This window comes from Netta rufina (genome assembly GCF_964035555.1).
Source record: "Netta rufina genome assembly, chromosome: 5".
NCBI classification, from domain to species: domain Eukaryota; kingdom Metazoa; phylum Chordata; class Aves; order Anseriformes; family Anatidae; genus Netta; species Netta rufina.
The window spans coordinates 58,373,377-58,432,817 of record NC_140128.1 but is presented as its reverse complement, the minus strand read 5'-3'; the positions used below and the strand labels follow the sequence as shown (position 1 = coordinate 58,432,817).

General features: G+C 44.0%; 1 protein-coding gene across 1 annotated transcript; it reads left to right on the top strand.

Annotated features, from left to right (window-relative positions):
* Nucleotides 1–3,515: 3,515 nt before the first annotated feature.
* RHOJ (ras homolog family member J) lies at nt 3,516–58,149 on the top strand. Its single transcript, XM_084287078.1, has 5 exons — nt 3,516–4,071; nt 44,737–44,795; nt 48,595–48,759; nt 49,997–50,092; nt 50,664–58,149. Exons 1-5 carry the CDS (start codon nt 3,894–3,896, stop codon nt 50,808–50,810), a joined length of 645 nt encoding a protein of 214 aa, XP_084143204.1. The 5' UTR covers nt 3,516–3,893; the 3' UTR covers nt 50,811–58,149.
* Nucleotides 58,150–59,441: the final 1,292 nt, after the last annotated feature.

Sequence of the window (59,441 nt, the reverse complement as noted above, 5' to 3'; positions counted from 1 at the left end):
GTAACATCTGCCTATATCTATTATGGTCTTCTTTCGCCTCCCTTCTTGCCATGATGATCTTGGCTAGAGGCTTGTAAAATGAGTGGGATGAAAATTGGGTTGGATAGCTGAGAACCACACGGAGCAAAGCAAGCTTTCCAAGCATTCAGACTAGTTGGGCTCACTGTTTTACTTCAGGCACGTCTTGTCAAACTTCGTGGCTTGAAACCAGCCTGCTCTTATTGGATTTGTAAGATGGGAAGGACTGAGATCTTGTGAGAAAAGCTGGCCGTTTCTAACTTGATTAGTGAAAGAGCAAAAAAGCCCTGGATCCAGATTGAATCACAAGACCTGAGTTTTGCTGATCATTACCAATAACCCTATGACTTCCACTCTGGGGCTTGTAGGCAGCTCTGCAGAAGCAGTTTAAGGGTAGCTGAAAATTGCACTGCAACTGCACAAGGGTCAGGTTAACCTAAAGCACTGCCACTTGCAATTTACAGGTTAAGAAATCTCTTGTTAGACATAGCAGGATTGCCTCAAACTTTGCTAGGCTTATAGACAAGAGGACTGGGCTGTTGATTCACACAGCAAAGTCAGTGCCAACTTTGCAATATATAATCCCAGGTTGCAGAGGGGTTAATGTTGTCTCAGCCTCCTGAGAGAGAAGTATAAACCAATGTGATTATATGTTCTTGCAACTAAACCAGCTCTTAAGATGTTTTGGTCCAGCTGATCTGAATGGTGCCAAACCAAGTTAAAGTAACGAGGTTAAAGAAAACATGCTTTTGGCCCCTTCTTTTATAACTTTATCATAACTCCGCTAGAGCTATACATATCATCTGTGTAGGTAAGGCGAAATTGTAACACTGAATTTAAGAGCCTTATGGGCAAGATGTCAACTTTCCTTACCTTCCAGATAAACTAATTTTGTTGCCTCTCCCAGGAAAGCCATTAGGTAGAGTCTAATGAGTGGCTGGGTTTCCATTAAGCATGCTAAGGGATGTAGTTCTTTTATTGATGCATCTTACCCCACAAGGTACCTATACATAAGAACCTGGAATTGGAGGTTCTACAAAAACCCTCCAGTTCAGCCCCTCAATACAGTAAGAACCGCAAAAGCTAACCCCTTTAAGCAATTTTAAAAGACCCTTTAAAAAAAGGTGGGGAGGAAAATGAAGTGTCTTAAGCCTCCAGAGAAACCACAAAGGAATTCCACTGTTCAGCCTCTTGCAGAAAAATGGAAGTGGACACAGTTGTGCTGAGACTGCCCAGCTTTATGGTCAAGGCAACACAACCCTGTTGAGTGTGGTGGAATGAACTGTGCGGATTTTGTTGTAGGCCTAAATCTGGCCTAACTAGCATTAAGGCTTGCCTTAGCTAAAGCCATGGTTGGTGTTGGAAAAGCTTGCAGCTAAATTATGCCTGTGTAAAATGGGAAGTGAGTTAGTTGTTTTTTTCTGTCTGATAGAGGTAATGGGGAACTGAACCATGAATTATTGGATTTTTTATTTTTTGCTTCCTCGGGCTCTGCGGTTACCTTGCAACAGCATATGCTTACTCATGGGTTTTGCAAATTTATCCAACAAGGTCAGTGGGTTGGTAAGCAAAGGCACAGAGAGCATCAGTGCACCAACCCAGCCATGTAATAACTAAACAGAGGCACAAGCTTAGACTTTGCCCCAGCTGCAGCAGGAAGTTTAAAGATCAAAATCCTGTAACACTAGAGCCCCCCCAGGATGACCCAGATGTGCTGCTGGTGGTGGAAATGATCAATAGAGTGACTGTTTGGACAATGGGGCACTGGGTGCCTACAGCTCACAAGTTTTGGGGGTAAACCTCAGCTTTTGGTTGTAGTTTTGAAGTTAAAAGGATGCAACCCAAACTCCTAACTGGGGGTAATCCTGCAGTGATGATTGTGACAATAGGTATGGTGCTGGGTTTAACAGTACCTCTGAAGATCCCTCTTGTCAACAGAAAGGAGGATGAGGAGAAGAAAATGAACATGGGGCAGGTTGCATAGATTACTGAATGACTAAGATGCCTGTTAAGAGCAGGCAGAGACCTGGGGCTATCCAGGTAAAGAAACAAACCTTGTTCAACCTTGTTCCCTTGTTTTATCCATTAAGCACCTCCTGGGGAAGGTGTTGAAAGCCTGGTCCATCATGCTACCAGGTCACTGAAGAGCTCAGGGATGGGACTGGGCCTGTCCAGGCAAGACTGCGGGTGGGTCTGCTGAGCCCCCTTCACTGCAGACATTGAAGAACACAGCCTGAGGCTAGGAAGGTTCATTATTAGCATTGTGTTGGTCTTTACGCTTCCAGGTGTGTGTCACTCAGCAGCTGTGCGAGCTTTGGGGCATTTCTTTCTAAGCAGGCATGAGCAAGGCAGGGGAAGCCTGTAGCGCTGGTGCGCTTCCCTGTGGAGCCCCAGCGGGGGCTTGTTTCCCCCTTTCAAAGCCTTTTAATCTTATGGAAGGGAAACGCGGCCAGCAGGATGTGCCGAGCCGCTGGACTAGGCTTTATGTCAATGCCTGGCTCGTTTCTGCTGGAAACTCCAAAATCTTTCCTGTGGAAGGAGCAGGGAGTTTGGCCCTTCATGTTGCCCACATATAGACTGCTATATATTTAAATTGGGAGAAGACAGGAGGCACATGAAGTGCCAGAACAAAACTGAGATTGGGGGGGGGGGGTAGGGATCGTACAGTTCAAAGCTGTTTTTTCCACAGAATGCTATGGGGAGTTATATATTATATATATATATACACACACACATTTTAATTCATGTAACTTTATTTCTTTTAGCTCTCTGTGTTTACAAAGCTACACTGGGGCAGGGGGGTGGGGAGGAGGAATCCCTCTTTTTCTTATTTGGGACAACGAGGGGGAACATAAGGGATACTTTCTGAGTGCCCAACTTGAAAAATCAATGATTTATTATTCTGAACCAAGTTTTCTAAAGAGCTATAGACACAGAGCAAGTTCACATTCAACTCTACCTACCCTCTATACCTCCTGCCTGCTTTTCCACCTCCCCCCCTTCTCCTTCCCAATGTACGAAAATACCGACCCCGGGATCAGCAGGGATCACTCCCGGGAAGATCAGAGCCGACACCACCAAGGCAGCAGCGGGGCTCCCAGCCTCGCCATACCCTGCACAGCCACGGAGGTCCAGTGCCTCTCCAAAATCCTCCTTGTCCGAATCAGTGCCGGCAGCCCGGAGAGCAGCCTGAGCGCGGGATGGAGCAGGAAGCCTAAAAACTTCGGTCTGCAGAGAGACCTCTAGTGTTTTTCTTTCTCCATGTCCTGGCAGAGTTCCTCCAAAGTACAAATACACACAGAGCTCCCATTGTTTGCAGCCCTTCACAAGCCCACTGATCCTAATATGGAATTCAGCAGGAAACCCATGATTTCCTGACACACAGCAAGCTGGAGAAAGAAAGGAAAAACTCCATTAAAACCCTCCAGACTCTCCTCCATGTTAGAAATGAAATGGAAAATGGAGTGGATTTAACAGGAATCCCTGATTCCTGCGGCCAGGCTGGAGGAAGGGAGACGCGACTCAAAGCCGCAGGCTGCTGATATTTTTTAAGTCGCAATAAATACCGAGAACTCCGGGGCAGGATGAGGATTTCCTGACTCGGATGAACAAGAAAGGACAGATTTTTGCAATATTCCTCTGCTTATATTTAATTTATTCACCTCGATGATTCTCTTGACTGCTCTGGTAATTGTTAGAAGCGGCTGTGACAGCCTGGAAACATTAGTATGATTTCCTGAGTTTGAGATTCCTCCCCCCCACACCACCACCACTACTCCAAACTCAGGAAAAGTCCATACAATCGCACTTCATTTTTCCTTCATGTGCACTTGGAAGTCCTGGGAGCAGCAAGAGCAGCGGCGGCAGCAGCAAGAATGAACTGCAAGGAAGAAGATGACAACTGCACTGACGGGAGCAGCAATAACCCCAAGAAGATGTTAAAATGCGTGGTGGTTGGGGATGGCGCGGTTGGGAAAACCTGTTTGCTGATGAGCTATGCCAACGACGCCTTCCCTGAGGAGTACGTGCCCACCGTGTTTGACCACTACGCAGGTAAGGAAGGGCTTTAAAAGGAATTTTAATGGGGAGCTGCAGGAGGGCCAGGTGGGAGGTAAGGGAAGATCAGGGATGGTTCGGAGGCGATGCACGGGTTACTTCTCATCCAGGAATGTGATCCAGGCCTGGATGGTGGCCAGAGAGCTTGGATGGCAGTTCATACAATTGGGGCAACGTGGGATTTATGCAGAGAACTTATTTGTTTGCTTCTGATTTTTAGTTTGTTTTCAGCAAGTAAGAAGCATTAGGGATGCAATTAAATGCACTGGGTTTTGGGGACAACAAATGTAATTCAGCCTCTGTCAAGTTATATTCAGCTGCTTGGTTTGGTGTTTTTTTCAATTCTGAAGTTTTGAACTTTGCAGGCTGCAGTTATGGTGAAGATTATATATATATGTATACATAAAATATACATCGTTGGTGATAAATTACATAAATTACAATATTTATGTCCTATTTAAGGAGTAATCTTTGAGAAAATCAGCATATCTCTGAGTGCTGTCAGAATATAGCTCTCAGGGAGATTTTTTTACTCCATCTATAAATAGAATTTAATATTATAACTTGACAGTGGAGAAAGCAGAAGCGGTGATTGGTTTGAGTACTTTATGCTGAGGGAATTTTTAGCGTAAGAAAAAAAAATATGAACATAACAGAGATCACAGATGATGTTGACTGCATCAGTGTGCAGAACAGACCCACAGATTAAGCACAATATTCACAGGCCTCTATCTGTAGCAATTACTTTACCCAGCTGTGTCCAAAGTTACCACACAGCTGTTGTGACAGGCTAAAACTGTTGCTCAAACTCCTGCTTAAATTTTCCTATCCCAGATTCTGTTGTTTTTCTTATCTCACTGCTCCTTTGCCTTATGGTTGTTGTTGTTTTTAAGATCCCCCCTGAAAACAGACTTTAGAAGCACTGCAGAACTGCTGCTTATCTCGCAGCAGCAGTTGGAGTTTCCCTCATTCTCTCTCCACCTCCTTAAAAACTGAATTTTCATGGCGTGGCTTATCATAGATTTGGTGTTCTGTAATGGGAAAATCTCTGTTTTCATTCTGGCTTTGTGTCAGGTTTAGCAGATGAACTGGCCAAACAAGAAAGCTGTGTAATTGCAGAATCTGATCCATGGAAATGTGAAGACCTTTTCCTCCACAAGAGTGGGCAGCATCACTTCTAATGCAAGCAACACTCTCTTTTCTCTATTATTACCACCAGATAGACTGAACAACCATTTTAGAAAAAAAATCTTTACCCAAACGAGATATATGAAATAATATTTTATGATGTAAATAAGTATTTCCGCAAGGCACAAATACTATGCAAGGCTGCACAGATTTCTGTCTTATATTGTGATTGCACCCACTTACTTTCCTGTGATAAGCTGAGGTCTGCTTGTCCCTTACAGCCTTGCTCTCCAGCAATACGCTGGCTCCAGCGCCCACCACCCTCTGCTCTCTGCCAAGCCCTGCAAATGCCTCTGCATATGGAGAAACCCAAATGCTAGTTGGCGCTGGACCACATATACGTTGATCTGTGCGCTGAGTGGCCTTGGTGTGAGCATGGGGGCACAAGTGTGTGTGCGTGGGGGCTGTGCACACCCAGGTGCTGATGCCAGCCACTCAGGCTGGCACTTGGTGGGGCACCAGGCTCTTCCCTACCAGGTCACTTGCAGGGATGTCCCTTAATTCATCTCCTCTCTGTCAGAAGTGGTAGAAATTGCCCGTGGGCTCCAAAATCACTGAGGGAGAGGAGGGCTGAGAGAAGGACAGGAAGATGAAGAGTGTCACTCTATAATCCTCATTTCCTTAGGATACCAGGTAAAAGCAGTAGGCAGGCACATTTAAGCCAATCTACTTTTCCAGGCTTTGAAGATTTAGACTTGTAAAGTATCTCCAGCTATTCTTGTTTGCCCTCTAAACTATTATAGCACATAAATGTAAACTAAAAATATTTTTAATGACAAAGTTCAGAGAGATAAGGGAAAATATAGCTCTGTACATTAACATGCTATTTTGAGACTTTGTCCCGTGCCAGTGGTCAAAACTAACACTGGTCAAAAATGGAATTTCATTTTTGGGAGAAATCCCATCATTTATTAAACTTATCTCACTACAAAGCAGCACACAAAACTGAGCAATAGAAATGGCTTTTGGAGCAGAGTACCAGAAAAAAACCTTCACTCATATAACATAAAGACATTATGTGGCATAAAATATAACATAACCCACTAAAATACTTTAATATACTGTGTATACTGAGAGGAAAGAGCTCACTTAGGCTCAGACTTACCTCTAAGCTCACAGCTTTTAGGATACTCTGTGGCAATGGACCCTTCTACCCCTCCCCACGTGGCAGCCCACGGCCACAAGGAGAGGTGGCATGGTGTTAACATGGGCATGGCAGTACCACCACAGCATGCAGAAAGGTTTTGTACGTAGACAGATCCTGGAGAGCAGTCAAAGCTCTGGAAAAATCACGTTGAAATTTATCTTGCCACATGGCTTGGTCTGCCCGTGCCCTTGCCCCTGTCAAAACCAACCATTTTGACCTACCCAAACAAGCTGAAACCAATTTCAGCTGGTCTGTGTTGAAAATGCTCATAAGCAATTAATTGCAGCAGGTTTTTTGCAAAGCTGCACTTTCCATTGAAGGTTTTTCACCCAGGCATTATTAGCAGCAGTGGTGTGTTAGCAAGTGCTTCGTCTTGCCTCACCAGGTCACAGCCTGGTTGTGAGTCCCAGGGCATTTACAAATTTCCTTCTTTCTAATGGAAAAAGTAGCGGGAGGGGGGGGGAAGGCATTAAAAACTGAGGATTCCAATTGTGATCTCAGAGCAGTTTCTCACCACCGCGACTCCAGCGACTCGGGGGAGACAGTGATACTATCCAGCCCAGAATTGGGAAGAGCTCCAGATGCACCGCTGTCATGGCCAAGGCGTTAACCGTTCACCGCCCCACAGCACCAGCTGCATCTACTTGCCCTGCTCCGTTGCATCTTGTCAGCCTCAGACCTGGGGCAGCTTTTCAACAGCACGAAGCAGATAAGCACACCAACAAGGTGTCCCTGAGGAAGCAACCAGCGTTTCAAAGGGCTGACCTCCAACTGGTGTTAAATCCACACGGTACTTAGCCTTGCGTATGAGAGGGCTTGAAACCACTTTATAAAATTTGGACTCACCCTGCCTCTAAGAAAATCAAAGGCAATGCGTGGATTTCACCCAGGGAAGGAACAGGCTTCCTGCAGACAGGCTCGGATACGGCACTGCCTGGGACGAAAGGCTGTTGGCGTTTCACCATGTACGCAGCTGCACTGTACAAAAGTCCAAACCAGTTATTAGCTCCACACCACTAATATTCTGCCACAGATTTCACCCACAGTCCACAAAAATGAATTTGTTCAGGGCCTGTTGCCAGGGCTGGGATGTGATGGATATAGAGCAGGGTCAGAGGTAATGCCAGACAGATGGGGAAGGCGAACTTGTTATTTGGATACGAAACTGGGCTCTTTTGTTGGATGCGAGGAAGTTTATGATTCTGTTTATTTCTCTAGGCATTTTGAAGAGGTTTTGCTGGAGGCCAGAACCCTGAGTAGGTTTTCTTACCTTTGGTGAAAATCCAAGTCCCACACCAAAAGGGTTTAGCCACAAGGTAAATGGCTGTTTCTAGGGCAGGAGAACCAAAGTGCAATCCCAGTGACAAACAGGATATTACGGGCCATAGCTGTAACAATGGGGACTGTTTGGATAGTGAGTAGATGCTTTAACATGCTGCTTCCATTCTGTCCTTCCAACATCAAACGCCGTTTTTCCGTGAGCAAAGGTCTCTCAGCCAGGGTGACTTGTATTGTGTCTAACTATATGAAATTATAGATGTTTAATTAGGGCTGAGGTTGTACTAAAAAGATCAATTAATTACTAGCCAAGCTGGTTTGATAGCGCCAAAATGAACAGGGTCATTCTGTGGAAGGCAGACAGGAGATGTGTTATCTTTTTTACTTAGGCAGCCACTGAGCATCTTGTTTGATACTCATGAACTTTAAAAAGCCAGCAATTTTTAGCATGAAATGTATTCACCCCAGAATTTTTACTCAGAAGTGCATTTGTTTTTCTATATGCAAACCCTCAGTTGACTGGGGGGGCTATACCAACCCCTGAGCCTAACTCAGCCCCCTCTGCAACCAGAGGACTCACTAGGTGGTTAGTCTAGGGAGGACATCTCAAACCATCTGGTTTAGGGACTGCACACAGGTGAATGCCAGACAAATAGTTTTAGGAAACAAAGGTGTATCTTTGGCAAATGAGAGAGAGGTCAGCCCCTCTGAAGGACATCTGCAAACATGTGCACTAGAGACTTGTGGATGGCATAAATATGTCCCTCCTTCCCTCATGTGTCGGCACAAACCGACAAACATTTATAAATAGTGAATCCATTTGAAAAAAATTAGCAGTGGCATGTGATCAGCTAATGAATAGCATACAGAATAGTTCAGCCATGACTGAAGCTCCGTAAATTAAAAGCAATATAGAAGTAAACAACTATTAATTACTGTTAGGAGCCAGGCTCTTTGTACTTCAGTGTGCACTCTTAAAGTAGTGGGGCTGACCGAGCACTGAATGGGGCTGAAGCGCTCACTGGTGTTGCAGAGCAGAGAACCCACCCTTGCTGACCAGCAAAGGCACATGGCAAGGGAGAGAGTTTGAGAGTTTTGCTCCAGCATTTTTACTAGCATAGGAGCAGTACTATCGCTCTTGCCCAGAAGAGTCAGCATGTGCCTATGCAAATCCACAAATCCATTATATGCTGCCCATATGCCACAGCACTGACACAAATTGCTGCTCCTGTCCTGCCGTGAAAGAGAGCAGCTTGCAGTGGGCACCCTGGGTCCTGGGGCAGGCAGGAGCACCCAAGGGAGACTGGGACCACCCTGTCACTGTGAGCAGCCTCACCCTGTAGCCTCTCCCCACGGGGGAGGAACCAGCTGCTGGGACAGAGCAGAAACCAGATGGGTGCTGGAACACCCCAAACTTCTCCAGCTGTAGGCACAACAGCACATCTGTCCATGCTTTGGATGTACTAGTTAATATTGATTGCCGATTCTCTACACGGGCACACTGGTTTCGACCTGTCTCTGTCTGTCAGGGTGTGTGAGCAATGACCTAAACCCCATCCCGTTACTTTTTTCCCCTGTTGAAACTTTACTAAACAGGATTATTAGACAGGATGAGGCTACCCAAAGAGATTTGCAGTTTCTGCATGGGTGCTGCCGTGGGAGTCTTCACACTACCACGTTCTTGAGACAGTTGTCTCCTATAAACAGTCTTGGTAGCACATTAGATGTTTCATGTGATGTTTGGGGTCATTAAACTGAAACAGCTATAAATAGCACTGAGAGCGAGCTGTGATGTTTATTTGCATGGATGTTTGCAGTGTTTTTTTCCTTTTAATGTTCATCCAGTTTTGATCAAACAGACTTGAACATTATCGGAGACAGGAAAGCACTGACTCTCTTTTAAGATCTGGCTTTTCAGACTAACAGCCACAGAACAGATACGTTCATTTTGCCTCTCAGTAGCTAAAAGGACTTCTCTGCCAATCTTCCCTGTATCATCCACAGTAAAACAAAGGTCTCAATAACACATTCAGGATTTGACACAACAGAAAGCCACCAGTGCAATCAAAGGTTTTCCTGGCTGCCTTTTTAGGAAAACAAATTTTAGAGAACCACTAATTCTTAGGCTCCACACAGAAGGTTTAATTCCATGTCCCGTGTCACATAAGCTAGACGAGATACAATGATCATCATGTTTTTTTCACATCCAGAAAGCCTAGACAGTCTTTATATACCCAAGAGGTGCTTTTTACCTGAATGACCGTAGTTATTGCACATTCAAATGAAACAGGCCCCGCATACACACTCAAACGTCTTAAGACATTTTCCTCCTGAAGGTGTTTTACAGCATGCGAAGAGCTGAGATGACTATCGCTCCTATCTCTCTTCCTCACACACATCCCTGTATTGTCCTGAGGGTGCACAGGCCACTTGAAGCCCATGCAGGCAGAGGTGTGTGCATGCTCTGTGGTACTATTTACTGAGGGCAGATTGTTTCTGCAGCAGTGACAGAGTGGCGATGTTCCCGTTGTCCCCCGGCACTACTGAAATACAGCTGTGGCTGGGTAGGAGTGTGCAGCACCTGAGCTGCTTCCTACCTTTGCCTCTGGCTCTACCATACAGCTTCTCTTTGTGCTATTGCTATTAATGTCTTGATTTTACACCAATAAAAGCTTTATGCTACAAAGAGACACAAAAGAGCTCCATGCCCATCCCTTCCATACCCACGCACATCTTCTTTATCACTCTGGACTGAACTTATAGCCCAGGAGCAAATAACATTTAGTTGAAATGCTGGACTAGAAAATAAACTATAACACACGTCAGGAAGGATAGTGCCAGGAAATAGAGAAGTAGATGAAGCAGCCATGTTACTTTATCCAGATTTATCCAGCCCAAATTCCACCTAAACCCCTTTGTCTACCATTTCATATTAGATCTGTGGTGTTTCAAGGGCAATAGGAAACACAAAGAATACTAAGAGGGGAGTAAGTTAGACCATTGGAGGATCTTGATGGTTCAGATGTAGAATGATAGCTTTTCTAGGGGCAGCCACAGGTGGAAATGCATTGTAAAGCTGAGAGAGTCAAATGGCATAAAAAGAAATATTTATTTTTATGGCATGTGATTAACCCAAGGAATTTATCACCACCTGAAAGCTACAGAGAGGAAATCTAACAAGGTTTCCAAAAAGGGATTTTGGACCTGATATCAGGGAGATTGAGTGCTATCATTAGGTGCTTAAAAAATAAGACTTCTGTAAGAGGTAATAAATGTGAGCTGACACCAGCCTCTGTTAGAGGTCAGGGTAAGACCTAAATGTGGTCTGATGAAAGGCAAATTATGTTAAAGCTGCTCAGTGCTACCTCAGGGACTTTTTGAAATGATTCTTCTGATATACAGATGGGCAAACAGATTTTGAAATTTTGTGAATGCAGCAATGGACTGCTGAGAGGAGACATGGAAGGGATTGTCTGGAGCAGAAAAAGGGTTAACAGGGGAAGTGATGAAAAAGTGACCCTCTTCTGCACCACTGCAAAGCAGTCTTAGCCTTTTCCACCCCTTATTAAGGGTGAAATATTGCAGGGGGTGACATAAGCTGAGAAAGCCAAGTCTGAAACTGTGGCCCCTGGCTCTTGAAGGAGAACTCTACAGCTTGAACTAAAAATCACATCCACTAAACTAAACTAAACATCACATCCACTATCTTAGGAGTCCTTAATAGTCTTTACTCAGCACACGTGGCCAGCCATCCTCCAGAGGGGGCAAAACTACATGTAGGTGGTGCCATACCTGGCTCACACTGACAGCCAGGCAGATGCTTTTCAACAGCAGATGCTCCACATGAAGGAAAAAACATGCAAACAAACTAAAAACTTAGCAAGAACACCTATATAAAGTTCCTAGACAAGTACAAACTTCTTCGTTTCTGCAGGATGTGGCAGTGTTTTTACTAAATTAGTTGCAGTTACTATGGCTTAGCTTCTTACTAAGTCCATGCAAAATGCCTTTACCAAAGCTTCCTTTTCATTATCTGTTCTCTTGATAAACCTTGATACAGATCTCTGTGCTAATGATACAAACCATTGCTACCGTGCATCATTGTGTACATTTCACCCTACAGGTAGTGCCTTTCCTATGTTCTAACTTTCCAATTGTTAGGGCCAAACCTAATGACATCATGGAAATGGCAAGGGATGAGGAAGAGCAAACATATTTCCTTCAATTGTTCTGTTCAGACAGAGTCATTAAACAATAATGACATCTCCTGTCAAATTATTATTTATCTTTACAATGAAAAAAATCCAGGTTACTGTATTTCTAGTCTTCTTTTAAGGGTGATCATCTCACTCACCAGTCTCCTGTCAGGTACAATGTTCTTGTATCTCAAGCTATGAGTCTTCTCCAGTCAAGGAATAAGATACTGAGGAATAGAAGCTTTATAAATTGTCACCTCAGGTTTTGTCCAAGAACCACTGAGATCAGAGTGAACACTAGACGTGATGGGGTATTCATCTCTCCTTTTTTTGCCCACGTAAGAGCTCAGAAAATGTGTTTTAAAATAATTTCTAATAAATAAAACCTAGAAAAAATAATAAAAAGGCGAATTTACCCAATTTATTGCCAAACACTAGTCAAATTCAGAAGTCTTTCACCCAAGACAAGCCATGCTATCATCAGCTTCAGCTGAATGCAGGGATTAGACTTCAGGTGCAACTTGTCCATGTGCTAAAATGCTCAAGTGCTGTTAATCAGCCAATGACTTTCCCATGTGCCCAGGTGGACAGGAAAGCTCTCCCAAAGCTGAGAATGAATCATTACACCTCATTGCAATCCCAAGCACCATCCATCATGTCTCAGCAGTCCCAGAGACACAGCCAGGTGAGCATAGCATGAAGGAGGACCTGACAGCACAGTCCAACTGTGTGGTTGCTATCACCTTTGGCTGAGATGGATGCAGATCTCATTATGCAGTGATGGCTTTTCCTGAATACTTGCTCTGCAGCATACATACTCATAGATTTATGACCAAAACCAATAACCTCTTCTTAAAGACACATTGCTAAAGGCAAAGAGAGTCATTATATGAGTATTCAAGATGGCTTGGAAGGGTGCTGGGGAGATAGTGCCATCTGCAACCTGTGGCTCTTGCTGGGGAGTGGTGCCCTCAGCTACTCCCTGCTGCCACAAAGTGTTGATCCCAGGAAAGGAGAAGGCGTGAGGACCGTGTGAAAGCTGGCACAGTTCCCCAAACTTAGGGTAGGTCCAGCACACCAAAAAGTGAGTTGCCCCAGGGTTGCCTTTCTGCCTCAGGAGCTGGCACAGCAGTAACTCCGTAAATACACAACATGCCAACCAGCCTCAAGGGAAAAGAAGCCTGGAAAACTCATTCACCAACAGGAGAAGCACTGGGGAAAAAAGAGCTAAAACACCTCCCAAAGGAAGGAGGGAGGCAGCTGTAAAAATATTCCCAAACATAGTGGCACAATCAGGAGGGTGAAGGCTTGGGAGCAGGAGTGGGAACAGCACCGCACTGCTGGATCCTCGCTCCTGGTTCAGGGCAGTACACAAGTGTATCATGGAATCAGCAGTCCCAGCAATGAGCACAGGAGCCAGCAGTTAGGCATCTGAAAGAGTTAAGAGCTGAGGGGCTGGACAGAAAGGTCCTGCCACAATGCAGGAGGACGCCTGAGATGACTCACTGAAACTCGTTTCCAACCCCTGCAATTCTGAGGGGACGGAGGCCACATCTTTTATTAAAGACTCTCTGGCAAAGACATTCAGCTAGAACTTTGAAGTAATGATATTAACAGTATCTGCTAATGCTCGGCTTTCTGCAGACCTTGTGGAAAGGAACTGCTTCAGCAACGAGTGGGAAAAACATACATTTTCAAACATAACATGCATTTTTATCCCCTGGGAGACGGGACAAAAAGAGCATCTATTTACAATAATAACGCTGCTTTGCTGAGAACAGATCATAAGGAAAATCCCATAAGGTTGGAAAATGTGCTTTAAGTTCATAAACTGTCCCATGCTCCAGTTCCAGAGCGGGCAGCCATCCAGCTGCTGTGAGCAGCTCCATCCTCAAAGGCCAGACCCTTCCCATCTCGGACGCTCTCTATTTCTGAGCAACCTCCCAAGCTCTGTTTCAGGACTGGCTGGCTTACCTCCGTGTGTTTTCCTCCAATAACTAGGCGTAGAGTCAAGGTCCTTTTCTAACTCTGGGGCCCAGTTGCTTGAGACCCGTTCCGTGAGCAGCACCACTGCAATGGCAACAAGCAGCAGAAATGCAGAGACCTGATTTTTCATTTAAAAGGTGAGGTGTTTCCGCTGAGGAAACTCAGCCCTGGAACAAACTCTTTACACTGACATACGCCTCCTGAGACTGTCTATTTTTTTTTCTATACAATTCAAGCAATGGCTTGCAGAAGTAGGGGAAGAACCCTAGGGCTTCACGTTGTCCATTCAATCGGACAACAGCACAGCTATTGACAGGGTAGGTTCTATGATCCCAATCCCAGATTGCTACTTATGGGCACACAAACTTCAATGAGGGTTCAGGATCTGGCTACACAGATAGTTTTGTTTTTGTTTTTGTTTTTGTTTTTGTTTTTGTTTTTTTCAGTTTAGTGTGCTTTTTGTTCTCTGCAAATTTGCCATTAAAATTTTCAGTAAGAGCATGAACAAAATCAAGGAGGGTATTTGTATGCTGCATTTAAGCTCGTAGAAAGATTGTTGCTTTGCTTTGTTCTGCTTTTTTGTTCTGCTTGTTTTGCTTTGTGTATGTAACCAGTAAATCTCAAAAATCACGTACAGTTCCCTTCATCTCATTGCCTTTTAGTTACTGCTGTGAATATCTTAAGCCTATTCCAGGAGTACAAGGGAGTAACATCTCTCATTAAATATATATATTTATATATATGAAATACAATTTAAAGAAAGCAATTTTCCATGAATACCATCCATGAAAACAGGATCAAACTTGATATTGAAAGGGCAGTTTATATTTTGAAAAATATATTCAGCTACTCTGCCAGAAACCAGGCCTTACTGAAGAACACTCCAGATTAGCTGATGCAATTCATTATATCATTAATACAGAGAATTTCCCTTGCCATGCATAGAAATATCCTCTGATGGTGTACCACTTTGAGATCTGCTGGGAATTTACCTAAACCATTCAGTTTGGTTGAAGTCCAGAGGGGTGAGGTTGCTGTGGTTCTTGTTATTTTAATATTTTAGAGTGTTAAGTGCATTTTCCTCCCTCTACTCTCCCTCCGGGGAAACTGCTAAAATGTTGAAATAATTCATTCTTCCATTATTTGAAGCATATTGCCCAATTAATTTCTTTTCCTGTAAAGAGCTGCTTGTAGCAATACCTTAAGTCCCTCCCAGTGCTCCCAAGGAAGTAAGAAGCAATGGGGAGCACGAATGCAGAACAAGATCCTGAATCTGAAGTGTTGTTTGACAAAGGAAATCTATGCCGAGACAATGGTAGAACAGGAATAACTTGTGCTGTCTCCATATGGTGCTCCCAACTGGATTTCCCTCCCCCCTGTTCTCTATTTACATATACGAACACGAGACATTAAAGAACAACTCTTGGGAGAATTTTGCAAGGAAAATGGTGTTTTGAGACTAGGCCTAAAAGGGTGGAAATTCCTGAGGACACAGGGGAACCTTGTCCCTGAGTGACAACATTCACACTATGTCATGGTGAGCTGCATGTGACAATTCATAACAAGACTGGAGAATCACCTTGTACCTTGTATCACATGAAATCATTCCAGCTCTTGATCCCCTTTCTGCTGTTCCCTCCATCTTTCAGAATGAATCAATGCATTTCCTTTTCTGCATATTTATTTTCCACTCTGCTTTCCTTTTCCTTTTTTTTCTTTTTCTTTTTCTTTTTCTTTTTCTTTTTCTTTTTCTTTTTCTTTTTCTTTTTCTTTTTCTTTTTCTTTTTCTTTTTCTTTTTCTCTGAAGAATAGGGTCTTCCCACCTGAAGTGTTAGAAAAGAGGAAAGACAATTTGTTTTTCCAAAGCATGCCTATGTGCAGCACGGAGCCTGGGGCTGGCCAGAACTAGGTATAGGTCCTGCAGAGCCATCCGTGAGCCAGCTGGGTCCAAACCCAAACCACAGACATTGCACACATAGCGGCTGCCCCACAAGCACTTAGTGATAATTATTACCGTGTGGCTCTTTGGATTTCCTCAAGCACTGCTGAGCTGGTGAGGGCGGCAGCCGGCCAGGGCATAACAGCAGATGTTTCTGCCTTCTCACGGATGTCAGCTCTGCCTGATGGAAAATGCCATCTGAGAAGAATGAAAACCAAAGAGCAGCCAGACAGGGATTTGCAGGAAGGTAGTGGGACCACCCTGCAGTGACCACTATCTGTTGCAGAGACCGTCCAGCAGCCACCGCTTTCCTGGCAAATCCCTGCCACAGCATACCATAAAAAAAAATATATCTCAGCATTGCTGTTTGTGTATAACCTAGGAAAGGTCAAAAGAGCCCAGAAGCTGCATGAGAAAAAATAAAAGCCCAAGAAAATGAGAGAAAATACTGGAGGAGGGTGGGAAACAGATGTACATCTTTAGAGGATGGAGGGAAAAGGTATACTTAAGAGAAGACAGTCCAGAAACAATCCGTAAACCATAAAACAAGTTATTCATAGCAACTATGTTTTGGGGTTTGAGACATGATTTTGAACTTTCAGGGTTAGCAAAAGTTCTGGCCAGAGCATTTTCGATGAACTATCCCACCAAGAAAAATGCTGATTCATGGAAGTTGAAGCATTTTTTAAATACTTGGAAGGACAAATTCTTGAGGTCCAGGGCACTCTAGTTATTTCTGACAGTGCAGCAAGAAAGACTTAAATTGAAAACATAATACGTGAAGGTTCTGTTTTCATTCCACTGTAAAATGAAAACAAATTGTAAAACCTCAGAAGTTGCAGCAGAGTTGAATTATCAGCCCCCTGGCCAGTACTAGTCGGTTGCTGTTATTATCCATTTTACAGTTATTGTATCGTAACCATTATTATCCAAAGGCAGATTTCCTCCCACTTCCTCTAAATGAAATGTTTGTGCAACAGAGACAAAAATTTCCAAGGAAAATGCCTGAAATAGTGTGAGCTCAGGTGTGGTTTTATCCTCTGTCAATATAAAGAGATGCGATGGCTGCAGGGAGATGTTGGCAATCCTTGCAAGCCTTGGCAAACATAATGACAGCACAAGGCAAGTGCTCTGGGAAAGAGAAAGCAGAACTGTTTTTCACTCACAGTGTCTTTAATCTTTCTAGTATATGCTCCCTGAAGATATTTTTTCTCTCTTCTCCTTCAATGACTTTTGTCATCACATTACTGTCTAATAAATCTACATTCTAATTAATAAGACCACACAGGTTTGATTTCCAGAAGAAGCAAGTTAGTCTAAGTGTTTTCAAAGGTTTTCAAAGCACATCTTCCTTCCTACCTTGCTCCTGTGAGTGGCACCCAGAGCTTGTGACACTGGGTCAAGGTCCTCAGTGGTGATGCCCAGTGGATGTGGGGGGAGATGTATGTAGCCATGTTTTAGTGACACTGCTTACAGATTATGCAGGAAATACAGGACCTGATTTGGAGCTTACGCCTGAATAAACTAGGAAGGACACCATCATAGTCAGTCATCACCCGAGTTATTGGGTTGTGTACAATTAGTCTGAGCTCAAAATACAACCTATATTCTGAGTTCTCTTACTGTAGGGCTACTTTCAGCATCTCCCCGTATAGCTGTACTTCTATTACCTCTCATGTTAATGAACCAAGCCACTGCTATTCAATAGAAAGGATTCACTCCATCACCCAGAAGCTAAAATGCTCTGTCCTTCCCAGGAGCTTCTCAGCAGAGGGCTCAAAATCCTGTTTCTTAGTATGAATTACATTTGACCTAAAGGAGTTCATTTTGGGTGTCTGAAGACCACTAAATTTCAGCTATCCTACCCTTTTAACATCTTCCAGCTGTGAGCTGCCAGGCAAGAGTAGAAACAGAGCCATCAGAGGCAATGAGAAGGCACTACTGACAGTGCCTAATGGATCTGCTTCTTTAGGAGAGCTGGGAACATATCCTGGAAGAGCCTGGTTTCATTTCCCAGTGGGCGTGGAGGGTGTAAGTACCTAAAATTAGATAGGCTCTGTTAGTTGTAAATATTTATGCCTATTGCTGTAATACACAGATTTTTGTCCGATGATCTTGAGTATGACGAAACTGTAGTAAACACATTTTGATATTGAATAAAGAGGAAATAATAGATTCTTAAGCAATTGTTTTTAAAGTTAGCTATGCTCACATAAACTGCTGGGTTCATCTAGCTTTGGAAGACTCACAGAGCTGGGTCAAAGCAAATCTAAGCCAGGAAACCCCTGAAGTGAACAAATGTGTCGCAAGTAATAGAAGGCCAATAAGTAGATCGATAAAATAAGTGAAAAAAAAGCAGATAATTTCATTAATGCATTTCTGTACAAACTGCTAAGCTTCAAGGAAATCAGAATGAAGGGATTTTTGACACACAACAGATAATTTGTCAGGAACAAGTATAAATTTTCACCTTATTTATTTGCAGGAGACGCAAGGAAATGCTCATGTATTAATAATGGTGAAAAACTATTTTTGTCAAAGACTTACCAGATTACAAAGAAGCCATGTTTGGGGACTGTTTTTTTCCTGACTTACTTTCTTTGCTATATTAATTTACAGAAGCAGTTAGAGAAGTGTGTGTAGTTTCTGCTTTAGGGTGTTTTCTTCTAAATCATTTGCAGAGATGCATGTTGCATGATGCACAAAAACAAGTCCTAAAGCCATCTCAGGGATGCAAACCCTCTTAATTACAAGGGGTAGTAAATGAGCTTCATTGCTCTCCATGTCTTTTGATAGTATGTGCAGATGTGAAAGAAGTTGGTCAGCAGAGGAACATATATGGCATGTTGGCACAGGGCAGAGGCTTGATAGCTCCATGCCTCTACACGGGACAGGGGGCAAAGAGCAACCACAAGAGGCAGGGCAGCTGCTGCTGAAAAACAGCCCAGAGGAGAGGAAGCAGGAGATAAAAGGGATAGAATGGAATAGAAAAGCAAAAAAGTTCTGCCCTTGCTTTTGTCCTGGCACTCCAGTATTGGAAAATCTCCCCTGTACCTCCTCAGACAAAGGCAACTCCACCATAAATCCCGGTAAGGGCCAGAGTTCACCAGCAACAATAGGAGAGAACACTAACAGGAACCAGAGAGTCAGGGCAGATCAGGCAAAATAAACACTGACTTGAAAATACATGCAAAGCCCAGAAAAAAAGCTGGGCCTTCGCTTTCACTCTGTACAATTGAGTTGTTTCAGAAAAATGTGGCTGGCTGGAAGACTTTCCCCCCCTTGACCGGGCACCTTGAGCTGTGACCAGACGTGGGAGGACGGAAAATGTCCTCTTTCTCACCTTCAAAACTGAAGCTGAAGATTTTGAAGGCATCTGGAGAGCCTGTTCAAATTCAATTGACGAGTTTTGAAAAATACATTGGGTTCCCTGGAAAATCCCCTGCCCCCATTTTAATTCCAAAGAGGTTCAAATCCACTCATTCAGCTTCCTGCATGCTGAAGGTTCCCAATTCCCCCGTTGCTAATGGTCTTGTCGCAGCATGGCAGAGAGCCTATTCCTCAGCACCCACCCCATTAGTTTATAAAATGGCTAATTTAGATGCTCGTTAAACTTGGCTTTGGAAAGACAAGTGCTAAGCAGGAGTCTCAGTATCAGAGACTCTTAGTAACTGTAGGAGAGGATGTCAGACATAATCGCAATTTTTGTAATCACCCGTTTGTTTGGAGGGAAGACCACAAATTCCCCTAGGTCAGCAAAAGTGTATTGCAACTGGGTGATGCTCACTGACACTGGGAGTGCAAGGGATACACTCCAGATGTCTCTTCAACATCTGCTGGGATTTATAACCATCCATTGACAGATGGGAAACCTCAGTTCTGAAAAAAAGATCCATGGGCTGAGTTTACAGTAAGGTAGCCAAGACCAGAATTTCTCTCTATTTGTTTGTCATCTTGCTATTTCTAGAAATACCTCCCTCTGCCCCCTTGGAACACCAGACTGTGTATTTCCCAGACACGTAGCTGGCTTTAAAAGAAAACAGATCTTAAAGTAGGAAGACGCAAGCCTATGGAGATCAATACATCCAAAGGAACAGGGGTGGAAATAAACTCCAGAGAAAAATATTTATATGGAGGAAAGCAAATTTGCTAAAACAAACTCACTGTTGCTGCAGTTTGTCATCATCCACATACCCTCAGGTAAGGAAACTGGTTCTTGGAGGTGAGCAAACCCAGAGGACAAGGCGGACATGGCCACACAGGCTGGCAAGCTGTTCAGAAGGATACAGCCCTGAGACTACTCTCTCAAAACTATTGTTTCACCTTGTTAAAGAATTACACAGGGAATTGTAAGCTTGTGATAATGAAATGATGAGTGGGATCAAATTAACTTGCCTACTGTGTTTTCCTGTGAATACAAGAGGACATACATTTCTTCTGTCAGTTTTGTCATCTTGGCTTGACCAGAGGATCTCAGCAGTGGATCCCCGTCTGTTTTCCAGAATCTGTTCCCAAACTCGAAGTCCAAAGATCCTGCTGGTACAAAGGAATGTTGCTGTTCAGAAGGGGCAGAGATTTTGAGAAACTCCTTTGTTCTGAAATCCTCTGGATGCCAATCCAAACCAGTCCTCTCTGGTGTGGTATAAACCAGATTTCATTCTCATATCTTAGCCATTTGCTAACTGCTTTCCCAGCTGAGATGGCACCAGCTGGCCATTCTTAGTTCACACTCTGGAGGGTTCAAATGTTCACTGCTGCTACGATTCTGTGAGTTCTCATCACCAAGAGCAAGAGACTTTTCTGGGCTGTTTGGTCAAAATTCAAAATGGCGTCGAGAAAGTCACATAGCTGCAGGGCAGGATTTGAGGCCAAATCATCAGTGTCATGGACCAAAGTTTCACCCACAAGCTGCCACGCTTGACATTTCGTGTGCACACAGATTGCTCCTGCCTTTACTTTTCACCTGGAAGGGTTCAAGTTCAAGCCCTGGTTCCTTTGCCAAAACGATTCACAGTTGGCCATACAACGTGATCATTCCTCTCGGAATCTGTTCACACACAGGGAATGAAATCTGGTCTGCTGAAGGCAACGTGCCTGCTGTCATTCTGGAGAACATCGTCACAATGAGGATTTCATACCCTGCTCCAAGGCCTTCCCAGCTGACTCCACACTCACATGGGTGATCTCAGAGACTACTGAAGCCTGTCCTTAGGGAAACAGCAGAAGCACAGTATAAAGGATCACAGACCATGGCAAACATATGTGCTTTCTGCCACTAACACCCACTCTGTGCACCTACCTGCGAGGCTTTATTCAGCACCCACGCAGGTGCAAGCACATGTTTGCCTCCATACACGTCAGGAAGCCTGACCCCTAGGAAAAGCCTTCTCATTAGTATGTTAATAGTCATCTTGGCTTAAGCACTAATTAACGATAAGCACGCACTTACATGTTTTGCTGAAACAACCCCAGAATGAGCAAAGTCTGAATTACGCAATATGAAAATAATACTCTCTATTTATTAAGCATGTCTTGACAGTACATAAAATTCTGGAGCGTTCTTCTTGGCCAAATATTTCTCCCACTTCATACCATAGGTATGCTCCAATTATGCTGGGAGCAGAATGGCAATATTATGACTCACTTCATATTGTAGGCTGGAAGTACCATATTTTGTTCCAGAAAGAATAGATTGTAGGCATAAGATTTAAAAAGCAGCTTTTTGTAAACTACACTCCAGGCTTTTCTGTGGCACTAATGCAGTCCTTCTCCAGCTAAAGCCCTGGCTGTGCTTATTTTTAAATTTATAATTGTGCTGGGAATATAGCATGTCCAAATTAACTTAGGGCAGTGAGGGAGGGAGTTAAATGATTTTTGTGTGTTTCCTCCCAGAACAGCTCTCCTGGCAGTAACTGCTGCCACACACTTTTGCCATCAATTCAGTGTTGTGTCTGTGCTGAAGCACTCAGACACAGCTGAAATTGATGCCGTTCTTGTGTCTCATCAGGGCCCATTAAAGCCATCCAAAGCTTTTTGTTTGTCAGCCTACAGAGAGTGGAAATGATCATCCTCCCACCTTGGTTCTGCATGAATTACACAGAGCCTGCCCACCAAGGCTGCTGTGGGCTGAAGGTTTAGATGTAACTGTCTCCAGTGATGGGGTAGAAGTGAAAATCAAATTAATTTCCGGTATTTAACAGATTATGCAAAATATCTATGCTATTTGATATCAGCAAGTTTCATTTTTAAGTATCTATAATTCTACCCTCTCTGTAGGCTCAGACACCAGCTAGTGCCTCAGGTCCCACCAGACCTAGACCTAAACCTTCAGGAGGGCACCTGGCAATTCCCCCAAACATCCACAGGGTTAGAAACAAACCCTGGGAGGCAGTGCCTTGACCCACACCCTCTCTTAGTAGGACTGAAGAATTTTTATACCATGTCTCAGAAATCAAAGTTGCGGAGACTGTTGCTGATATTTAATCTAGAAATGTCCTACGTACTTGCCATGTTTTCCACTTGTGACTTGCTAAGGCCACGCAGCAGAGCTTTGCAAGCTACACCAGCCAGCTTTGCTCTCTAGGGTTTGCCTTTTAGGGACAGCATGAGTAAATTCCCCTTAAGCACACAGGAATTACTTTAAATGTTGGAGGTTCCCATATCCCAGGCCCAGCTGACAACGCTTCCTTTCTGTGATTCAGATTTGATACCTTGCATTTAGCCCCTGACCACCCTCTGCAAACCTTGACAGCAATTACTTATCAAAGGAAAGAGCTCAGGTCAGGCAGCGCTGTCAGCCTCCAGCCTGCCTGCTCTTGGCTTCTATCCTGAAATCCTTCCACCCTCATCAACCAACCCAGCCCCTTGCAAACCCCGGGCTTTACTGGGATCAGCTGCACCTGACGCTGTTGGCTCAGGGACGCATTCCTCCAGGGAACCTCGAATCCCCCGAAGGACCTGTTCCAAGCAGATTTTTTTCCCCTTAAGGAGCTAACAGTTGAGGATACAGCAGACTTCCTCCCTGGGATATACGTGCAGATGAAGCCTTAAAATCATTTCTTATGTAGAAATGGTTTCGTGACAGAGACATTTTGCTTTTGGTGGCAGTTTCCTCCAGAAACAGCACTCCCTGTCTGACTGTGTGACCTGCATACCCTGGGGCAAGCACCACGCTCACATCACGCTGTGCACAGCCCTTGCCTGAGCATGGGAAAGGATGCTACAGAATTAAAATGACTGGGCAATGCAGTAGAAATGCATGTCCTGTACAACCAGGTTGGACTTAAATCACCCTGTTTTGAATCAGCTTGGTATGGCCTTCTGCAGGATGCTCTGGAAATGGGAAATGTCCCAGAAAATCACAAAAATAATAGAATATTTAGAAAATAAGGTCTGTGGGGAAAATCTTCGAGTAGCACAAGTGTTAAGGTTGGGGTTTGTGTGGAAAAAAATGATAGGGAGCAGCAGGGTAACAAGTACAGAGGGACCAGTGAGGAAAATAGGGAGCTCAGGGCAGAAAGAGCGAACATTTTTTTCAAGCGCCATATATACAGAATAGCCTAAATGGCCTGCAAGTGCCCAAAATGCACAATGATTTTTTTTTGTTGTTGCTGTTGTTGGTAAAATGCATGCTGTAACCTGTGGGCCAGTTATAGAGCAGAGGTAACTGCCCTGTGAAACTCACGTGGCACAGGCATCACAGAGGCAAGGCTCAGAGCAAGACTGGGCAGGGAGCGAAAGCTCATTGACATGACCCAACAGCACTTCTTTACCTCCAGAATTCACCCTATCCGTTTTCATTCTGTTTATCTGGACAAATAAGAATCTGCAATAATACCACCAAAAAATAAAAGATTTACACCCTCAATGTGCTGTGATGGTTGGAGAGTGTGCAGGCACAGCAAAACACCCTTCACAGCATCCCTCCGGCCTGAATTCAGTGAAAAGAGCAAGTAGAAGGGCATGCCTTTGATATCCCATTTGCTGTTGTTATAGTCTCTGGTTTTAAGATTTAAACCTTCTAATAGTGTAATAATGAGCTTTCCATTTCTTTGCTGACGTGGCTGGTGCCTGCAGGCTATTGAGTTTAAAAGCCAAAACACACAGACATAGAAAATTTGCCTCAGGGTTGAAAAAATATATATCCTTTTGGAAGGGTGGGATTTAATTAGCCTTTGTTCTCCCAAATCTCACATAAACAAGCGCACTCATATATCTCCCAGTACAAGGCAAGCAAAATCAAGAGTGCCTGTTCTAACTGGAATCTTACAAGTCCCTGGTGGGTGGTAGGAACATATGTGCAAGCTACAAGGTTTGAAATTTAGGACTTTGCTTCACAAAACGTCCACGTGGATGAGATGAGGGATTGCCACTTACTGAAAGAAATGCTGTGTACCGGGCCAGATCCTGATGGTCGTTTGGGCTCGCATTTGCCTGTCCCGGGACTGCAGTTGTGATCACAGTCAGTAAGTGCAGTGGAACTGGCGTAGGGTTGTTTTTGTCTTCAGTTGTATTATTTCCTAGGGAGTTGTTCCCAACAAATAGGCAATGATGACCTGTAGTAATTGATGAAAAACAAACAAAAAGCAAAACAAAGCAAACAACAGCAACAAACAAGTAATTTCCAAATCGTGTAGCGGATAATGCTTTATGATCCATGAAATAGCTGTAATACAAAAGAAAAAGAGAGGATTTTCTTTATAATGGCCGTAATTATCCATATCACTACATTGTAAGCCTGTAATTATACATTGAAACTCATATTCCGCTTTTGTGAAATTTCTGGTGTCATTTCCCAGCCATTGAAAGCACCCGTTAAATAAAACTAGGCGATAGTCCACACTGCCTGCTGTACTGCCTGCCTCCTCCCCCTCCGCCTTTGTGTTTTCTTCTCTGCTTCTCTTCCTCCTCCCAATCAATTTTAAAAGTATAAAATATCACTGTCTGCCTCAAACTGTGGAAACCGGGAGCAATTCCACCAAAGTCAGAGCTGGAGGAGGTGGATCTCTTTGGACTGAGAGCAGCAGAGGTGTCAAAGCTAGCTTGGGACAACCATCTTTGTGACCAAGGCCAATGATGGCAAAAAGCATGGGAAAATGCTGTTAATGATGAAGGTTATGATTTAAGAGGAAATGTAGCAGGCATTCGTATCTTCACAAGATGTAAAGTATTTAGACACGGAATTACCTGCACACCTGGCACTACAAATGCCCCTTCCTGGGCTTCCTGTCTTTTTCCTGTTTCCAATGGCTTGCTTTATGCTAGCATGTAAAAATGCAGTCAGGAGGCTTCCTGGGACCCTGTTTATACCCTACCCCTTCTCATAGGCTTGCCTAAAGTTATCTTTCAGCCTTACATCATTCTCTTTACACTCTCATTGCGTGAGCTGAGGGCTTTCTCACTGCAGCTCCAAAGGCGTCTGCATTTTTTAAAGGTTGTTTTCAAAGGAACAAGGACAAAGGATCATAATTAAATCTAAAGAGACAGGAAGGAGAGAGAGAGGAAGACAAGTAAACTATGAATCCTTTACAAAGCCCTGTTGGAACATCTTCCATCCCTTCTTGTAATATTATCTGCAGATCTCTTCTGTGAAAAATAATTTTCATCTAAATACATAGGGCCAGATGGATATGGTAGCTCAGCGACACTTAAGTCACAGGATCATTCAAAAAATATTATTAAAACAGGCCCTTCCCAAGTTATCCAAGGACTGGTTTCTGATTCTGGTGTTTGTTTTAAATGATGTTATGTTTTGCTTGATAATAGAGAATCAAAAGCACAACCAAGTTTCCAGAGCAGCACTGACCATTTATCCAAAATAATGGAAAATTTTCAAAAAATGACAAGAGAGCAAAGGGAAGTCCATCACAATGCTTTTTCTGTCATAGCTCACTCTGTTTTCCCGGGGACGGCTGATCAAGGGCTGTTCCACTGGAGGTGGAATTTCAATGAAGGACTTAACATTTTAATAAGCAGGGACTGTAAGAAAAACCTTGTGGAAGCAAGGCAGCCACACTGACCATAGTTATGAATTTGCATTCAGGCTGTGCAGGAAAAGTACAATGCAGTCTTTTTGTATTAAAGATGGAAAGCTGGGTACAACAGAGCCATTTTCCTCAATACGTTTTATACAGTGGAGGCTTTGGCTGTTTTTCACGTTCTGCAAAGTTCGGTCTTGCTGCTCTCAGCAGACGGAGTCCCCGTTGCATCCCAGATGCAGGACGCGCACATCTGTGTGCAGCCTACAGAGCAGAATCCCCTTTTCTGAAGTGAAAACGAGTCTTCACTTTCCCCAGCACTTCTTACTTGTGAAGGGTTATTCCTGCAGCATTTTATTTCCTTTCCCCTACTTTCCTCAGCCATGTATAAGCTGAGCGACATCTCTTGCACCGGGGTTGATGCCAAGACGGCGCACAAACAAGCCAACAGGATTAGCAGCAACCTTCTTTGTTCATCCTTACGTGCAGCTCGTGAACTCGCCTTCAGAGCAAGGGCAAACTCAGCCATGGTGATCTGAGAGCTCAAAACAACACCCTGCACTTGGCTGTCACTCGGTGTTGGGTCACACTAGCCATACGCTGCTGGAGAGGTGTTTTCCAGATAGCCACAGAAGGGGTGTCAGCTAATAGCAGGCTGGTACCTAACGAGTGTAAAGCTGCCATAATTTATTAACAGAACTCCCAGCAAGCACTATCTGCTTGTTTGGCTGACCTCGAAGGCTGGTTGAGACTCTGACAAAGCTTATCGCTCCTTTTTGTATTCAAAGTGGCAGCTCTCAAACCTTCTGTGCAAAGTGTCATTGCTACCCTGAGGACCTCTGAAAGCAGAGCACAACGGCGTACAGAGGGGACAGACACACAAATACACTAATTTCCCGTGGAAGGGTAAAAGTTAACCCTCCGTACTAGGCTACTATTACCCTTCTGGTTGCATATGTTGTGAATTACAGGCAGTGTCAAGTTCGGACTAGAAGGAGTCTTAACAGCCCCTTCCTGCTTCCAGTCCAGCAATGGAACTTTTCCATTGACTCAGTGGGATTCAGCCCAAGAGAGACATAAGAAATGCTGCAACAGCAACGAACAGAAAGCATAACCTGAGTGGTAGGCAGGCAGCTCTGGGTGTGTATGCAGAAGTCACTACACTGGAAGAGCAGTCAGGATAACAATAGGTTTGGTAGCAAGCTGATGGAATTTCTTTCCATTTTTAAGCTTACACAGCAAGAAAAAAGAAAAAGACAATCTATTTAGACCCTGAATGTGCTTAACAGATTGCCCCACTGTTTGCTGACATTTAGGATTTTCAAGTCTCATGTTGAAGCATGACCTTGGAAGGCCTGGAAGGGAAGGGATCTTTCAGGAACAGACGTCTCTTGAGAGCACAGCTCCTACATGTGGCACTTGTGGAAGAACCAACAGTCTTTCTAGCAGGACAAACTTTTGCAGCATTTTCTAGCAGCATTGTGTTTAAGACAGCCATAGTTTGTTCTCACTGAAAAATCTTGGAGATACTGTCACAAACCTTATAGGAACTGTATTCACTAAGTTCTCACTACTGGCAAGAAAAAAAATTGGGTGCACACACACGGGTCCCAGCCTTTGAAATTAAGTGTTCAACTGGTATTTTAATGTCTGTGTTGCTATTAAAAAATTTTAATGCAATTCAAGATTTAGTTAAAAATAAATACGTATTTTAGATGACTTATTCAATTTTGGATTCTCCAAGATTTGCTGCACATAAAACACAGTGAGGCCTATGCAAATCTCACAGATTTCTATGTGTTTTCATGCTTATTCTTGATCTGTCTGGTGTCCAGCTGGTTGAAGATGGGGTTTTACATGAATAGTTGGGGGCAAAATTTGGACTCCAAAGATAGGTTACAAGATAGAATATAGTGTGAATGGTTGGAAAAAAAATAACCAATACTTTTTAAATAGTAAAGCAAATACAGAGTTTCAAAGGAGCCTAAGTCACTTATGAATTACAGTTCCTGGTGAGAATTGATGGACGTGTAGACTAAAATCATTTAGCTGCCTTTCAAAACCCCACACTAAGACCCTATCCAGCAAAACACTTGAGACAAATAGCTGACTTACAATCCTGAGTGTGCTCTCGCTGCACTCAGGCTCTGCAGGAACAAAAGCATCTGCCCACACACATCCACCCACAAGATTAAGGCCAAAGTGCATATCAGTGGAACCTTACCAGAATTTTTTTTAGATCTGTTTGCATTAATGTCAACATTGGCTTCTAAGTATTTCCATGATTTGATAGTAAGTGGCATTTGAAGGGACAGAAGATCTTTTTGCAGGCCACACAGCCAGGCGTGCATCCACAAAGGCGGCACCATAACCACGTGAGAGCAGAGATGCAAGCACTGCATCCATTTTGACAAATGCTTTCTCTTCTTAGTCTTGTGCAAGGAAAGAGCATGCCTGTCAGATATGTTTCGTCATCTTTTAGCTCTCCTGTCAGCACAAGTGTCAGCTGTTTGCAAGTCCCTGTGTGTAACTAACCTTCCCGTGAGCAGTTTTGAAGTTTATGCGTGCAGAAGCAGTTTGCAGATGAACTCGGTTCAGACAGCAGCTGCAGCCTTCGTCACAGGAGGAGGACATTGTACATCTTCCATCCAGGACCAAAGGATGCTCTGCTTCCTTCTGTGGCCTAGATCAAAGAAACTGTGCTAGCAGCAACACACAACACAATCGCTTTAGACCAGGCTTTAGTGTTTTTTTTTTTTTCCTATAATTTTGATGCAGTATTTCCTCGTCTACCTAAAATGTCTATCAATGCTTCCTTTGTCTTTTCTCTAAAGAGTAAGGGAGCTAGTTTCACCTTTCAAATACAACATCTTCTTCTGCACACTTTAGTTTAAATGGAAATTTCTTCTGAAATTATCTTTCCATTAAAAGCACCTGTTATACAAATCCAGCGTCAAATGCAGGGAAAGATTTTTTCAGCCTTCATCAGCAAAGCAAGTTTTGGCACTCCAGGCACTTCCTCGGCGGGAGGGATGTCAGAAGGCACTTTGCCAGGGGTGGGCAGCGTGAGACCGAGCTGTAAGCACATCACCCACCTCCCTGTTGCACACGAGGAAGCCGGGCAATTGTTCAGCGCGCTTTGACCGTGAGCTGCATGACAAACAGCAAATCTGACTCATTGTTGATGTGCCTCTGTTACAGAGCGCGCCTAATGAGCTGATATTTTATGGGGATTTCCTAAACTCTGTAATATGAGTCCCACAGATCCCCCGGGCTGGAAGTCAGCCTGCTGTTCCCTAAATGTGCAGCATGCAGACAGGTGCGGCACGGTGGACTTGGGCAGGGCTGGTGCTTGCAGAGCACACGGCAGGCAGGATGGAGCACAAAGGGATGTGGTGTGCTAGCAGAGCCTGTTTCTCATCCCAGCCCCATGGCTGACTCAGACGAGGATGGGGAGCAGCACGGGTCAGGGCGGAACGAACCGCACAAGCAAGATTAATGCTGATGACAAGCCCGTGGGGAATTTGACAGGGGGAAATGAGACAGCAGCAACTGAAGAGAAACCTCCCCAGCAGGGATTTATCGGGGTTTTTCCTGGTAATGTTTTGAACTGGGAATAAACCCAGTGGAAGTGTCCCCTCCCCTCCTCTGTGTCCGCATCATGAGAGCAGTCCCTATAAGCAAGGATCCCAGAGCAGTGGTGGGATTGAGGTCAGCCTCTTTCACTGGCTAGGAGAAAGATGACCTTTCAGTCACGATGCAGCAAAATTCCTGGAAGAAAAAATGCCACCGACTCAGAGAAACAATCAGCCTCTGGCCCCGGGCTGCCTCTCGCACAGACACATCACAGCTCCTCTCCGAGCAGCTGCTTTGGATTCCCTGCAAGCACCAGCTACAGTCAGAGGCCAGCAGCACAGTTCAGCTATTAAATGATGCTTTTGAATCTCCATTGACCTGCAGAGCCATGGATCTTGTAATAACTAGATTAGAAACACCTTATCTTTTTACATTAGTCGGGGGGAAAGACACCGCAGTAGAAGTTTACCAGAAATTGTGTGTGTGGAAACCAGCACGAGAATACCTTACCAGCCTGCCCAGACACAGAGACCAGCAGCAGGCTCCTGCTCTCCAGGATGACCTGTGGCAGGATTTTGGGGACAGCAGGAGGTGTAGCAATGTCTCCATATCTATTGCTAGGTGTCATTCCATCCTTCCTAGAGATAACAGGCAGCACTGCCTTGCAGATGTCTCACTGCGTGAGGACTAGGCACAGGAATAAAAACAGATAGCAAAGACAGAAGTATGGCAAGTTAAGAGGGAAACAGTTCAAGAATATGTGCCAAGTGTCAGTGTTAGCCATATGAGCCTCAGCAGCGAAGCGTGCCAGTTTGCATCAGACCAGACTCATCACTGCCCAGGCAGTCAAATTGCCAAAAATAGCTGTGTGCATCACAGCTAGCGAGACAGCTCTGTCCATGCCACTCTGTGCCAGGCTGCTGTGTCACATACCTCTGCTACGTACCTGCTGCCTCCATTTGCTTTGGGCAGAGGGATTTCCATCACTGCTTACGATCCGTGCTCCATCTGATGGTTTTAAAACAAAGCCACACAGAGTACCTATGTCAGTTGGTAGGGGGAAATTCTGCCATGAGAATAGGCTGCAATCTTACCTGTGTTCTGAGCTCTCCATCCCCCTCCAAATCCCAGTTCTGATTGACAATGGATCCTGAATCTTTACATATTGTGACAATCACTTAACCAATGACCTTACACAGTCAACTCTAGCTCCAACCTATTTAAGTCAACTCCAAGGATGAAACAACCCAGGAAGCCACTCCCAGACTTGTGTCTCTGAATGCTCAGTCTCCAAGAGGTCCAGGAAGCACTTAGGTCTTGCTATTTTTACATTACACTGAAAGAGCTGCCCATTTGTTCTAGCATCCCTGCAAGAACTTTAGCAAAATGAAATTCAACCCTCTCCCTCCAGTACAAAGGTATGTTTTTCAAGCCAGAGAAGCCCTGCGCTCTATGAGTATTCTCAGAGTTATTTAATAATGCAGGTATAGCTTCCAGATATCGCAGCTTACTTTTGGCTATGATGATAAATGCTTTGAAAACAACAACAGACAAAGTGGCTGTATGCCAGAGGGGAAAGAAATGAACAGCAAATTTGGTTTGTACAGTGGGAGAGGACAGTAATTGCAGTGCATCTATTGCAGTAAAGATTTAGTACATGCAAGGCATCAAACTGCTAGAAACAGGAGCTGTACAAATATGGGGGGGAGGAAAGGGGGAGATGGGAAGGAGCTTAGGGCCGAAACCACAGTTGTTCAAACAAACTGGATAATTGTGGCCCCATTTCCACACACATGTCCAGGTGCAGACTGATCTCAGCCAGCATCTGTGGAAAATGTCACTTGGCCCAGGAGCAAGCAACACGAAAGCAAATGCTGCACACACACACATAGAGCTTGTTGTTGGCAAGCTGCACGAGGAAAGTGCCCTCTGCGGTCTGTGCTGCATGGTGGCCCTCTGGACAGGGAAATGTAAACTGTTTCTTGTCCCACAGCACGTAATGTTTGTCACAGCACTGGGTCAGCACGGGTACAGCAGAGCTTGTCTACCCTGCAGCCACCAGGCCATTCCAGTGACAGGTACTAATGCTGGTGCCAGAGGTCTGCAAGCATTTCCCTGACCAGCACTTTCACAGATTCTGTTTTAACCAAAATATTCAAGAACAGGATGGGATTTTGCTTGCTTTTGCATTGTTGGTGTTGGCGTTTAGGAAAACGTTTGTCTTGAGACTTACACAGTTTCTTTACCAGGTGATGGGGATGCACACAGTGGATGGGCTGTGATGCTGAGCCTGGAAGAGGTGCAGCACCATCACTGCCTTCCTGCTGCCTCATGCCACGTAGTCGAGATTGCACAGCCCCGTCCTTGCAGCAACTCCCTGCCTGGTTACATAAAGCCTTTGGCCAAAGTGTAGGCACTATTTCATGCACTGGTTTTGTTCCGTTTTCACTTTGATTGGAGATCTGGATAACCCTGAGATCAGTGAAAAAGACAGACAAAGTGCACTTGGTGAAAGCAGCTGAGTTTATTCTACCTTCTGTGTTTTGTAGAGTGGAAGTCTATCTGGCTTACCCAGCCTCCCTGTCACAGACATCAGGTTGAAACAAGAACAGAAAAATGTAGAATGAAAGAAAAAAAGGTGTTTTGCTCAAAGCACTAAAAATACCATCAATTAAAACAAAAAATATGCTTTTTAAATTTTCTCTCCACAATGTCTTCAGGTTCTAGGTCAAAGCTCTGCGGTCTACACTCACTTCCCCTTTCCTTCCACTTCGTTCTGCCGCAAGCCATAACGAGCACACAATGTGGTCACTAATTGCAGAGCAGAGTGCCCCACTGCTTCAGAGTGCCAGCAGACAGGCAGACAGACAGACTTACACATCCCAGGCAGACAGGGTGCTTCCTCCACCCCATGCAGGCAGTATCATAGAGGATTTAAAACCAGCATCAGCCCCCCCCTTGCACTTCCCTCCCAATGTACTCAGTGGCTGTGTTCCTTGCATGTGTGGGGTTGCAAGCAGCCACAGGGATATCCTTCATAATGCCAGTCTGTGGCAGCAGCAAAGGCTTCAGAAATCAAGCCCAGGGTTGGTATAGGGGAGCCCTGGCATTGCTGTAGCCCATACAGCTTTGAGCTCCTTCCCTTGTAGCACTCCTAAAGCATTGCTCAGCTCCACAGCCACAGCACAAAGTGGCTGAACCCACCCAAAAGCCTCACATCCTGCTTTTACCTGCCTTTTCTTACCTGCTTTTATCACGGGGACATTCAGGGGCAGATGACTGGCTGGGATAACTCAGTGCTCACCCGCTGGCATAAGGAAACAACCCTGCGTGTTTTATTTAACCTGACAGCTTGATTCTTTGTGGATGCACTTTCAGAATGAATTTCTGGAAGTTCATCAGCCACGTTGCTCTGACAGGGCAGGAACCGGGAGAAAAGGTTATCTGATGGTCCAGCCAAGAGGGTTGGGTGTGGGATGTTACAGCCCTGGATGGAGGCTCAGGAGACACCCGCTGTGCACCCACAGCAGCCACGGGCTGCCCGCTGTGGCCCTGAGGAGCTGCATCACCCCTGGGCACCTTGCTTCCCTTCCTGTGAAACAGGAAATTTTCCTTCTCCACCTTCATTGTTAGCTTGTTTGCTCTGCAGAGCCAGGCTGGTCTCTGCCCGTGTTTGCACAGGCCTGATACAATGGAGTCATGATCCAAGGTGTTGCCGTCATAAAAATAGAAACAGAGAACAATGTCTTCCTTAAAAACAAGGCTTTTAAATCTATTCACCGTGCTAGCCAGCGACTCAAATCAAAGGCACAAATTGTATCATGCTTGCTAATAATTTGCAGAAAGTAGCTATGGATTTTCTACCTGGATTAATTTCCCCTTTATTTGCAACACATTGCAATATGATTTTTCTTCAAAGTCCCTTTTTTTTTTTTGTGAAGTCAGATCTGATCCCCATTAGTGTCGCTTTCATGTAACTAAAGAAGTGTGTCGACATTTTCCAATACAGATTAATGCCCCAGAAAACAAGGCAGGGGGTGGTGGGGTGGTGTGAACTGCTTGGCTCTCAGGAGAGCAGTGTGAAATAGAAAAAAACTGCCAGGCATTATGCTGAAAACTATCTTTCAGAATGCCTGTTTTAAGAGCTCTCTATTTCAGTCAATTATTGAGAAAATACAGCCTTAAATAATGGTGGATGGAAAATAAATAATATTTCTGCCAGATGAAAGAATAATTTGCAGAGAAGCCAATTTCATATTGGCTAATATTTTGATTTTTTTTTTAATTGAGGTATACGCCGTGTTTTGCTGACGAGGTTCTTTTCTTGTGTAAGGGAACAAAGGGAATGTTATAAAAATAATCATTTCATCATAAATTTCTGCTCTTCTGGGACTAAAGTGACCATTGCTTCTTAAAATAAAGTCTTTTAAGAGCAATTTACATAAAAATATACACTGCTTGTTTCAAAATTCATTCAGTTATTTTTCCAAGCAGGAGACATTATGATTGATGTTCCTCCCAGCTAGAAGTCATTCCTCTGAGCTCAGCAGAGCTGCCTCTGCTGTTCATGAGGTAGAAGAAAAGGTGAATGAAGCCTAATAATTTTTTTTCAAGAGTAAATACAGTCTAAGTGGAGTCACAGCCAACAGGGAGTGCAAGATATTCCTGGAAACTTAGTCGAATTGCAACGTATGACCTGATTCAAAAATAGCATTCAGGCGTGGAATGATTAACGGAAAGGTTAGGTGCATTAATTCTAACCTAAGAGTTAGCAGTTTAAAGAGCAGAAACCCAGTACAAATTCCTCTCTTGAAAAAGCCACACATTTCAGAATTAATTTTCAGTGTAAAACAGGATGAGAGGTTAAAAATTATAAAACGTGCTAAGAGCAAACCTTCTGCAAATAAATAAGTAAGCAAGAGGATCTGCTGGAAAAGCTGAGCTCTTTCATTTCAAGACTTTTAAATCAAAGGGGTGCTCACACCAATTTGCATCAGCCTTATTTTTAATGGGTTTGCAACAACCTGCAAAATTTTGACTCAATATTTCTAGCTGAAAATTCCTGTCCAGCTCTATGCAGGAATTTAGATTTTTTTTTTTTTATTTTTTGTTTCTGTTCAAAGAACAAAATCCTCAGGCCCTTCAGATCCCCTTCTGCACATCCAGGGCTGGGCTGCAGCCACTACACAGCTGGGTCCTGCAAGACCCAGCCTGCACTGAAAAGGCCACCAAACATCCCACAGACACGCGAGGGTGGGAAGTACCCTTCTGAGGTTATGGGGGCTGGATCTCACTTTGTCCCATGTTCCGCTTCATGTGAGTGCAATCACACTCAAATAAAGGCCAAGGACCTCATAGGCTCAGGTTTGCACCCATCTTCTCTCATGTATGCACACACAAACATGCAGAGGGTTAAGACCAGGCATTTCATCCATCTGCATCTGTTGTTTTTCCTACATGACAATCAGTTCATTGTCCGCAGCGGCTGCCACACTGAGAAGAAAGTGGAAGACATCTCAGCAGGATATAGAGAAAGCATTACCAATGTTTAAAACCTCCATGCTAGCCAAGGGAGAGGAGGAAAAAAAAAAAAAAAAAAAAAACAAAAAAAAAAAAAACCTTCTAACTTCAGGTTTTCCTATCGTAAAGTTTAAATATTTCCGAGATTTCTGCTTATGGTGTTTAACATTTCTGCTTCCTCAGTCATGTGTGTTTAGAACTTCTGGAGAAATGTTTGGCTGATCTTAGCAAGCTGCAGGCAAACAGCAGCTGAAGTTTGGTACCTGAAGCTAAGCACAATTTTTGTTTCCCAACCTTGTTGCTGGGAATACAAAGCAGCAATTTTGTCATGGCCCTCCAAAGTCCCAGAATTAGGTACTTGATTTTCAAGCACCAAAGATGCTGTTTTTAATTATGCTGCCATAACCTGAATTGATGCCTGAGGCACCTCTTTGCTCGCTGAGCAGAACAGGTCTGATGGTGGGGGACTTGCTCAAACACACGTGGCGATGCCTTGGGGACATCCATGTGGCTCTGTGCCCAAATTCAGAATCCAAACACACCTTAGCCCATCACAACCTACATCTTTGCATCAGGTACTGCAGCCAGCTCAAGGCAGATCTGCTCAGCTTCCCTGGCACCTGCATGTAAGCAACAGGAGACCCAGGCTCTCTGTACAGACAGCAGCCAAGCTGGTGATTGCTTCCCGGTTTGTATTCCTGCACGTCAGTCATATTTCCCCGATATCAGGCTGTTCTGGGAAATACAGCTCCATGCACTTCACTCCTTGGCTGTTCTACCACAATTACTAATGCTGATTAATTTGGGGTGGCCCTGAGAACCAGCTTGGCCAGCACACACCAAGATGCTCCTTGGCCATTCTTAACCAGGAACTCTTCAGCACTCCTAGAAATGAAAGATCCCCAACTTGTCAGCCTCAGTCCTCATATAATGCAACCCACTGGTGAGGATTAAAATGCCTTTGCTGAAGTCCCTCTTAGCAAGCACCTGGGATCTCTGGATTTTGTGCCCTTCCATCAGCATTAGCTCAGCTCCTGCTGCCATCTAGCAGAGACAATGGCAGATCATCACTGTTTTTAGGGAGACAGCAGTGTCTAACAGATGATGCTATTAGCGAGCTTTGTCTCTCCAGACTGCTTTTCTCTCCCTCTCAGGCAAAATAAATAAATAAATCTGGCTCTGACCCTCAAGCAGTGCAAGGAGAGAAGCAGTAGAGAGCTGCCTTGATTCCACCAACCGTGCAGACAGCCTCTGGAATTATTTTGTGAAACAACCTGTGAATTGCCTGCGCACATTTCAGTGAGATTTGTCTCATTTTGTCCCTAATCTTCCATTTATTCCAATGTGATTTATCAAGTCTCTTGTTCCCTTGATAACCAGATACTTGTCATAACTTTGGAGATAGTCTTTTCCCCAGCACTCAGTTGCAGTTAGAGAAATGACTTTTGCCATACACGGACAGGAGAGAGGAACTCAGCAAACACTCAAACACTCCTTTTGTTCCCACCTTCTCTCTCTGGAGAAAAATTCACACTCCTTGCTCTACTTACCATGCTCTCAGCATCACTGTTAAGAGACTCCAAATACATCCGTTGCAGAATTAGGTTTCAATAAAGAGCTGATTTAAAGAGTCTTGACTGACTTCATCTGTGTTAAAATAAATGAAAATGCCATGGCATCTGGTCTTCTGCAAGACAGGTCAGCACAGACAGCTAGAATACTAATAAGATTGTTCCAATTATCAGTAACTCTTAATTATCTCAGAGCTCTACTACAATAGCCTCTGCTATTGACTTGAGCCATAACCCCAGCTCCAGCAAAACATGTATTCCTAGACACAGTGCTATGGTAATGGAAACTTTAAAAATATTTCATAGAGCTAAAAATACAGATATAGATAATAATCTACATTCTGCCTTTCATTTTTTGGATAGGCTCACACTGCAGTCACAGCCAAAGTTTTGTTCTTTCACTCGTCTCAATGCCACAAAAACCGCATGATATCATGAAGGGCACTTCCCCTCCATCAGGGTTAAGATGACATCTAGTATTCTTCATTGTTTAGGAGTGATCATAGTATTTTTAATAATATGTTCAGGTTCTTTCTATTTATGCTACTTAATGCTACATTGTTCCTCTGTCTAACATTTGCTTGGATTTAGAGCTATTACTTTAAGTAAAGAGTAAAAAGACCCTTAACTACAGTATCACCAAAGTGCACACAACGAAGTCTGCTTGCCTGCAAATTTAGTGCATTAAGTAATAACTTAAGCAGTTATTACTAGTTCACAACTCAGGAGCAGAACTGCCTTCCATGTGGACAGCTGATGATGCACAGGGAGCTGAACTACTCAGGAAGCATCTACCAGTCTGCTGCAGTGCAGAGCCCTATATTTAGACAGAATGAAACCTATCAAAACACTCTCAGACACGATGTCAGTTGTTCCTCAGTTCCCAAAACACTACAGTCATGGTAGTCTTTTCCATCTAACACAGCTTTGCACAACACTGAGGTCCCAACAGCTCCCTTAGGACTGTATTACTGGAGGAACTGGGCACAGCTTTTCTTGCAGAGACTCCAAAGCCCCTTGGATTCTGCTATTGGCAAAGCTGAATTTGTTCAAAGATTGATTAGCAGAGCAATAACTTACTGAGAAGCAGGGGAAATCCTCCAGTGCTGATTTTACAAACAATGAGGTCAATGATTCCGATAAATCAACTTCATTCATGATGTCTATAAATAAGTAATGTCCCAGACTGGGAAGAAGCTGGCTCATGTTTTAGTGTTGTGCTTGTTCTGAAAGCGTTGGGAACTTCCATTTTCTTTCAACCATTTCTGGACCAGAATCACTCTGCTTGATCTTCCTAATCCACTTCCACTGCTTTTGTGTTCTTTGTCATGTAGGTTGGCTAACACTGAAATCTATCTTCTCAATGCACTTTGGAAGATTTGCAGCACCTCTTATCAGCTGTTTGAATTCATTCTATAATTCTATGATTCTTAATAAAAGTGATTGGTGGACCGGTACCTCTCTTCTGTTAGCTGTCTCTGCACAGCAAATACACAGCTGTGGGGAGCTGTGGGCACGTTATTAATCTATGGCCTCTTTCTTCGCAAGATGATAAAATAAAAACAACAAAATGAAGTAAATCACAAATCTTTTTGTGGGATGGCTCTGTATGGATGAATCCATTCCTGTTGCAGAATGGGACAATAGAGCTGTTACTCGGTGCTGGACTGCTTTCCCAGTGCAGCTGCAATGGAGGTCAGGGTTGGGCATTTTCCCACTAATTCTACTGGAGTCCTAAAACTGATGCAGACAGCATTCAAGGAGAGGGGATGCTTGTTGCACATATCCTTCTGCCTGTCTTTGCTCAACCCTAATCATGATGGAGATGAGACAAATTAGAGCCCAAGGGGAAGAGCAATCCCTAGAGGCAGTTTAGAGTTGCCTGGAAAGGGAACTTTGAAAAATGTTTAGATATTGCATCTCAGATGCTTCCAGAAGAACCTGAAACATCCTGCTGACAAAGCTTGTCTCTGCATAGTCAAACCCAGACTTTCAGAAATCTGTAACATTGACTTCCATACCACTAGAACTTTGAAGGACTCCACATGGCTATTTGCCTCCCACCTTGTGAAGCTTCAGAGGGCATTTGAGTCATAGTCTCCAGGTTTTCCATGCAATTGCAGACTTAAAAATACTAAATAGTAATAAAAACACTAAATACTGAAAAGCCAGGAATAACTTGACTTTGGCCTTAAGAAAAGAAAAAAAAGAAAAAAAAAAAACCTACTGCAAGACTTAAATAATGAGAAAATGAGAACAATCAACCAATGCAAGCTTTATGTCAGCAGTTGAGGAATGACAGGTAGAAATGGGAAAGTCATGTTACTGCTGGCTAGATCGTTAGTAAAACTCTTGCTAGACCACACTGTCTCATCCTAGTGACTGCTTGAAAAAAAGTATTTGGAATAGAGCTACAGGAATGATCTAAGAACAAGAAAATATGCCTTGTAGGAAGACACTAGATAAGCTATTTAGAGCAGAAAAAAATGATTCTATGAATCCTATCTGGCTTTAAAATCACTAAATGTCTGTGGCCTACAGACAAAGCAAATTCTTCACCACCTCATTAGACCAACAGCTCCACTGAGTAAAATCAGCTGAATCCTGGCCCTGGAGGCCTCTCTGTGCTCCCACCTCAGGGAGCAGACTGGAAATGTTTTTCAGATATTGTAAATATCAGATGGGCAAACATCTTTGCTCAGCAGAACATAGATCTCATCCATTGATGAGGTGACAGCAAATGGTGAGGTTTACTCAGAGCCCTTCTTTTGAAAAATGCTGGCTAGCAAAGGCCTGTACAAGCCGGTAGTAGATGATTACAGGAGTAATTAAAGAAAGGCATTTAGTACAATTTACATCTAAAGTACAGTATTTAGGCCAATTACAGGGCAAAACAGCATGCTTTTGGCTTTCCTTTCAGAAAGAATATACTCAAGCTGCAGAATAAGTTTGAGTAGAAATCAGTTTTCCCGTAATCAGATCTTGTTTGTCACAAAGGAGGAAATTAGGGAACATGCCATGAGCAACGTGTGACTTGATTTCCCGGAGACAATGCACACATGTGGGAGCAGAGAATGACCCAGGCTTGAGTCATGGGGCACTTGCAGGCCCAGGGTGAGCCAGGGGTCTTGTAACACTGCTTCTCATCTGCCATGAGTGTGTTCATAGAATCACAGAAGGGTTTGGGTTGGAAGAGACCTTAAAGATCACATAGTTCTAACCCACCTGCCATGGGCAGGGACACCTTCCACTAGACCACATTGCTCAAAACCCCATCCAGCCTGACCTTGAACACTTCCAAGGATGGGGCATCCACAGCTTCTCTGGGCAGCCTGTGCCACGGCCTCGCCACCCTCACAGTAAAGAATTTCTTCCTAATATCTGATCTAATCTACTATTTTTTATTTTAAAAGCATTACTCCTTGATTCATGAATGCACCTGACACACTACCCACAATGACTTTGTATTCTTGTTGAATATCCAAAATGCTATTTTTTAAAGCCTGGAACATGTAGTCCCAGTGGCTACTTAGGTGTGGGAAACAAAGGGAATTAGAGACCTAAACGTCTTTGAGGCATGTTTGGGTTTCGAACCCTAAGTGGAGCATAAAAGATCCTCACATTTCAGCCATAAAGACCCCAATTTAGGGATTATGAATTAAAATAAGAAGACAACTTACAAAGAAGTTTGGTTTACAGTAGCATTCTGAAACTGGGCACAAGCTGAAGTTGACAGTATTGTTTCCTCTTGAGCAAGGCCTCCATGAACAAGGGCCTTTGGAAGTGAAAGGAAATCTGTAAGGCATACATTGTGAAGACATCTCTATCCAGAAATGAAAATTTTGGTCAAGAGTTTACCCATCCCTTAAAACAGTAAGAACTCAAAACTTCCATCTAAATTCCACTGCAGCTGACAAAAACCTGCACTTCTGCTCTTCCATCTTACTGATTTTTACCCTCTTTCCCAGCTGGAAAAAAACACTGGGGCATTTCTACTTCCAGCAGGTCAACCTGAATTGTAGTTGTTATACTGATGTCCATTAGTCTATGTAAAGTAACATGCATCTGGTACGTATGATCATAGTAAAGAGAAAAATACACAAATTTAAATGTCAAAGCTTGAAAACAAGGGCATAAGGTGGCTCCTATGACCATTCAAGGCTTGACAGAATAATTTGCCCCAAAAAATGAGAAAGTCTTTCCATCCAGCAGTACCATACAGGTACTGCTGTCTCTGCTTGCTGTCAGGCTCCTGGCATCTCTCTCCAAAGCAGCTGGACCTTAATTTGTTGGCAGTAAGGCACTAGAATAAATAGATGACTTCTCCCATGTGCTATCACATTAGACATTGCCTAAACTATGGCATATATGCTGACTACTGGTTTCACAACCCTTTGATTCTGCAAGCATTTCAAAGGCATGGAAAAATTCCTCGTGATGTGCATGTCCACTTCCCTGTACCTAAGCAAAGGGCATCTGAACTACTGTATCCTAGTTTGGTGTCATACCAGAGACTTACTTGTTACTTCATGCCATTAATCAAGCAGAAGAGATTCTGGAAGGGTTGCAGACCATTTACATCAGCGCAGACCATGAGCATTGCTGAAGGGTTCTTCCAAAGGCATGATTCAGTCCCACAAAGTAGCAAGAGCTTTGCTGCAAGGAAATGAAACACAACAGGGAAAGAGCTTGGTAAAGACTGACAATTGACAGGTGAATCTGGAGAAACACAGGCCACAAGAACATTGAAAAAGAGGGTCAGATTATCCCCAAACAGATCACTTACTTAAAAACAGAGCTTCCAAACTCAGACCAGTTCAGTGTCCACACACCAGACCCAGCCCAGCAACTCCATCTAGCACTACCTTTCTGCTGTGGCCTCCAAGCAGGACAGCCTGTTTAGGCCCATTAGCAAAACAAAACAAAACAAAACAAAAAAAACAGGTACAGACCTGCAACAAAGCCCTGGAGGTGACCCAAAATTGCCACTCAAACTCCAGTAAGCAATACCTAGCCAAGTTATGATTCAACAAATATTTTTAAAGCATTGTTTTGCCCATCCTGCACTTGGTTAAAACCACCAAGTGAAAGGAGGAAAATGTCTGCACTGTTGTGTAGTCTGACACCACACAAACTGGAGCTAAAGCAGAACCAGGGCTGCTGAAGTATTTGGCCATGTTTTATTGCTGACCCCACTGTACTTGCTGTTAAAGGCCATGCCATTTAAGTGCAATACAACCAAAATGCTGTAAGATTGTCTTCCAGGTTTGTAATCCTAAGAATATACACTCTGATTCATCAATCTGTTTAAATCAGAACAGCCGGTAAATGGCGAGAAGAGTTCATATTTATCGGGTTACTCCAAGACTACTCATAAAACTTAGATCACAAGCCTGTAAGTGAGCCCATGTTACCCCCATGACCGCAAAAGAATTCACTGTTGGCTTCCTATAGGCCTGGCCACTGGAGAACAGGAAACGATAGTGACAGGGTAAGTAAGAGTAAACCAAGATAAAGCCAAAAGCAAGACCTACGGCTCTAGCAGAAAAATCTCAGCTAATAAATATGACCTACCGAGTGGACATGCTGAATGGTCTTCTGCCTGACAAAGACAGACAGATAAACTTTTAGTATAATAATACCATGATGCTTTCACAGGCAAAACCCATTTATTTTGGCATCCGTTTTGCTGTGGTAGAAATTTCAGCACTAATACGTTAATCTAGACAACACTGTTGGAAGAGCCAGAAATTACTTGACTTGTCAGTGTGGGCCATTTGGTCGCCTCTGCATTTGGAGCCAGGGATCCAAATACAGCAGTTTGCTGTTGCTGAAGTTACGCCAGCAAAACTGTTCTGCTGGGGTCGTAGCTGTGAACTTAGAGAGGTGATGTGCATAGGTGGGATATCCTCCAGTGATGAGATAGATTAGAACAAGGAACAAGAAAATACAAAGATGAATGGGGAAAAAAGGAAAAAGAAATGTGTGTTGCCATCTAGAAATTCACAGCAGGATGCTCTAAGGAGAATTAAAAATGATGTGCAAGCTGGGTAGACTTGTGGTGTATTTTTCTGAAAGTTCTTAGCCCTTGTGTAGGTGAAAAGTAGTGACCTCTTAATTCCACCTCAGCCATTCCAGAATACCACCAAGAGCCAAACGGAGGTGTGCAAACTATCAGCAACTGTTCAGTGTGACTCCACAGACCCACTGTGAAATATTCACCATGATTTCATGGACCACAGAGCACAGAAAATAACCTAGGAACCGTTGCAGCACATCCTTATGGATATGCCACGTATCAGAGATGTCTTGGACTGCTATCCAAAGGGTTAGTCTCCAAGCCATAGCAACTCCTGCAGCAAGGGAGCAATTTGCATCTGCATTGGGGCTTTTTGCCAGTGTAGCTCTGTTGGTCAGAAGGCACCAAGAGATGGGCCAGCAAAACTTCACATCAGCCTGAGTGAATTTCAGTGTAACTTCTCAGTGTTTAAAACACTGAAGAGCGGAGTTGATCTTCTGCAAGCAGAACCCAGCTCACTCTGCCTATGTTCAGGGTTAGCCAGCATCAGAAACAAAGCTGGTAAGGTTAGGCCACCTGCACCTCCACACAGCTGCCACATGAACGTGGAGGTGGGCTTTGGAACATGGAGGTGCTTTGGAGGTGGTCTGCAGACTCCATACAAATTCAACCAAGGACTGACAGTGCGACTGACGCTCACTTGCAGTCCTAAACACCACCAAAAATTACAGTCCTGGGCTCTTCCACCCATGGCATGGACCTCATGCCCTCATGCATTTGTGGTAGCTCCATGGTCAACACCTAGCCCAGTTTCAAGTTCCCAATAGGAGTTGCACTGCATACAAGCAACCTCCCAAAGCGAGGAGCTGAAGGAGAATTCTTGGACCCTTTTCTATCTTCTCGTTCTCCTCTTTCCAATTACAAGGCAGACCCCATAGTGGCCTGTTGTGCTCTCATCAGCAAGTCTGGTCCTTGCTGAGCCTTTGTACGTTCAGGATGTCAGTTTTGCTCTGTATATGTGCTTGCAAAATTACCGCATCGCTTTGCAAGCAAGTAAAGCTGCTGAATAATCGGTCTGTCCGACACACACTGACAGAGACTTCAAGTCTAGGAGATTTCAAGCAGGACTTTGTTTACCAGTCTAGGAGCTATTACATTCTAAAAACTGGTAGGTGCTTTTCTCTTACAAAGCTCTCACCACTTAAAAAAAAAAAAAAAAAAAAAAAAAACACTGACATTTTCAAACCTCCTCTTTGGCAAAAGTAACTATAAATCTTTCCCAGCCCTCACTAAGTTGTGATCAGACAATGGTGCCAGTCTTGGCCTCCCCTAAGTTGTAACTCTATGTTCCTCATGCTTTAAAACAAGTAACAGTCCATGGGCTGTGAGAGTAACATTATTTTGAGCAACTTTCCTAATGAATGTTTAACATCTTCCACTGGTTAATGGGTGGAACCAGATTATCCCTTTCTTTCCTGTTGAGTAGTAACGACTTAAGGAGATTCACTGGTTAACTGGTTAATGATTCAATGGTCATTAATACATATCATACCCGTGACACAAAATAACCCTGATTACAGAGATCAGCTAATAACAGCGTTCATTCAGAAGCAATAACAAAACATTTTCATCCATGCTGATGGGCTCAGAATGAAGTCCAACGTGATTTCAGCTGAAGGAGTAAACATCCTGAGGGTGATCACTAAACCAAGCCATGCTTCTCTTCAACTGCAACAGAATCTGTTCAACATCCCTGCAAACATTAGTGCTCCTCTTCCTCTCTGTCCTTCAAAGCATCCATCACACATCTCCATGTTAAGCACTAACATTTTACCTGTAATTGCATGACACAGGACAGGCATTGCACCTCCAAAACCAACTGAGCATCACCCTTTTCTGAATGCTTCACTGTGTCACAGCCTGGAATGAACAAAAGAATAAAAACCACTTTGAACAAACCATGACAAACCTACCAAACACATAGCAGTGAGGTGAATCCTTTGCTTTTGAGTCCTAGCACCATGGGGGCATCATCTGGTGGCTGCAGACACAGCAGCAAATAATTTTGCAAAAGCATTTGCTTTAGTTGTGACTTTAGGTGCCCTTCGATTTGGGTTGAATCTATACGTTTGGTTTAGGATGCATACCGCAAGACACACATCAATGTCTACCACAGGGGTGTATGGGCATTTTAGGATTAAAAGGTCACAAAACCGAGTCCACTGCCTTGTGCATAAACAGCATCTCTCTGCTTCTCTCTTTCAGTAACTGTGACTGTGGGAGGACAGCAGCACTTGCTGGGACTTTACGACACTGCAGGGCAGGTAAACTACTACAGATCATCTATGTTTCCTGTCCCATGATTTGTTTGTTACTGTCGCATATTGGGTTTTGCTGCTTGTGCTGTTGTGCTTTTGTGTTTTTTGTTTGCTTGTTTAACAAATATTTGCCTGCTTAACAGATATTAATAATTTAAATTTGTTAAAATTTATTTCAACATTAACAATATATGTTAAAAATGTAAAGCTGTAATGGTTTAACTGCTGACCTACTTTTTGTTATTTTACACATAGGTTTCGTTCTGGTTCAGCAGTAAAACATACACACATCCCCAAGATGGAATTTTGTCTAGGCCAAAAACAAAGCCTGATGAGGCTGTTCAGCCTCCCATATACCTATCCCCTACAGCAGGTACAGCGTTTTGCAAAAGTCAGTATTTTCTTCCACTTACCACATGGTGGCATTGGAGATACAGAGAAGAATTACAGTTTCCAACACCAGAAAACTAACATAACATAGCACCAGGCTATTGGTCACCAGCTATCAACTTTTTAAATGTTAACCCAGGCAGCTCGGCACCCATCCCAGCATCCCAACACCCAGGCCAAGGATGTCCATTTACAGGAGAGCCTGTACCCTGTGCTAACTTGCAGATGTGATGTTTTTACTGCTTCCACTGCCTGTGCTGTGGTGCAGTGTGGGTGCACTGTGAGGCTGAAGAAGAGCCCTGGTCTGGGGGCTGCGTTCACCCCCTGGATATATGGGGGCAGAATTTCTCACTGCCTTGCTCTGCCAGGAGAAGGGTAAGGGAAGGTACCAGGAGCACCACATGTTCACAATGAAATTTTCGTCTCCTACCTCCAAAATGCCAGCAAGGGAGAGAGGGAGGGGGTCCTGGGTCCTTCCCAGACAGGGAATGTCCACCAGCTCCTCCTGTCAGAGCTGTCACTGGAGGCAGCAGGAGAGGAAAGCAGATATGGGAGGTTGCAACTGGGACAGAGCAGCTCACGGTGCTGGGCTCTGCATTCAGGAGCACTTCTTATCTGCATGTTTTTGTCCACGACTGCTATGAAATTCATAAACCATGCAGAAGGAGACTCTCCTGTCAGCCAAAGGCCACTCGTTACAGGCTGTACTTCACAGCAGTATGCAGAGGTCAAAAACTGCATCACAACAGACTATCACTTCCAGAAAAAGCTGTACTCAGCAGAGCTCAGGACTTTATGCTCTGCGTTTCGCATTGTTTTATTCCTATCATGTGTCTGTAGGCAGCAGAGGTCACTTCATGCCTAGCTCCATGCTAGTTACAGTCCACTCACCCCTTCTGTTTTCAAGGTGCAAACAGACAATCCAAAAGCCAGACCCAAAATAAGAACGAAGTCCTTGTCCTGCATCAGAAATTTGAGAAGTGCTTGTGCAACTTTCTTTTCTGCATTCACAAACATGGAGCTCTGAGACTGTCTGTCATGATCTGGCAGCTCTGCAAGCCCCTGCAAATGAGACTGGAGTTATATTCAGATCTCAATCAGATTTTACCCAGTGCCTTAATATTTCTGTGTGTTTTGAAGGGCTGACAGTTCCACCTGCCACCCATTTCCTCAGCAACACATCCTCTTATTTGTCCTTCTGAGCCAAAAAAAAACATAAATCCGTTTGGCTGACAAACCTCACCCCTCCCTCCGTCCCTCCACAGTCATCTTGCCATCTCCTGCTTCAAACTAGCCAGAGCACCACCTGCCTCCAGGCGACATTTCCAGCTCCTCAGGATTGTTTCCATCTCAGACTTGGGTCCAGCAGACGTGGCCATCTAGTCAAAACTTGGAGTGTGAATCACTTCTCGATGACTAGATTGTATCTGCGTGGAGGCTGGAGGGATGATGCTTCCCACATGCTCAAGCTATAACGACAGATCATCTGGGTTGTTTCCTCCCTCCTTCTCCTTGTGCTGTGTGGCTTTCCAAAGGCATCGGTGTGAAGTCATAGCCAAAAATAGCACTTGCCGTTACAATGCTATAAAACACATGCTAATGAAATAACAATTGGAGAATGTACTCCTGCAGCAGGACCCTCCGTCAGCCTGGAGGGAGAGCTGGCAGGGACCCCAGATCTGGGGTATCTGGTTTTCTGCTTCCCTGGCACAAAAGTCCTAGGAAGAAAAAAAAAAAATTACTTTTCTATTTCTTTTTTTTTTCTACAAGCTGGACTCAGGTGTGGAGTGCTTTAATGACAGTAAGTGTATGCAGGGGGATCAAATAAACAAACAAAAACAACAGCAATTTAAAAAAAAAAACAGTGGGGGGGGGGGGGAAAGTAAAAAATAAATAAATAAAATACAAGTTTTGCTGAACTTTCTCGGGCACAGCAAGCCACAGGAACCTAAGAGCAAGGCCAGGCCTGGCACTGGCCTTTCCATGCCAAACCAGTAGCCAGGCAGTGTGGCTGGAAGCCCTGCATTCTCCAAACAACCGCCAGAAAAACGCAAGCATGAGCCAGCGAAACGAATTAATGATCAGCTACAGCCCACGTGCATGAAGACTCACATCCCTTCCCAAACATCACTATCGCTAGCTGCAACACCTCCAGATATGCCCCGAACCCAGGCAAACATCCAGTGCCTTTTTTACATTATTTAATTGGTTGACTTCAACAACAAACTGTCTCTGAATGAGAAATGGTCCTGATGTGCTTTATTTCATAAAGGTCTGTTGCACGGTTTTGCAGCCTTTCCCTGTAGCAGAGTGAGCAGGAAGAGAGACAGGGTCCTCACCTGATGTGCTCTGGAGGCTTCTGCAGCTTAGAGACAGGGATGCATGGGGTCAACTCATACTCATGAAATCTGTGCTTGTGCATTAGCACATCCATAAGAGCTCTGGTGTGCCCTGACCTCTGCTATGTGACAGGTGGCTGTCCCTCCTTATGGCTTATACAGGGCTCTGTGCTGCTAGCACAAATCAGGAAGGTTTATCAGGAATAAGGAATATCCTTTCCTCCTGAAAAATAATATTTTGAGGGCTCTGGAGGAACAAGCAAACTCCAGTTAAATGCACACTTCTGTAGCTGCCACCGCTAGGCAGAGCACTCGTGGCTTTTAGTTCATTATTTTAATGGTACAGTAAGTCCCGGCCCCTCTAATTAGACACGTCTGGAATATGGAAACTGCTTACCTTTAGCCAATTTCTTTCCCAAAAAAATTTTGAATCAAGATTCCTCGAGGGCTTGCTGCCACCACGTGGCTATTTCAGGAGGCTGATTTGCAGTGATTAAACTGAAAGCACACAGGAAAGGCCTTTGCCAGGCACTGAGCATCAGCCCACACTGACATAACAAACTTCGTAGCTTCAGTCTCCAATGGTCCCACCAGTGTCTCTGGTTTTCCTTTCCTGCCGTTCCCTGTACCTAGATATCCACCCTTTCTTGGCTGATATGTCCAAACACATCCTCTTACCATGTAAATCCTTATTCAAACCAAGCCTTTCTGTGACACTTGTGAGACAGGTCATTCAACAAACACTCTGGCTTGAAGAAAGCAGCAGGTTATCTCCATCACCTGACTTCCCCAGTGCACCAAGGGAGCATCCTCACTGAAGGACAGAGGTCTCAGATGAAGTATTCCGATTTCAAACAGCTCCAGAAAACAAAAACAACAACAAAAAAAAAACCTTCTCCTTCCCCTTGGTTGGGTCAAAGGGAGGATGACTTTTAACTAAATCCAGTCAGAAACGTGCTGTCCCTTGAAGTGTGCAGAGCACAGCAGGGAATTCACAGCCAGGGCTGTAAACCAGGGCTGCCCCCATCCACAGTTATCCCCCATCCCATAACACGCTTCCCATTCTCCCCTGGCAGGAGGACTACAACCAGCTGAGGCCCCTGTCATACCCCAACACGGACGTGTTCTTGATCTGCTTTTCGGTGGTGAACCCTGCCTCGTACCACAACGTCCAGGAGGAGTGGGTCCCCGAGCTGAAAGTCTGCATGCCCAATGTGCCTTACGTCCTCATAGGAACACAGGTAATGCTTCTTTGGGGCACCGCCGGCTGTCGCAGGTGTCCTCACAGCCTCTGAGCCAGGGGGTGGATGCTGAGCTCTCTGGAAAGGCTTCCTATTTAACTTCTTCTGTGAAAGTCAGGCAGCCTTCAGCATTAGAAGAAAACTCAAGGACTAAGAATGGAATCCAAAATGCAGATGTCCTTTTGTGCTAGTCACAACTGGCAAAACTCATCCTATCTCTTTATTCACATCTATGTTAATGTGGTCTCAATGTATAAATACCTATATGGAGACAAGATTTCTGGCAGGGGAAAAAGAACACAACACACACACATCAAAATCTATAGTTGGAAGCTGAAGCTAAACTTTAAACTAAATTTAAAGAAAGGGAATAATTAACCAAACAACTTACTTGGAGACAAGGGATGGAAACAGCCTCCCTCATGCCTTACATCAACACTATAATTACTGACTCATCGTCCCTCTTGTGCTTTAGTGGATGTTAGACTGAATTATCAGAACACTCTATTTCAGCCTTAAAACCTATGAATCTATCAGTCAAATGAAAATGCCTTAAACATGGGTTTGGAGCAGGTATATTACAGCCTGGAAAATGTCCAAACATCGGAGAGTAACCTAAGCCGAATCAAAGAAAGAGATCAAACTCTGGGCAAAACCAAAATCTTCATGCCATAGCAAAGTCCAGTTATTCAAACACTGGCTTAGTTTTCTAACTGTTTCAAACACTGGACTAATCTAAAACACCAATTTTAAAATATTAGTATTATCCTTTGGAACACATGTTCTAGCAATGGATGGGTCTGAAATGCCAGAACATTTCACTTTGATATTTTCCATGGAAATAAAGGATTTTGTTTCAAGTCAGTCAGCCAGAGCTGTGTGTGTCTGGTCTGTCACGGTGTTTTACAGGTGATGCAGTGCAGGATCACAGCAGCCTCCCTTTCTAACGTGGCTCAGGCTTCTACCACCCCTTCCAAGACGAATAGTGAAAGCCACTGACAAATGCATCTTTCCTGTACTGCACCTGAGCTGTGCCCTGATAACTGGCCAATGAGAACTAGTTCATGTTAAACAGAAAATTTAAAGAGAAAAATAAAAGGGGGAAAAAAATGTAATTCCTTTTTTTAATTACCATGTGAGGCTGAGAAGACATGATGGGTTTGTAAATCTATAGATATCTCTTTCAAGAATTACAGCAAGGTGCTACAGAGCATGGGGTTTGTGTATTTTCTGCTAGATTGATCTTCGAGATGATCCCAAAACTTTGGCTCGGCTGCTTTACATGAAGGAGAAACCACTCACCTACGAGCATGGAGTGAAGCTGGCTAAGGAGGTAACACATTTTTCTGGGGTCCCAGGAAATTGATCGATCACAGCTTTCCACTGGGTGTCTTTCATTCAAGGCAAGCTCCCCTGGGTTTGTTGGTTCATCCCAGCCAGAGATCCAGCGCTCTGGAACTTGCATTTCCCCATGCTTGGTAGCAACAACACACAGACAGAGCAGGTCTTTTTCACACTGACAAATTAGACTACACTTGGTAGATGCTATTAAGACAGCACCTCCTCAAGACCCCCTGCTGCACAGTTGGGAAGCCAAGTCCCTGGTCCAGAAGTTCAGCAGGAGGACACAGGTGCAGCCCCCCTCCATCTCTGGAGGGCCCTGCAGGGCATTTCCATGCTCCTTTAACCCCCTGTGAGATACAGGTGTTCCTAATCATCCCTGCTCTTGCTCAGGATGACCACTGAGTTTGTCCTTCAGTCCCACAGGCAGCCAGATATAAACCTAGCAAGAATCTCACCTCCCTTTCTGATGGTTAGGACACGTGGACATACAAAGATGCTGGAACGGGGTCACTCTGTTTCTCCCAACAGTGGGTGCTCACTTCTTCTCTCTCCTCTTTCAGATCGGAGCACAATGCTACCTGGAGTGCTCAGCGCTCACACAGAAAGGCCTTAAGACTGTCTTCGATGAAGCAATCCTGACCATTTTCCATCCCAAGAAGAAGAAGAAGCGTTGTGCAAAGTGCCACCGCTGCTGCACCATTTTGTGAAGCCACTTGGAAAGAAAAGTGAGATGAGTTCAGTGAAACCAAGCAGGTTAGAAAGGCAATGAAAGTCACATGCAACTGAAATGGAGAACATGACCAGAAAAGGGTCCCTTTTACCAAAAGAGGAGCCCTCCATTCTGTGAAACCTCCAAGCTGTATCACGCTAGGCCATCTCATGTCTATGTGCTTTCCTAAACCTCCAGAGCCGTACGCAGCCTGTTCCCACTGCTGCGGACCGCACTGAGCCAACAGAAACCAGGATGCCTGCTCCTGCTCAATTCTTCTTCACCTTAGGGATAAGGGGAAGGTGTTTGGAAAACAAGCAAACAAACAAACAAGGAATTAAAGGTGGTAAAAGAAATGGGAGAAATTCCATTTGTGGCCTTAAGCAAGTATTGATCAAAATTAGGAATTTACAGTACATAGGAATTGAATCTGAACTGACTGAAAGCACATGGAGATCTGTAGAAATCTAATATGTAAGATGTACACTATAGGTAGGAAGTACTTTTAAATTACTTTTTCTTTTTTAAAGCTCGCTAGGTCAGGATATACTTCAGTTTGTTCAAACTACATGGAAGCAAAGGTGGAGTGATTCAGTTTATTTTCGCTTAATGGTGAAACTTCACAGCGTCCGTATGTTGCTGCACCCAAGCTATCAAAATGGATCAACATTTACCTCCAGACTTAAGGAATGTTCTTACAACTTAAAAATGCAAGTAACTGTATTTTTACAGGGGAATGTTCAGGCTGAGCCACGTTTCCATAAGCTGGGAAAGGAAGAACAGAGTTGTAGCATTTATGTACTGAAACAAAGACGTTCTGCCACCAAAGAGTATTGCCCTAGACATGAAATCCCAGCATGCGACAATCGCCTCTCCAAAGTGAGAACATCAAAGAGACACGTTGCCATGGCAACTGAAAAATCACCTTATAGATCAGCTGGATTTCCGCATCTCACCCAGCAGATGAAAATAGCAAAAACCAAAAAGCCAAAGGTCATGCTGATCGCAAGTGCTTTAAGGTGATCCAAGTGCCTTAAGATTTTTTTAGAGTATCTCATGTAAAAAAAACTTACCAAAGCGGAGTTACAAACACAGTGATTTACTGTAGTTCCCCCTCCTCTCACTCATTACTTCTTTCCTTGCTCCCACTTTCCGTTCTCCTTATGGTAAGTGCTGGTCAAGTCACAGTCCTCAGGAGCAGACTCTCCAGCAGGCTGCAGATGATGGGCTGCAGCCCACAGCACAGAGGTGGGAAGTGCAGACCTGGAGGGAGCAAAAGCTGCCTGTAAGCTCCCTGTGCTGTTGAAAAAAAGTGTGCTTTACTCTAAAGCCTCTCCAGGGAGCCTGTACGTTTGCACTTCACAGCAACATAGATGCTCAGAGGCAAACTCGAAGGGGATCTGCCTTCGGGTACCCTGGCAGTTCCATGAGACTATTTTGTTGTGGATTTCATTTGCCAAGCAGAAAATCACAGTGCCAGCAAATACAGATTTCGAGACCTCAAATGTAACTCCTTGCAAAAGCAGCACCTGCAGTTAGTGATCCCAGAAGTGCTCAGAGTAAGCAGCTAACAGAAGAGTACCCCCCGGCGTGTACTGGGCCCCCTTGCCCTGCTCCTCTCCAGAAGCACTGTGATGTGGCTGAGCGCACACAGGCAACCAGAAAACCCTTGTCATCAGTGCTGAATTATAGACCCAGTGTTAATCTGAGGAATCAATTACTTCGGCAGGATCATAGGAACTTCACCATTGGTGCAGAGAAGGGAATGAGCATGCTGCAGTGCCCAGTCCTGCACCCATTGAAGATTATGGATCCAAGCTCCTGCTTTCACTCTAGCATGAATTTTATTTGACATGGACACCAACAGAAACCAGATCAGACACCTCAAAACATTTCTAAGTGGAGATCAATGTTTTTCAGTGAAAAGAGCAATCAAATCTGGGCTAAGTGCCTTGCTCCTCTCACCCAGCTGGCTTTCACTCACCACCTCTTCCTTGCTGCACACAAGCGTGGATGAAAACAAAATTGCACTAATTCAAAGCTATACAAAAAAAAAAAAAAAAGATTTCCTTACCGCTGGCCTTGACCCTACATACATTACATTTGATTCTATTATGTCCCAGACATTTGCTTCCAATGGACTGCCTGATACAACACAGCTCAGAGCGAGGACAGAGCTGAAGCCTGGTGAAGGAGCTCATGTCTTGCCGCAGAGGCTGTGCTGCTGTCCCAACACATGTAGCAGTGAGCAATCACACAGCTGGGACACCAGCAATCAGCTCAACTATAAGGTGTAAAAAGGTATTGGAAGACTATTAGGGAAACTAGGAGTGACTAAAAGTCCACTGGGGAAGAAAAAAAAAAAAGTTTCAACAGATATCAGAGAAAACAATTAGAGCTTCCAGTGTGCTGCTCTTTGCTTCAGTGGAAATTAAATAGGTGATGATTTTGTTACAGCTGATGTAGGCTGCTGTAGAGCACTAGCCTGTACACAAGTCTCGGGTTGAAGTAAGTGAAGTCTGCTGTAGCTGAAGTGCAATGCAAACACTCAGGTTGGAGCTGCCAGATATTCTTAGAGCTTCACAAAATACAGAGGAAACAAAAATCCAGACTGACAGCTGAGCTTATCGCAAAATAATGAGCACACTGGCAAAGTGCAATATAGCATTCCCGGCATGCATCAGAGAAAGCCACAATACTGAAATGATATTTCTGTGTGTCGCCTAGTATCAGGGCTGCCTATTAACGGATGGCATAGGATAGCCACATAAAATCAAAAATCAAATAGGAAGTTGTTGCGCCAATGTAACTACAGTGGTTTGAGGAAAATTAACTAAAAAATCGTATGGTGATATAGAAGCTAAAATGCTCCTATCCTAATGTATTAAACTGTAGCAACCTGCACAAATCATCACATAACTGTGAAAGCAGATACATGTAAAAATATTAACACTAACCAGGGTTTTATTCATATTTACAAAATGAAGTGCATAAGTTTGTGAAGCAGTACAGTTATAAATTTTTCAAGCTGATTGTAACCAAAATTTGACATTTGGGAGCTCGAAATGAGGGAGGGTGGTCACAATCCACTAAGAAATCACCTCTGTCCTCCTTTTATTTTTAATTTCACTTCCAACAAAAATAATTGTTTTTTAAAATAGACACGGCTAACGCAGGTCCCATAAACATTAGGCCTGTGTTATGTACACACATTTATCCATGCAAATGTGACATTTTTTCAAGGATCTGCCCTGATATCCTTCTGTTTTTGGGAGGATGGAATAACATAGGGCAACAGGCTTCAGAAAGGCATTGTAGACAGATGCCAGGAGACTCATTGACTATCTGGCAAGTCATACCTAATACCTTTCCTAAAAGCCAACAGATGGTGTGTGAACAGGCAGCAAAGCCTATTTTCAGAAATATCAAAACACCAGGCACAGTGCAAGCACAGGCATAAGGCAGCAGATATAAACTTCAAGTTATTTTCAAGCACCATTAGTAACAAGAAAAGAAAATCAATAAATGATTGCCAGCTGAAAGGAGATAGGTTTTCTCATTGTAAGACAAGCTGGAAATCAGACCCTGATTTCACCTTCAAAGGAGCAGAAGCAGGGCAGTATAAAGGCTATAAACCATCCCAGGAACCTATTTGACAGTGTCCTTTTAATGCAAACGATGTCAAAGCCTTTCCTGACGGAGCTGCCCCTGCTAATAGTCTGCTGCCATTCCTAATGCACTCACAACTTAAAAGAAGTCTGCTAGATCCTAGAAAACCCATCTCCTTTGGCCTCTTCTGAAACCTTGATGTTCTATCGGGAGTTGTTAACCTGAATTTCTCTGACAAAGAAAGATGTGGAAACAAAGCTCCAACACTACGCAGTGCAATACAAGAGCATTTGTTCAGCCAGATGTAAACACCGTGTGCTTATATCCTCCAGGAAAGGATGGGGAGCAGTTCCCAAGCTGAGCTCCCCCTGACTGTCCTGCGTGCCAAACACTCCCAGACCTTCCCTCCCTGCCCTGCGAACACCTCCTGTCACAGCAGTGTGTAGCTCACAAAGAACAATCAATTGCATCAGACTGAGAAATAAAAAGATTTTGTCTCATGCTGCCTCGAATTAGGCTCAATTAGTGCCAAAGGCACAATGTGGGCCTTTCCCTTGACTTCGACACCCGCTGGACCTGCCACTAATCTTCTCCACCATCAATACACCGGGAGAGTGCCTGACACAAAGAGTCGGTGTAGGCAAGAAAGGAAGCCTCTCGTGCTAAGTGGGAGCTGCAGAATTCACACAGAGTCCAGCAGGACCACTGAAACAATCATTTCAGCAGCTGTCACTGATACCTCTCACCCTTCTTCTCATTTAAAGCACTGCTTCAGTTCAAAACAAACACAGCTGTCGAGATCTCATCCAAGATACTGTCCCAAGACTCTGGAGACCCAAAGTGAGAGCCCTTTACAGGAGCTTGGAAAACGTTGTAGAAGTTCTTGCAAACAATTTCTACCACTGCCTCCCTTCATCACACCCAGTGTTGTACACAGCAAGGGACACATTGGCCAATTACACCGAGAGTATGTGTCTAGCAGATGTATTTTCACCACGGGAGCTGGCACTTCCTTACAAAAACATCCCTCTAATTCAGATATGAAAGCTTACTTGTAGTCCATGACCTTTTCTTCAGTTTTTTTTTTTTTCCCAGCGGCACAGCAAATACCTCCTGATTCACAGCACCGAAACCTCCTCCAGATTAAAAATAAATTGCAATGGCATCAGTCTCAAGGCAGGTTGGTCTGAAACACAAACACAAATGGAGAAGGCAAATGTGCCTTCTCCGCCGCAGCAATACAACATATGTTCATTTAAGCCCAGGAACCATTTGTTTAATGAACAGGTTGAATGCAGGGATCTGGCTGCATATGCATTGCTCCTGTATTTTCCTTTTGCCTAAAGAGTATGTGTGATTTGTTTCATCCTGCTTCCATATTTATCTGGAAAATATAGAATATTTTCTTGGTTCACATCTCTACAGGACTAGAGGAGTTTTCACTGTGCCAGGAGGTGAGCACGGAGCAACCTATGTCAGATAATTTCCGGACACAGTTGTGCTCTGTGTAAAAATGAAAACAAGCCTCTACTATAAATGCCTATTTTCCTCTTAGTGAATAAAGACCCTCTGAGGGCAGGAAAAAGCCTCCCACTGACTTCAATAGTGCCTTGTGATCTCAGCTCTCCTCACCTATCAAAACAAAACACGAATAGCTGCAAAATCAGGGTCCGGAGTAACTGTCAGCTTGATCCTGAAATGTAAATTTCATTTTAAGATATTAAGGGGGTGCCCATAACAAGGACGATTTTTTTTTTTTCATTCTACTTTCTTTGTTTCAGTTAAAGCTTTCAGAAACTTGTGAACAAGAATTTATTTTTTCCCAGGTAGTTACAGGAGCTCCAACAGAACAACAAAGAGAGTCAGAACCTCACTGCAAGAGCAAAATGAGCTCACAAACCCACATAATGCAGAGGGACAAGCTCATATGAACTGCTATCAATGGTGAAAGGTCTCTTTGACTTTGAAAACACGTGCTAGTAAAAATAATTTTGAGCATGATCCCCCCTCCGCTCCTTCCAGAACATTCAGACCGTAATGCCATAGTGGTTGGCTGACTCTCTTAACTATAATTTCAGGATGGGATTTTCAAAGGTGCTGTGTTTCAGCTTCATTTCTCATGAAGACAATGGAAAATTTCAGTGGGGTCCACACATGACTAACATGGAAAGCATTTGAGCATCTTCTCGTTTCCTTTTTGTCTGCCCTATTACTGTGGCTGCCCAAGCTTTGAGCACACAGATACACTGAGCCGGGTCCAAGAATCTGCTATATTTTTTGGCTGCTGGTTGTTGACTCCCTAAAGAAGTTAGGCATCTGGAGACTTTGATCTGATCTGATCTTAAGCTCAAGCTCTGGAGACTGGATTTGTAACTCCTGCTTTCAACCATTACTGCAGCCAAAGATGAAAATGATTACATTAGCAGTGTAATATCAAGACAAATAGGTATCTTTGCTGAGTTTGACACTGCACTCATTGCTGTCATTAAATTTCATCTCATCCCAGTGGAGTGGTAGCATTCAGCACGCCAGATTGAATTTTGCATTTGGTTGTGCCAAAGATCACTTTGAGCTCTCGCTGATAGCAGCTCTGGCAAATTCTGACTTTGATGAATTCACAGCAAACAGTTGTCGCCAGTCTACAGTTTCCAGATCGTCCAGCACAACAGTTATTTGTACTGATAGCGTGTAGAAATTTTTGTCTGATGTCTGTCAGAGTAGTTTGGACGTAAGCCATGTCCACAGTGTGACTGTCGTACCGTCTCTCCCAGCACACTTCCCCAAAACAGGCAGCTGCTCTAACAACGTTACTGAACCGGCAGGCACCGAACCATCCTGTCGATATGGAGTAAACGAGCCCAAACTTTTCCCAAACCTGTAAATATTAACCCTTTAACAAGCATTAACGTAAAGCTTTGTGAGAGAGGAAAGACACTGCCGCAGTCATCTCCACTCCTCAGCAGCAGTGACCTGAGGTGGCGAGCCCAGGCTGCCGGGTGGGATGTGCCACAGAACAGGGCACAGCACAGCAGCCGTGCTGCCCCAGCCCCAAGCCTCCTCCTTGTGAAAAGGAGGGCTTCAAAGAGGAAGGCTGCAGAGAGGAAGAGCAGGGAGACAGACCTGGACTGTCCTCGAGTGCAAGGATAACTGAATCCAGTTGAACCTGTCATGATGTTGACGCACTTGTTACGTACAGGCATTTCGCTGCAAAGAGATTCTCTGCTTCCCTGAGAACACAAAGACAAGAACATTTTCTTTCCTTTCTTTTAGCATAGTACTTCAGCAATACTTACAGATACAGTGCAACAAGTTATTCTCATTGATTTTTTTCATGAAGCAAATGCAATGACCTCAGCCCAAATCAGAGCCTAACACATCACCCATCAGCTCTTAGCCAGTTAAGAAAGAGCATCATTTACTTGATGTGAGCAACTGAAGTTTCCTCTCTTAAAAGTTGCTACGTGCAATATCTCTGGAGTATGGGTCTGGTAAAACCAAAGGATGAGTACTAAAACGTTATGTCTGACTTCTGAGTGCCATATCTCTTTCTAAAGATGAACCAAGTCTTCAAAATTCAAGTCAAAGCAATACAGTTTTCCAGCAATTGTTTTGCATATTTTTAAAATCATGTAAACAGTATTAGTTTCCTATTTACTGCACATGATTCTGTACTCTTTTGCTTATCCTCTTTTAAACATGTAATTATTGTATATTGTAACTGCATATTAATAGCCTCTATTGTACATAGTTTATTTTAACAAAATAAATGTATTACTAAGTATTTTGACAGCATCATTCGAAGAAGGTAGTGTCGCACTGCATATTTTCCCAAATGCTAATCACTTACATTCAGCATGACATTTTAGGCAGGAAAAATATGCACTGATATATAGGATTGATTGCTTTTGGGTGGTCCAAGAACCACCTGCACCTTCCAGTGACCCCTCCAGCAACACAAAAAGTGAAACAGGAGGTGATACTAGGCTTGCTAGGTCTCAAGCATGTCCCTTTGGGCAAACTGCTGCCTACCCAACCCCCCTGCAGCCTGGACACAAGGGACGGTGGAGATGTGGGACCTGCAGGTCTGGCTTCCTGCTGGCCCCCAGCCTTCAGCTTACTCCAGTCCCTGCATATCCCACAAGGACTGGCCTGGAAATATTTATTCTCCCATCCTCAAACAATATTGAGGTGCTTGGTTTGTTGATTGTTTAGGTATTGCTTCCCCCCTGGCCTGTAGATAAGGGGTTCTTGCTATTACTGTCTGCAGTCTCCACTGAGATATCATGGCACCATAAAAGGATTATTTTCTCCCCTGAGTGAATATTTATAGTGTTTTGGAGAGAAGCCAGCATGCAGCAGCCTTGCAAACATAGGAGCTCTCTCGGTAAAACAGCTAGGGAAAGCATCAGTCCGAGAGTTTTGAGGGGAGTTTGTTACCCCCTGGCAAACCTAACACAAGGATAACAAAACCCTCCAACAAACCCTTAGCGGGGGTAAGGAAGATGATGAGCTGTGTAACATTTGGCCCAACAGACAGGACAAGGAGAGGAAAGAAGGAAAGTGAAATGGTTAAAGGGCTGAAGAAATTAGATGAGGAAAGACAGCCCTTAAATGCTGGGCTAAAATCAAGAATATGACTGCCTGCCACTGGAGGAAGCTGCCATTAGTCACCAGTCCTGCTGTGGCCAGGCCATACCCAGGAAGAAGCAGCGTGGAGGACGTGTACTGCCTTTAACACCAAGGTGCTGAATGCATCCTCCAGAGCAGAAACTTCCCAAACTGCTGCCTGGATGTACCCAGAGAAGGATACTGCTATACAGCCCAATGCTTATACCGAGCATCCGCTCCTGGCTAGGGTCAGAGGCAGGATATCGGGTGAGACAGCCCTTAGCTCGGGTGCAGGGCAGTGGTTCCTGTTTTCCTGTGAGCACAATGAGAGCAGGAGGGAGCTGCCTATCCCATCCTACAAAGAGAAAGCCAGTCAGTGCAGGAAACACGCACCCAAGGTCGCATCCTGCCC

What these genes read in the sequence shown, in the direction of transcription:
- RHOJ (XM_084287078.1), top strand. Translation starts at nt 3,894, where the DNA reads ATGAACTGCAAGGAAGAAGATGACAACTGCACTGACGGGAGCAGCAAT. An exon ending in TTTACGACACTGCAGGGCAG is followed by an intron (nt 44,796 to 48,594) that starts GTAAACTACTAC and finishes CTCCCCTGGCAG; the next exon opens with GAGGACTACAACCAGCTGAG. An exon ending in ACGTCCTCATAGGAACACAG is followed by an intron (nt 48,760 to 49,996) that starts GTAATGCTTCTT and finishes ATTTTCTGCTAG; the next exon opens with ATTGATCTTCGAGATGATCC.